This window comes from Vigna unguiculata, chromosome 4, assembly GCF_037176805.1.
Source record: "Vigna unguiculata cultivar grain cowpea cultivar isolate G323 ecotype 2 chromosome 4, ASM3717680v1, whole genome shotgun sequence".
Taxonomy (NCBI): Eukaryota; Viridiplantae; Streptophyta; class Magnoliopsida; order Fabales; family Fabaceae; genus Vigna; species Vigna unguiculata.
Genome location: NC_140795.1, coordinates 11,625,407 through 11,697,495, shown reverse-complemented (window position 1 = coordinate 11,697,495; position 72,089 = coordinate 11,625,407). Strand labels below are relative to the sequence as shown.

Genomic DNA, 72,089 nt, shown 5'->3' with positions numbered 1-72,089 from the left:
GAACCAAATAAGGTTCAAACAGTTTTCCACCCAAATATAATAGCCACCAAGCAATTCAAATCAAGATACAGAACCCACTAGAAAATCGAATAAAATAATGAACCCTAGCTTCCCTTACCTGAAAATGCTAGTACGAGACTTCGACACCAAACAACGAGCACAACGGTCCTAAGAACATGTCAAAAAGTTGGAAAACAAATAGTGAAACAGAACAGGAACGGGGTTACCATGAAACCCTAACTAGAATTACGAAAATGTGATTAGGGAAGAATCAATATGAGCTAAGAAGCAACTTACGTGACTTAGAGAACGAGATTGAGCTAGCTTGAAGATGGCGGAGGTCCAAATCGTGGCAGAGGTTCTATGGAGAAAAAAAGGGAGAGTGAGAGCACTAATTTTGGCAAGCGAGCTTAAATGAGGGGGTTAGGTTGCTTTAAGGGCCTTGGACACCCATGGATCAACCCTAGACCCAACTGATTAGGACAACCCTAGAGCAGAAATAATAAGTGGGCCTTACATAAATCATTTGACATTCTTAATTATATAAAAAGAATGAATTATTCTTTTAATGCACATACAACTTATAAAAAATATTAATAATTCTATTTAAGGCTAAAGAAGTTTCTCAAGATTAAAAATAATAAAAATTTATTTAAGATTAATAATGTTTCAAATAACATTAAATAAATTAGTTATATTATCTATTAAAAAAAATTAAATAAAATTAATTATGACAATTAATAAATAACGTTACATAAAAAGTTTTTAAAAAAAGATTAAATAAAAAGTCTTAATTTTTGAAGTTTACGGTGATGACAGTGTCACTGACAGCGGTAAAATTAGATAGCAGTTTTGCTGACTTTTCAATTCAAAGGTAAATGACACGTTCATTTTCAACACATTTTCTTCTCTGTCAAGTGTTAAATAGGTTAATGCAAGGAAGATGGAGAAGTGGAATGATAGATATTTTAATTTATTCACCAGTTAAAAATAAACATCACATATTTTTTAATCATTCTTATAAAATGATAATATTTTATTGAAGTTATATTATTTTAGTATTATAAAAGTGTATATATTTTTATTTATTTTCTCAATAAAGAAAAAGTATATAATAAAAATACTAAGAATGTCACAACCCTTATAAATATGTAGGATACAACTAATTTTCCTCAAAAGTGGATGAAAGAGAAACACCACAAACCAAAAACAAAATTATATATATATATATATATATATATATATATATATATATATATATATATATATATATATATATATACCTTCCTAACCTTTAAAGACAATGAGAACCATTAAATGAAACTAAAAGAAGTATAACAGGTAACTCATTTTCAATAATACAAAAATTAAATAACTCCTTTTGCTTAAATAAAAAATTAAAAGACTAATATAAATAAATAAATAACTAAATTTACTTTTCCGTTTTATCATTTCAGTAAACTTCACTTTATGAAGTTATCTTTTACACGTTAGTTTTACATTAAAATTATAATTAGTTTGAAATTTAAGATAACAGTTCTTGAGTATACTCTTATTTATATTTTAAATTCTACAAAAAGTACTGCATTAAATAAATAAAAAAACATCTTATAAGTATCTATTCAACTATATAATTTTTAAAGGAAAAGTATATTTTTGTCACTGAAGTTTGATTTTAATTTACAAATGATCTCTGGTAGAAACTTGATCATTATTGATTTTTACACTTTCAAAAATTATTAATTTTTGTATTTATTTTTGGACGACGTTAAAAATAACAAATATCACGTGTCATTTAATGTTTTTATAAACTTAAAAACTAGCATCGAACCTAACCAACACTTCTCATGCTTAATTAAACAAAGTGAAAATTCATGTAACACCCCACTTAAATAAAACCTTAATTTAAATGAAATGTCACATAGATAGAATGAGAAAGGAAGCCATGGAGAATAACGTTACTCTTTACTAATATCCAAAGAAAACCAAGAAAAGACTTAAGGCACACCACGATGCCAGATACAAAATAATGTAAGAGAGTGATAATAATTCAAATAAATCCCAAGATAAGTCAATACATGGGCCTTAGCCCTAAATGAAAGCTGGAATCCAACCCTGAGAGACTACACAGCGGAACCTCCATCACCCTGATGACCACGGGTGTTTCTCACATCTGCTCACAACAATAAATTGATGATCATCGCAAGAAGAGAAAACCACACCAGACATAACATACACAAAACAAAAGGGTAAGCTATAACGAAAAAGGATTTATCATACAATTATATACACTTTCACAATCAAATATACATACATCATCCAATCATGTTATGACCTTCCAACAATACACTAAGACTCAAACACGACTCATTCGGTTACATATAATTAGTCAGATTCAGCGGACGCTTGCACTTGTGGTGGACTTCCCTGCTCTCCCCCGAGCTAAGTGTTACAATGTCTCAACCTTCACACACAAGGTTAGCCCTTAATGGGTTTTAGGTCTCCTGCTACTCTTGTTGGTATTGCGCAGCGGAATGATTGGGCATTTGGACAAAAACCAAGATAGAGGGTGAATTGGGTTCTTAATAAAAATTGTGCTTTTAAAATTTTGCCTTTTATGATCAAAGATTAATTAAAATTCTTCCCTTTATTTTAATAAACACAATAAAATAAAGATAGTAGAGAAGAGAAAATTGCACAAAGTATTTATATTGGTTCGGATCAAAAGACCCTACGTCCAGTTGTTAATATCTAAAAAGCGAGATTAACTCAATCACTAAAATAAACCAAACTTACAATCAATGATAAGAAAGATTAGGGTTTAGAAAACACCTCTCTTGAATCACAAAGAGATGAAGACACCTCCCTTGAAATCCACAAGGGATGAAAACACCTTTCTTAAATCATACAAGGAATGAACACCTCCTTTGAATCACATAAAGGATGACTCGCATCTCCTAGCAACAGCAACAACACTCAATCACTCAAGATCCCACTTGATGAAAGTCATCGCTCTACCCACACTAGGTTTTTCAAAGCCTTCCTATAGAGAGTTCTCAAGTGCTCAGACTTCTCTAACTTCTGTATTTGATAATGAAAGCCTACCACTTTATTTATAGAAACCTATTTAGAAATTAGGTTAAGAATATGAAAAGTTAAGTTGCAACTGCCATCGATAATCGATTATCATAAGTGATAATCAATTATCACAAAAACTTTTCTAAAAACATTTTTCTCGCTGTGATAATCTATTATCAGCAGGTGATAATCGATTATCAACAGTGATAATCGATTATTCTAGAGGCTTTTCTCAAAAATCAGTTTTAACTAAGATAATCGATTATCACTAAGAATAATCGATTATTCCAGTGAGTTTTGCAAATAAATAAAATTCTCTTGGTGCTCTACTACTTGGGTTTTACCTTTTAACTCTTGACATGCTAATTTAACTATTTTAAATAACATACACAGATTACAAGACCTAAACAACTAAACCCTTAAGTCTTTAATGCATCTCTTGAATCAAAGCATTCTTTTAAGTCTTCAACATTTTTCCATGCATCATCATCAAGTCTTCCATACTTCTTCATAAGTCATCATCATCATCAAAACTCCTTATTGGAGGAAGATGTCATCTTCTTATTTTTGTCAACAATCTCCCCCTTTTTGATGATGATAAAAAATTACTGAAGACTTGTGATATGTCCTGTTCTTAATAAACAACTTAAGAGAAGGAGTAGTTAATCTAAATAAAAGATAATTAATTTTTCTATCCTTTTTAAAAAATAAGGTATTACAAGATATCAATAAACACATATCTTCCCCTTAAATAGGTACCACTTATCACAGGATAATAACACAAATATATCTCCCCCTTTTTGATCATAATCAAAAATGAATTCTTTAGGCAGCTCCCCGTAAATCAGATAACTTAAGTTTCCTTTAAAAAAAATTGTTTAAGATATAAAACTCCTCCTACATGTAATATTTCCCCTTTTTGATACAAACATTTCAAGAACAAATACCCCCCCTTAATCAAAGACTCCCCCTAAATGAAAGAGAGACTCTAAAGATTAAAAAATATGGGTTTAAAGAAGGAAATGTTATATTATCAAAATGAACTCCAACGTACTAATTTGCATTTGTGAAGTACCTAGTTGTTGCTCATGGTCTAAATTTTCGAAAAGCTCACTCAAATGGTAAAAAATTTGAAAATATTTGTCCTACTATGCAAGATAATCGATTATCAGCTTAAGATAATCGATTATTGGTTCATACCCACGAACAAAAACATTTTGGTCCCCAATAAACTTATTTTGGTTCATACTAGTTATTGAACATTCAAAGAGATTTTCTTGATTTTGATATAACTTGCGAGATAGAGAACAATAACATTTTGGTCCCCAATAAACTTATTTGGGTCCTTTGAGGTTAGAGACATGTTACTTTATAATAGGAATTTAAGCACATCTTCCATTAGGGACACCAAAATGTTTAATTCTACATTTATTTGAAGTGTGACCCTTTTGCATACAATAAAAACATGTTACACAATTTATATTCCTAGAATAAGGCTTACCTTTTTCTACCTATACCCTATGGGCTCTTTTATTCTTATTATTAGGAGCTTGCTTGTTGTTATTTTTCTTAAAATTAGGCTTCTTAACACTTTTATTTTCTAATTCATCTTCAAGTTGTTTTTCTAGAATATTTAAATCAAACATATAACTTTTACAGGAAGCACATTCAACAATTTATTTTTCTTTGTTTTCTAATATTGAAATTTTATTTTTCAAAATTTCTTCTTCTTCAAGAGATTTTTCAAACTTACTTTGCAAATCTTTAAAATCACATTTTAATTTTCTGTGAGCAGTATCTAATTTACTAGATTTAACAAGTAATTGTTGAAATGCATCATATAAGGCATCATAATCATTTTCACCACAAGAGCTTACCTCACTATCAGAAGAGTCATGGTTAGCAATCAAACATAGATTTACTTCCTCATCAGATTCACTAGATCTGGATGAGCTTAAAAAAGAAATTGAAGAAGAACTTGAATCGTTATCCTCCCATTTCTTTTTCTTGAAAACCTTTTTGCCCTTCTTCTCTTTACTCTTTTTAGCATTTGGACAGTCCGCTTTTACGTGACCTGTTTCACCACATCCATAGCAATTGAAATTTGAAACAGTTTTCGTTTTCGTTTTTATACCTTATGTGATGTCTTTTGCCTTTGCTCTTCATAAACTTTGTGAATTTCTTTATCATGAGACTTATATTCTCATTGTCAGAGTCATGATCTTCTTTAAGGCTTTTGCTTTTTAAAATCTCATATTTGAAAGTTATGTTCCTTTTCCTTCCTTGGTCCTCTTCTTCATTTAAACGCCAAAGTTCAAGTTCACGCTCTCTCAATTTACCAAAAAGAGCCGCCATGGACATTGTTGCAAGATTTTAAGATTCAATGATCGTCGTAACCTTTGGCTGCCATGTCCTATTCAAAGATTTCAACATTTTAATATTTAATTCATCAATATCAAAATTTTTACCTAACCCAAAGAGATGATTAATGATATGGGTGAATCTCTTCTGCACATCGTAAATGGTTTTGTCTTGTTGCATTCGGAACATCTCATATTCTTGAATTAATGAGTTCTTCCTTGCACGCTTAACATCATCTGTTCCTTCATGGGTTACTCGTAAAATCTCCCACATTTCCTGGGCACTTGTACAAACTGAAATTCTATAAAATTCATCAAGAGTTAGTGTAGATGATATTATATTTCTAGCCCTAACATCATAGTGAGGCCTTCTATTTTCTTCCGTAGTCCATTGGGAAAAGGGCTTTGGTTCTTGCAAATTATTAACAGTAATAGTAGGAACAAAAGGACCATTTAAAATAGCATCCCAAATACCTCTATCAATCATGTTGAACTCGCCCATCACATACTATAGATTTTCTCACTCATACATACTCACCCAATTTTCACTTTAAAAGCAAAATCAATGCAAACATATAGCCAACATTTGAGAATAGAGAAACAACAGAACAAGCCGCATTCTCGCCCAAGTTCTCGCTTAGGCAAAAAGGTCTCGCTCAGGCGAGCTTCTTTCGCCTAGGCAAGAGCTCGACAAACAGGAACATTGGCCTTCTGCAAATTCTCGCTTAGGCGAGACTCCCTCGCTTGAGCGAGACATCCACTAGCTCAAAACAGGGTTGGTCACCTGAGCGACAACTCGCGTAAAAGAGCCTGGGCGAGCCCCTGTTAATCTCGCCTAGGCAAGACACGCTCGCTTGAACGAGAAAACCAGTGCTCACCACTGTTCTCTCGTGCAACAGTCCAACAACACGATCAAAACAACGCAATAAGACATTTCATAAGCTCACAACAACATACAATCCATACAATCATGAAATATCATCAAAGCAAGCATGAAAACCGAAGATTTATCAAAAATCCTAACTTCCCTTACCTGGAAAGTGTTAGCTAAGAGCTTCGACACCCAAATCGTGAAGCACGATAGCTCAAGGAGTAGATTTGAGAGCTGGAAAATAGTGGAACTAGTATAAAACGAGTTCACTAAGACAAACCCTAGTTGGAACCACGAAGAATGAAATTAATGGAGAAAGAGCATGAGTTGGAACTGACTTACGTGGAGTAGAAAATCTTGTCTGAGCTAGCTTGAAGAGGGCTAACGGCTAAACCCTAGCAGAGGTTCTGTGAGGGAACAAAAGAGAGAAGTGAGGCACTGTTTTTGCAAGAAAGGCAAAAGTGAGAGGGGTTTTGCTGTCTTAGGGATCTTGAACACCCTATGGGCCAGCCCTTAGGCTCATTAGACTTTGGAGGCAACCCTTAAATATTAGGACTGAAATAAGAGGGCCTTACATGGACCTAACCTACACTTTCTTTTAATCTAATTTATAATATATTATAATATTATTAGTATACTATAATATTAATATTAATAATAATAATTATTATTATTATTATTGTTATTATTATTATTATAATCTATAACAATATATAAAGAGAACATCTTTTTTGTGTCAACATTTTGTTATTCTAGTTTTATTCTTAATTATTTTAAAAATTAATTATTTTTAAATAGTTTATATGTAACTGTTATTCTAAATCCTTTTTTGTCTTTAACAGTAATTTAAAAAAATTATATACATATTTAATTTTTGTAATTTTACATTTAACAACTATTTTAAAAATTAATTATATATTCTTAATTAATCTTAACTCAAATTTTTGTAAAAATTAAAAAATGCGAAACGTTGGTCCATGTTAATTGTAATTAAATTAAAGAAAGTGTTGGTTAAGTCCATGTTAATATCTTAATATTGTTTTAATTAATTGTGAAAAATGTTGGTCTAATCGATGCTAGGTTTTATTTTTATAAAATAAATGAAATAATATATTGTATATCGTTTATTATTTTTAACACCGTCCAAAAATAAAGATCAAATCAATAATTTTAAAAGTGTATGGATTAAACAGTGATCAAATTTTGACCAAAGACTATTTCCAAATTAGAATCAAACTTCAGGGACTAATTTTTTTTTTCCCATTTTTTAAACTATTTTTATTATAAAAATATATTGTTTTACAATAACAGTAATCGTTACTTAATAAAATACAACTACACAATCTCTACTAAAAATTATTCTAATAATTTTTTCTACTTAAATTTAATGCCAGATACATATTTTTTAAACAGTTCTAAATATTTTATGTATAACTAGTTTGTTACCGGTGTATACGCACTTTTTGTTTTAGAAAATAGTATAATTGATTTTATATTTATTTAAATAAATTTAAAAATATATATTGATCTATTAAAATAATAATAATAATATTAATAAAAATTATAAATTTCTTAAAAATTAAAAACTTATTTAATAAAAGTATTTAGTACAATAATACTTTTTATAATTAGAAAAACACTTATAATAATAACAATACTATCAATAATAATAATAATACAAATAATAATGATAAAAATAATAAAAAATTAATAATAATAATAGTAATGAATTTATGTTAAAAATATTAATTTAAATATTAATACTAATATTAATGTTAACAACAATAACCTATTCTTATACAAAGACATACATCAACCACAAAATAAATAAAAAATTCAAACAATTGAAATATAATTTCGAAATAAATAAAAATAGAATATGTGTCTAACTATTATAATAATAATAATAATAATAATAATAATAATAATAATAATAATAATAATAATAATAATATCACTACAATTTTATCATGTAATGATAAAAAGAAAAATAATAATATTACAACAACTACATATATGAAGATATACACATTTTGGTATCCGATTTTGTTTTTACAATTCTATCCTCTTGATTATTTTTTTTTTCAATTTAAATAATTATTCATAATAATTTATTTTTTCAATTTTATTATTTTACTAATTTTATTAACTACTTTTTTGAATTAATGTAATGATAAATAAAAAATAAAACAAATAAAAAGTTCAAGTAATTGAAACTCGTAGTAAATAAAAATAAAATATATGTCTAATTATAATAATAATATCCCATGGTGATAATAATAATAATAATAATAATAATAATAATAATAATAATAATAATAATATTAATACAACAAATTCATATATAAAGAAATACATGGTGTCCTATTTTATTTTTACAATTTTATCCTCTTAATTATTATTTTTTAAATTTAAATGATTATGTATAATAAGAAAATTACATTTTAGTTTTATTATTTTACTAATTTTAGTAGCTACTCTTTTTAATTCAACTAATTACGAAGGTGTAAAGATAAATCAACAACAGAAGAAATAAAAATGCAAATAATTAAAATATAATTCCGTAGTAAATGAAAGCAATATCTAAATACTACAATTCAAATAATAATAACACTAAGATTATATTAATATAATAATGATATTATTATTAGCATTTAAAATAAAAATAGAAAAAGTAATTACTATTATTATTATTATTATATTTATATCCATACTAATACTAATTATTATTTTTTAAATTTAAATGATTATTCATAATAAAAAAAACTACATTTTAGCTTTATTATTTTACTAATTTTAGTAACTATTTTTTTTAACTCAACTAATTACTCAAATAAATCAACAAGAAAACAAATAAAAGCACAAGTAATTAAAATATAATCTCACAGTATATGAAAGTAAAATGTGTATCTAAATACTACAATTCAAAAAATAAAAATGCAAGTAATTAGAATATAACGTCGTGTCAAAATTAAAAATAATAGTAACAACATTAATATTATTTATGATAAGAATAATACTAATAATAGATAATAATAATACTAATAATAATAATAATGCTATTAATAAAAATATAATAATAACAATATTACGACAATTAATACTTTTAATAGTAGTATATAAAAGTAAAATATATATCTAAATACTACGATTTCAATAATAAAAATGCAAGTAATTAAAATATAATCTCGTGTCAAAATTGAAATAATAGTAATAACACTAATATTATTTATGATAAGAATAGTATTATTGCTAATAATAATATTATTATTAATATTATTACAACAAATAATACTTCTAATTGTAGTATATAAAAGTAAAATGTGTATTTAAATACTAGAATTTAAATAATAAAAATACAAGTAATTAAAATATAATCCCATATCAAAATTGAAATAATAGTCATAATACTAGTATTATTTATGATAGGAATAATAATAATAATAATAATAATAATAATAATAATAATAATAATAATAATAATAATAATAATAATAATAATAATACAACTAATACTTCTAATAGTTTGTATACAATAAAAAAATTAAGATATAATAATAATAATAATAATAATATTATTATTATTATTCTTTAAAATAAAAAGGGTTAAATATGTTTTTGGTCCCTTAACTTTCGGTGAATTTTGAAATTAGTCCATTTTGAAACTTTGGACCAATTTAGTCCTTCATCTTTCAGAATACGTGGATTTAGTCCTTTTAATCAAATTTTGTTAAGTTTATTTGATATTTCGTACGCATTTTAGGATTGTATTTGAGTTGTTTATATTGTTTGACACATTTTTACTTTAATGTTAAGTCAAATACTATTGTGAAACGCGCTTGAAATGTCAAATAAATTTAACAAAATTTGATTAAAAGGACTAAATCCACGTATTTCAAAAGATGAAGGACTAAATTGGTTCAAAGTTTCAAAATGGACTAATTACAAAATTTACTGAAAGTTAAGGGACCAAAAACATATTTAACCCAAATAAAAATATGAATAATAATAATAATAATTTTTATTATTATATTAATATTAATACTAATACTAATTATAAATTTTTAAATTAAATGATTATTCATAATTAAAAAATTACTTTTTAGTTTTATTATTTTACTAATTTTAGTAACTACTCATTTGAATTCAAGTAATTATTAGATATAAAGATAAATGAACAATAAAACAAATTAAAATTCAAATAATTAAAATATACTCCATAGTAAATAAAACTAGAATGTGTATGTAAATACTACAATATAATACTACAACAGTAATACCACTATAATAATATGATATTAATAATAATTATAAACATAATATATTATTAATAATGTTAATATTATGATTAAAAATAATAGCAAGAATAATAATTATTATAATTATATTAATAATATATATAATAATTTTCTTATTTTTTTCCTCATATTAGTAATAACATTAATTTATTATATGTTAATATTACAAATAATACTAATAATGTTATTACTGTTAACAACATTAATAAATTGAATAATATATAATATATAATATATAATATATAATATATAATATATAATATATAATATATAATATATAATATATAATATATAATATATAATATATAATATATAATATATAGAAGAGATATGTAATAATAATAACATTAATAATAATAACAATAATAATAATAACAATACCAATAATTTCACTATTAATTTAGGTGATTTTCTATATTATAGTTAATAATAATAATAATAAAATAATTCTAGTTATTTTTTCCATATTAATAATAATATATAAAAAATTAATATATTATAAATTAATATTGTTAATAATACTAATAATAATAATAATTTTATAACTATTAATAATGTTAATAATGTTAATAATAATAAAATATAATAATAATAATACTAATAGTAATACTAATAATTTCACTAATACTAATAAATAATAAATAACAATAATAATAATAATAATTTTTTAAGTTGCTTCTTTTATTAATAATAATAATAATAATAATAATAATAATAATAATAATAATAATAATAATAATAATAATAATAATAATAATAATAATAATAATAATAATAATAATAATAATAATAATAATAGTAATACATTATATATTAGTTAATATTAATATCATCATTAATAATTTTACTACTAAAAATATTATTAAAGTTAATAATAACAATAATCTATAACAATATATAAAGAGGATACCCTCTTTTTTGTCCACATTTCATATTTTTACTTTTATCCTAAATTTTATTTTAAAAATTAATTATTTTATAAATAGTTTATCTTTAATCGTTATTCTAAAAAACTCTTCTTAACCATTATTTTAAAAACCTCTTTTTGTTATAAAATAAAGCTAATAATAAAGTAGAGAAGAGAATAAAAGGAAGAATAAACAATGAGAGAATAGGGAGCAATTTTTGTGTGTATTATTACTAATATGAAGAGTCTTATTTATAGATACAATATGTAATCCATCAAGGAAACAAATCAACTAGTTAATACAAATATTTACATGAAGAGTAATGAAGAGTCTTATTTATAGATACAACATTCCTCCTTTGAGTAATGGACAATCATTATTCATAACACTCCTCCTTTGAGTGTCCATTGATAAGAGAATGTGTCTCGTTAAAACCTTACTAGAAAAAATCCTTTAGGATAAAAAACCCAATGAAGGAAAAAGAGTACACATTCTGTATTCTTTAATACAATATTGTTCATCACATATTTTATTTCTCCTCCTCATGTAAATTTACATCATTAAGGTGACGGAGTTCGAACTTGTTAATCATTTGCCTAAGTATAATTAGCAAGATACATTAGTGTTTCTATGACACCAAGAAGATCTTCATCATTTTCTTGAGGTCTAAGAAGAACATTTATCAACATCTAACGACCTCACAACTATTAGAGTGCATAATGGATGTGACTTGTCCATTTAGAACATTTTTACGCACGTTAATTATATAAGCCTCTTGATGTATAAAAAAAACCTTTGTTTAAATACTCAATTTGTAATTTCAAACAAAAAATTTTTCTTTTCAAGATCCTTCATCTCAAATTATTTCTGTAAGCAATCAATTGTCTTTGTGAGCTTATTAGGAGTTCCAACGATGTTTATGACATTTACATAAACAATAATTATGACAAATTCATTTTTGAATCTTTTCATATAAATACAAGAAAAAATAGGATCATTTCTATATCCTTCTTTTAATAAGTACTCAATAAGACAGTTATGCCACACATGTTCTGATTGCTTTAATCAATTAAAGGGCTTGTTCAATTTTATTGAATAACCCTCTTTAGATTTTGCCTTGTTGGGCAAATAAAGGCCTTTAGGGATTTTCATATAAATATGATTCTCAAGAGAACCATACAAATAGGTTGTAACATCATTCATTAGATGTAAATGAAAACTTTGTTATATAACTAGGATAATCAAATATTGGAATGTTGTTGCATCCAATACTAGAGAATATGTCTTTTCATAAATCAATATAAGGTTTTGTGAAAAACCTTGAGCAATCAATTGTACTTTATATTTAACAATTTCATCATTCTTAATTTGATTTCTGTGCAAAAATCCATATGTACTCAACGGGTTTGATACCTTCAGGTCTGCGAACTATAGGTTTAAAAACCTTTCGTTTAGCAAACAAATCTAGTTATGCTTCCTTGCATATTTTCATTTTGGCCAATCATTTCTTTGTCGACAATCTTCAATGATCATTTATTATTGATCCTCATTGTCATTCATAACATTAATTGTTATATTATATGTAAAAGTTTCGTCAATGTTGACTTCATTTTGGTTCCATATTATATGATTCATGACATAATTTATTGAGATCTTATCATTTTCAAAATTTTCAAGTACCTGAGGTTCTTCTGGAACTGAATCATTAATTTTGTCAAATGAGTATTTTGGGATTTCCATTTTAGCTCCCTTTCTCATTCAAGAGTTTTTATCTTTGGAACCAATAGGTCTATCACGCTTCAAGCGTGTCTTTAGAACTAACAGGCCTACCACACTTTAGGTGTGTTATGAACTAATATCAATTATCTTTGGAGCATTAGCAACTGATATTTAGTTACCCTTTTTCTGTCAATAAAACATGAGGCAATTTAATTGATTGACTAATTTTGTATATGAATTATCCTTTGAACTTCTAGTTCACATTCTTTTGTACAAGAATCAAGATGAGATATATATAATCCATTCCAACCAATACCTTTTTCCAATTGTTTACTTTCTCCCCCCAATGTTGGAAAACTTATTCATCAAAGTGACAGTCGAAAAGTCGAATTGTAAATAAGTCGAACTGTAAATAAGTCTCTTTAATTGTACTAATATATGCGTAGTACAAATCATCCAATTGATCATGTCAAAGAAGGCAATCATTTTGATTCGTAAACTTCTGGTTTACCATGACTTGCATTTCAATTGTACTAATATATGTGTAGTACAAACCATAAGAGAATGTTGATAATTTATCTAATACACATTTTTTTAACTCAATCATAGAGATATAAAGATATTTCATATATTTTTCATTGTTTGTCTCAATATGGTATCTATTTAGAAAAATATCCTTGAAACTTAATAAGTTTCTATTCAACTTCTTGGTAGAAGTATAATAACTCTTCCAGAGCCTTCAAATATATTTGTAGTACTATAAATAATACTAACATTGATGTCTCATATTACCAAACAAGAGAAAAATTTATTACTCTTGAGAATTATATAAGTTGTTGCACTATCAATAAGACACATATCCTTTGGTACTAGTGCAAACATTCGTTCTTCATATAAACGTAAATATCAATATGAGATTTTTTTTAACAATCTCATAACCAATGATGTGATCAATGCTTCCATTTGGTTTAGCAAATAAAATAATAATATCAAGATGAGTAACATCCATATGACCATAATCAGAATCACCATCTTCATAAGCAAAGTGTGTTCCTATGTTATTCTAATTATTTGTAAGATGCTTTGGTGTACAATAAGTACAACTCAAATGTTCTTTACCATTGTAATGATAATATATACTTTCATCTTTTCTGTCAATATTTTCACATTTTCCTTTTCCCTTTTTCACATTATTATGCCACTTCTGGTGACAAAATGTGTCTTTGAAATTTCCTTTATAACCATGTCCATAATCAATATCACGATCACGATCATGAAAATATAAATCAAATGTTGCATTCACTTTTGGGAATGAAGCAAAACCAATTGGACCGGTTTCATGATTTTCTATCAAAAGCTCATTGCTTTGTTCAGCCATACAAAGGCATGAAATAATTCATAATATTTATTGCTACATTCACTTCTGGGAATGGAGTAGATTAGACAAATCTCATGATTTTTCATCAAAAGCTTTATTGCTTCGTCCAATCATACATAGGCATTAAACAAGTTCATAATATCTGTGAAATCTCTTTTCACAATATTTTTGTCGCATGAGCAAATTAGTTGCTTAGATGTTTTATTTATTTCTTTAATGGTATCCCAAGATCCATTGCATCTTAATATATTTCAACATTTAAAATCCAATATAAAGAATTATTCCTTGTAATATCAAGATGACAAATTCAAAATTTGTAAGATTTGACATGTTTAAAATTAGTAATAATAATATTAATAATTACCATAAAAAAATAATAATCATCGTCATAATAAATAAAAATAATAAGATGGAGATGAGAATGAATAAAGTCAAACAATTCTTATCATAAGAAGAAGAATATAAGGTAAAATTGTAAATGGAGAAAGGATTAGGAAAAACCTAGATTGAGACACGCAGAGCACTATCGTTAGAGAAAAAAAGCTTCCACTAGTCCTCAAAATCCTCAGTTGGTTGGAGCATCGTGCTGATAACGTGTTATAAAATAAAGCTAATAATAAAGTAGAGAAGAGAATAGAAGAAAGAATAAACAATGAGAGAATAGTGAACAACTTTTTTGTATGTAATATTATTGATAGGAAGAGTCCTATTTATAGATACAACATGTAATTCATAAAAGAAACAAATCAACCAGTCAATACAAATATTTACATAAAGAATAATGAATCATATAAGTATCAATCATATCAATCATAGGATTAAATGTATCAAATTAATGGACAATTATTATTCATAACACTTTTATCTTTAACAATTATTTTAAAAACTTCTTTTAGGTATATATTTTATTTTTCTAATTAACATCTAACAATTATTTTAAAAATTAATTATATATTCTTTATTGATCTTAACTCAAATCTTTATAAAAATTAAAAAATACGAACACACAGTCGCGACAACGCCTATGTATTCGTTAGTTATAATAATAGTAATAGTAATTTTTCTAGCTACTTATTTTACAATATTAATAATAATGATATATAATAATAATAATAAATTTTATTAATGATAATAATAGTTTTACAACTACTAATGATATAAATAAATTTAATATTAATATTATTATTATTATTAAATTTTACTACTACTAATAATAATTTTACAACTATTAATAATATTAATAAATTTAATAATAATACTAATAATAATAAATTTTACTAATAATTTTAACAATAATCACTAAAAACACATAGTAACAATACTAGAGCTGTCAAAACGGGTCACCCGACCCAATTCGGCTCGGCCCGCGACGGGTTGGCCACTTAGTGGGTCAACCCAACCCGGCTCACTTATTAGTGAGCCAACAAAATTAGAACCTGACCCGACCCGACCCACCACGGGTTGGCGGGTTAAACGGGTTAGCTCACTGGCTAACTTAATTAAAAAAAACAAACAAACAATTTTTTTCTTCAAATCCAAGAAAACTAAATTATAATTCCGATTAAAATCTAAATAAACTTCAATTTCCCTAGATCTTAATTTTCTAGTATGATCAATTATCATTTTTCCCACATCATTGTCTTTTAATTTCTTTAGGACTGTACACTTTGACAAATGACATAACATTGTTGAGATCCCTATATTTGAACAACCAGAAACATACTCTGCACCACATGCATTACATTTTGCCTTTTCTTTACCTTCTTTTATACCAATTTTTGTAAAATGATCCCAAACCTTAGAAATAGTTCCCCTAGGTCTCTTACTTTCTCTACCAAAATTTGTACCCTCATTATCAATCTCTTCTACGGTTGGTGGCAAAGAATCATTCAAATTATCATTAACACGTTGATCATCTACTGTTTCAGAATTCATGTTGTTATGTAATCACCACAAACATTAATTATATAAACAAACAACCAAAAAAGTCAAGTAGCATAACTTTAAAACAAAATAAAATATGAAGTGAAAATGAAGGAAAAAGATAAGAGATAGAAATTAGAACCGTGAAAATGATGAACAATCAAATAATGTGAAGTCCGGAAGTAGCAAATTCAAGACGATAGCAACAAACTAAAAGATGCAATGGTGAATTAAAGAGAATAGCAATTTAGGTTTGAGTTTTACTCTTTTAATATTATATATATATATATATATATATATATATATATATATATATAATATATAGATATATATAATATAATATATACATTGTGATATCCCATTTAAATAGATTAAATCTACTAAATTTAAACATCGCATAATTATAGTAATCAACGAGCAATCAGAGGAACATGACGCATAAAGATTCACTATTACAGTCATCCAAGAAGAGTACTGGAAATTACTAGGGCATACAAAACATCATGCCATAAGCTAAACGTAAATCTAAAAGGTACTGTTTTGCAAAAAAAGTTGTTCATACAGCAGGGGATTACAATGGCATTAGAGCCTTAAAACTGCTCCTGCAAGCCACACGCATGAACCTACTAAGTTACACCGCTACTACCATAAGGCCTATTCCCAGGATTTCCCCATCTGCTCCCACCAAAGGTGATCATCGCAAAAGAGAAAAAAAAATAGGACATACACAAAAAGAAGGGTAAGCTAGTGTAAATTATATTTAACATGTTACAGCAAACAAGTATTTGAAACAGTCCCAGCATGCAATGCAGTATTCGCAAGGAATCATGTTATAGCAACCAAGCAAGACATTATGACTCAATTATCCGGATACATATACTGAGATCGGATTCACTGGACGCTTGCACTTGTGGTGGCCTCTACTGCTCTGCAGAGCCATTGCCAATGGGTTTCACCCTACCACACACAAGGTTAGCCTTTAAGCGTCTAAGGGCATTATCCTGCCAGAGACTAGGGCCTCTCGCCACTCTCACCACTTGGGTCAGTTTGCTCTACTTGAGACTCACTGACCCTTTAAAGTTTCGGGATGCGATCCTTACTTGAATCCTTATCTTAATATATACACTACACACCACCATTAGATCTCCCCACGAGACTCATGGAATTATGCCTATCTCACACCAGATTCATGTTTCGTATATCATAACCACACTTTCATCTTATACATCCAATTCTCATTTCACCCAACCATCATTCAACAAATCCATGCCATAACTCATAACAAAAGTACCCATCCCAAAGCATATAAATCAAACAACCATGCATTTTCAAGACATACAGCCAAGCCATGGATAAATTCAAGAAAACAAAATCAATTAAGTCGTATTCTCGCTCAGGCTAAACGCCTTCGCTTAAGCTACCGCTACTGTCTTACTTAAGCTAGGCGTTGTCGCCTGAGCGAGTCCTACAACAGTAGCCCTCTGCGAGCTCTTGCTTGGGCGAGACCAGCTCACCTGAGCGAGACCACCACTCGCCCAAAACTAAAGTTCCTCGCCTGGACGAGGACGCGAGCAAAGAGCACATATGGTTTCCTCGAGTACTCGCTTGGGCAAGCCATTCTCGCCTGAGCGAGACAATACGTCGCTCAAAACCAGAATTGGTCGCCTGAGCGAGATGCTCGAGCAGAACCAGGGTGAGCTTCTGCTATTCTCAGCTAGGCGAGACGAGCTCGCTTGGGCGAGAATACCTGCTCTCACCACTGTTCCACGAATGCAGCACCAAAAGCAGCTAACACAAACCACACAATTCATTCATATACGAGCACAAGCATTCTTTAAATCATTTCAAGCATGAAACAGAACAGAAACACACCACATACTTCAAAAACACGAAAAAGAACCTAGCTTCCTTTACCTTTTTAAGCACAAGAGAAGGGAGCAGAAACTTAGAGAATGCAACCCAGGCACCACAGCTCCACGAACTAAGAAAGTGAGTTGAAACAGAAACCCCAGGCCCAAAACGAAGTTAAGAAATGGAACCCTAACCCGACCAACATGCTCAACCAGAGTAAAGGAGAAGAAACAAACTAGAAATCTCTAAGATTCAATTTACTTGGAGGTAGGAAGAGGTATCGTTGGCTTGGAGACGGACGAACTTCATGCCCTAGCAGAGCTCTTACTAGAGAAAAGATGAGAGAAGGGAAAGCTGGTTTCTCTGAAAATGGAATAGACTAAAGGAGTTAGGGGCTGGAGAGGGGTATTGGGTCCCCTTACTGGCCGGTCTTAGGCCCACAAATGACAAGATCCAAACACTTAAAGCTGAAAAAAAATGGGACTTACATACATATAATATATATAATATAGTATATAATATATATATATATATATAAAATCTATGCATATATAATATATAATATATAATATATAATATATAATATATAATATATAATATATATATATATATATATATAATCTATGCATATATATATATATATATATATATAAACATATATACGTATACAATATATAATATATATAATATATACATATATATAATTAGAGCCGTCAAAATGGATTATAACCCGCGAGCCAACCCGACTCATCACGGGTTCGGGCCAGGTTGGATTGAAAAAAAATTACAAATTTCAATATGGGTTAAGAATGAACCCAAGCCAATAAATTTTAAATATTAAATTAATATATATATATATATATATATATATATAATATTAAAAAAATAAAACTCTAAACCTAAATGTTATTCTCTTTAATTCACCATTGCATCTTTTTGTTTGTTGCTATCGTCTGGAAGCAGAAACCGCTGCTTCCAAACTTCATATTATTTGATTGTTCATTATTTTCACAGTTCTAATTTCTATCTCTCCTCTTTCTCTCTCACTTTCACTTCATACTTTATTTTGTTTTAAAGTTATGCTACTTGACATTTTTGGTTGTTTGTTTATATAGTTAACGTTTATGGTGATTACAGAACAAAATGAATTCTAAAATAGTAGATGATCAACGTGTTAATGATAATTTGAATGATTCTTTGCCACCAACAGTAGAAGAGATTGATAATGAGGGTACAAATTTTGGTAGAGAAAGTAAGAGACCTAGGGGAACTACTTCTAAGGTTTGGGATCATTTTACAAAAATTGGTATAAAAGAAGGTAAAGGAAATGTTATGGATTTATCCATTCAAGACTCTAATACTACAATTTGATAAGTGACAAGAATGATTTGATGTTTGATAGTAATTTATATTTTTGTGATTTTGGTTTGTATTTGGAGTTTAACATAATTTGGGATTTTATTTGGATTGTATTGAAGTTTATTTAGATTTTAATCGGAATTATAATTTAGTTTTCCTGGGATTGAAGAAAAAAAAATTGTGTATTTTTTTTTAATTAAATGAGCCAGTGAGCCAACCCGTTTAACCCGCCACCCCGTGGTGGGTCATGTCGGGTTCTAATTTTTTTGGCTCACTAATAAATGAGCCGGGTTGGATTGACTCACTAAGTGACCAACCCGTCGCGGACCGAGTCGAATTAGGTCGGGTGACCCGTTTTGACAACTCTATATATAATATATACATACAATATATATATATATATATATAATATACATATATAATATATATAATATATATACATTTATAATATATATATATATATATATATATATATTATTTCAATATTCAAAATTTATTACCAACCCGGCTTATCACGGGTTCAACCTGAATGAGCCAGGTTCTTAGTGGGTTGGGTTCAATTTTAACCCGTACTGAAATTTGTAATTTTTTTTCAACCTGATCCGAACCCTGATGAGCCGGGTTGGCTCGCGGGTTATAACCCATTTTGACAGCTCTAAACAATACCATAATAAAACTAATATATTATATATTAATATTAATATTAATTCTAACAATGATAATAATACTCATAATTTTACTACTACTAATATTAATATATTAATAATAAAAGTATTAAAAATATATATTATATAATAGTAATATTAATAATTTTATCACTAATAATACATATAATAATAATACTTATAGTAATACTAATAATTATAAATAATAATAATAATCATTTTACAACTTTTAATAATACTAATATATTTAATAATAATAAATTTTACTAATAATTCTAATAATAATATTAATAAATGTAATAATATATATATATATATATATATATAAAATAGGAATAATACTAATAATATTATTAATAAATTAACCACTAATAATATATATATATAGCAATAATTATTATTATAATAATAATATCCGATAATAATTGTAATATTACTTTTAATAAAATTTATAATAATGATAATTGTCACAACTGAAATTGTGACGGGATGACGAACCAAAAATAAAATATAAAAAAGAGTTTTGGAGTCGCCACCATAGTTATTATAAGAAACTATGGAAAACCATAAGAAAGAGCAAGGTATACGAAAACAGAGTTTGGGGTACGAGAGTTAATTACGCGTAGAAAAAGTGTTAACACCCTACAATGCTCATCCTAAGACGGTACCTTTACTTAAAATACAAATTGATGTGGTCTCCTTTAAATGTTTATTTTACAAAAAAATAAAATGTATAAATAAATAAATAAAGATGACAAAGAAAAACAAAGAAAACAAAAAAATATTTTTTTGTTTTTTGGGCCCGACAATGATTACTCCTTGCTCCTACGTATCTTCATTCATAATGGAGAATTATGGTGATATAGTTTTTTATGAAAAAAACTTTTTGAAAAAAACAATTTGTTCGAAGATGTTGATATCACTCTTTTTTAATATTTGAAAATTAAGTACTAAGACGACGCGAGCGGTCACACGAGCACTTATACATTTTAAACGTTAAAAGGGTACTTAAATTATTTATTTGTTATTACATCCTTTAAAACAACTTCTAAAATAAGACATGATACCTAAAAACGTGACTATTATATGTCCATAATTTATGAAAACATTAGGAAAATAAATAAAAGATTAGGAAATAACATTTAGGATTAAACATATTATTTTATTATGAAAATTTTTTAAAAACCCTTAACATGAAAAATATGGCACAACATATTCATACAATGTTAAAACATGATATCTCTCACTTATTCATGCAACAACGTTCACAACCCAATGCAATCAACAAACATTAATTATAAAACTAATGAACCCAAAAATGCATGACAATAATGTTTTTTTCATTTAAAAAAGAAATAGTGAAAACATCAAATTCAACCAAGATCATAACCAAAACTCGAGAAAGACTGCATAACACAACAAAAATTAATTTTTACGAACCTGAACGGGAGATCAGACTTACAATAGTTGCGTTGGAACACCAAGAAGCACGTGGGGGTGGCTATCGAAGGTGAGTGGGTCTTTTATATGCGAGGGTTAAAAGAAAATGTGTGCTTAGGGTGAGAGAGGTCTCCAGAATTCCGAGAGAAAAAAGTTTTTTTTTTTTTTCTAATGGGTTTATATACACAACATTATAAGTCTAATGTATTCTCGTAATAAAGGTCTGTCTTAATTACAACGAATTTTAAAAGGCAAGAACTGGTCTTAATATTATCACATTATGGGAATCAAATCATATAAAAATCAGAGCAGAAAATCAAACGTGATCAACAAAATTGATTGTATCTAGTAAGAGATATTGCTTTGAATCATATTACTACTTTCTTTACTTGGAAAAAGAGGTGTCATAAAATCATAGCACAAAATCAATTATGACCAGGACAAATTAATTATAATTACAAAAAAATATTCTTGAGAAACATATTACTATTTTCCTCCTCTGAAAAAGGAGATGTCATAAAATTAGAGAACAAAATCAGAATAAATGATTCTAAATATTAGAACATATTTTGTTTTTAATTATTAGACTAACTTCTTAATCTGGAGCATAAACGACAAAGCATAGAGTGGGGGTGCAAAAATAAAATTTTGGGTTGCCATTAGTTGCAAAAAAAAAAAACGATGTGGGTGTACAGAGTATTTTAGGCTAAAAATAGAAACAAAGTCTCAAAAGAAAATACATAAAAGATTTTTATTTATTTATTTATTATTATTATTATTATCCTATTATTATTATTTAGACAAAGAAAAAACCAAAGAAAAACTTTTTTATTATTTTTTTTATTTTCTTAAAAAAACAAATTATAATTATTTATTTAGCCGGACGAAATTGGACGTTGACAATAATATTACTAATAATTATAAATAATAATAATACTTATAGTAATATCACATAAAATAATAATAATAATTTTTCTAGTTAAAATATTATACATTAGTATAAAAAATAATACTAACAATAAAGGTATTACTAATAATATTATTAATTTAATAATAATAATAACATATATTAATAATATTATTAATACATTATATATTAATATTGCTAATAATAATAATAATTTTCCAACTTTTAATAATATTCATAAATTTAATAATAATAATAATATCAATAAATTTTACTAATAATTCTAACAATAATCAGTAAAAGTACGTAATAAAAATAACCATAATAATAATATATTATATTAATTTTACTAATAATTTTAATAATAATAATAATAATAATAATAATAATTTTACTACTAATAATATTAATAAATTTAACAATAATAATAATAATAATATATCTATAAAACAATATATAAAGAGACTCCCTCTTTTGTATCCACATTTCATAATACCAATTCTATCTTTTACAATATAATTATTTATTAAATTTTTTAAAATTAATGGTTATTTTTACCTATTTTCTATAAAACTTTTTATCTTTTTTTATTTTTTTTATTCATCAAAAATTAATTTCTCTATTCATTTGACTTTATTTTTAATAAATATAAATTTATTTTATATATCTATAATCTATATCTATAATCTATAACAATATATAAAGGGGATTTCCCTTTTTGTGTCCACATTTCAAAATACCAATTTTACTCTTTAAATATAATAATTTATTAAATTTTTAAAAATTAACCGTTACTTTTACAAGCTTTTTATAAAATCGACTATCTCTGCTTATTCTCTTTTTCTTTATTTATCAAAGGTTATTCTTTCATCTGTTCTGATATATTTCACTTTATTTTTGATAAATATAATTTTAGTTTATATATTAACTTAATAACATTACAATATTATCACCTACTAATATAATATCATGCATATTTAAAAGATGCGTACACACAGGCGCGATCGTTAGTATTAATAAAGGTGATTTTTTTATAACAGTTTCTAACCATAGTTTTTAATATACACAATTTATTAAATAAATTTATCCTTTGCGTTTTTAGTTAATTTTTGTAAGACTCAATCAACTATCTATAACAAAATTACGAAAGTTATTTATTTCAAAACTATTTCTTATGAACATATTTTTTTAAATCTAATAATTATTTTTTATTTCAACAAATACAAAAGAGTTGATTTTTTATTTTTATCTATAACAATATATAAAGAGGATTATCTCTTTTGTGTCAATATTTTATTTTTCCAGTTTTACCCTTAATTATTAATTTAAAATAAAACTAATAATAGAGAGAAAAAGTAAATGAAGAATAGAAAATAAAAGAATAGGAAACAATTTGTATGTGTTTTTTCACTAATAATAGAAATGAATAATTTTGTAAATGAATTATCTTTTGATCTTTTAGTTCACATTCTTTTGTACAAGGACCAAAATATATCTTTCCAACCAATATCTTTTTACAATTGTTTTCTTTCCCCCTCTAATGTTGGAAAAACTTATTCATTAATCTGACAGTCAAAAAGTCGAATTGTAAATAAATCTCTTGTTGGTAGTTCAAGGTATTTTATTATATATACTCTCAATCGTCTCTGAGTATAACACCCTAGGTGGATATTACTAGATAAAACAAATATCATATAATTTCTTTGGAATTAAAATAATAGATAAAGTTCCCAAGGGTGGGAAAATTTAAAATTTATATCGATGAAGTTCCAATACACATTGAATCCTCCTTATTACAAATCCATAATAAAGAAAAACATCATAAAAGTAATCCAGCATATCTTGCCCCACTCTGTCTCTAGGCATCAACATCCTCACCTGGATTCACATATGCTCCCACGTGACAAGTCATACGATCATCACCAAACACAAACAGAAAGGGTGAGCTAAGAAAGAAAAATAATACAATCAATAAATAATAAGAATTAACCATCACCCAATCTATCTTAGCCAACTTTAGTTTATTGACTTCTTTATAACGTTCCACCCCAATCTCATAACCTATATGAGAAAGATCCATTCATAACCTTGGTCTTTAGGGATTATCATGCTTCCACGAACCTACTCGCTCGTAGTCCAGCTCTACGGACCTCCTTGCCCGTAGTCCAACTCTACGAGCTTGCCCACTCGTAGTCCAACATGCATGAACACCTACTATGAATCTCCCCGCTCATAGCAGCCTCAAGTGTGAGACCAAAACATATGAAACTTCCCGCTCGTATCCCCACACAGGAGTACAAAAGATATGGACCTCCCCGCCCACATCAATTACGCATCTCAAATCTTCGTTACGAACCTTCCCCTCGTAACTAATCCAGCATATCCCTGACCAAGCCATCAAGCTCATCCATGCAAATCCATCTATAATGGATCCCTGCCCCTACAATATCGCTTGGCGTTGCCTAAGCGTCGCTAGGCAAAATTGTACTACAAACCGCCTAGCGGTCTTAACATGCCATCGGGCGCCGCTCGTTCCAAGGAATTCCCTGATTCACCTATCGCTTGTTGGTTCATTCCTCACTGCCAGGCGCTACACCAGTAGCGTGATTTTACTGGTTTAATTACTGCACAACAGGTTTTAACCCTCTTGAATCATCATATGCACACCTTAAAACACCCAATTGAGTATTCATTCAATTCAGTTCAAATCCTATTGCACCTCCACAAATCACATGCATAAACATGAAGAAAACACTCGTACCTTCACAAATTTAAACTCATGGCATCATTTGAGTTTGGTTAGTAACACACATTGCACATATAAACCAAAAAGATAACAACATCAATCTAACTCCAACAGTAGTTGTTAGTTTAGAAATGGTTGTAATGCCAAGAAGGGGGGGGTGGAATTGGCTAGTTAAAAATTTAGGCTATCTTTCAATGCTAAAAACAAGCTTTAATTGAATCAATTGGGTCACCAAGTTAAGATGCAAAAGCTACTGGACAGTATACTTTCAATCAGTCAAAAATAGAGTTAATCGATTGATTTTACTAAACAGATTATGTTATGGTATAATCAATCGATTGAAACAGAAAAACAGTCGACTGAAATATTGGAAAAAATGCAGAAATGCAAATTCGAGTTTTAAACCAGGAACAGTGCACAAGAATGATCAAGACAGGTTCTAAATGATTATGCAAACATGCTTATTGCTGCAGATGTCATGAAAACATCCAAGAACATGAAAAAGATGTTTGAAACACAAATTCTTTAAACTTTAAATGAATATGCAAGAGAGAAAGGTTAGAGAAGAGATAAGATCACGATATTTTTATACTGCTTCACTCAAACCTGAGCTACATCCAGTTTGTCAAGGCAACCTGAGTTTGACTTTGCACTATTTCAAAAGATTTACAAAGTATCCATTCTTACACTTTCAAAATATACAAAAACCACACAAAAGACTCTTGAATCACACAAAAATCACACAAGCACAGCAAGAACCCTCTTGCAGATCTGGAAAACCACCAGGCACACACACAAAGCTTGATAAAGATCAAACCTCAGTGGTAGCACAACCCAGCCTACCACAAACCACTTTCTCCAAGCTTCAAACCAAGCCAAAAGCTCCAAGAATTGATCCAAGATCAATTTTCAACTGCTGTCGTCTGAATGATCACGAATGAGGGAGTTTCCACAAGTTTCCAGAACAATTTTGTGCTAAAAATGGTTAGATTATCTCTCTTTCGAAAATCACAACTCTTATAGTCAAACTGTTACGAAATTCAACAGGTTGATTTTCAAATCAATCGGTTGATTTCACTTGACTTAAGTGAAATCAGTCGATTAAAAAAATAAATCAACTGATTGAATTTGTTGCAGTTTAAGACTACTGCAGCCAATCTTTTAACCTGTTAAAAAAACCATTTAACAGATTAAAAGAAACATTTTAAACTGTAGAAAAACCATTCAACAGATTAAACAACCCAACAAAGACCATATACATCTAATTAATGCTACAAGGTCTACAAAATGAATTACAAACTTCAAATACACTTTCTTAATGATGTAACTATGTGGAGAGCACATGTTCCAACCTTGATCAACATAAACACCACCAAATCTTCTTTCCTTCATCAATGTAGGCTTCATTCCAATGGTAATAGCTTCAAGATAGTTTAAAAGGGCTTCATTAAATTTTCATCATATCTTCAAGAAGCATACCACCTTGGCTTCACATGTCAACAACAGTAACAACATTTTAAAGTCAACCTAATTAATAAAAGAATCTCCAACTGAAAATAATAAACCTCTCAAATTATTTTGTTGCTGCCCTAAAAAAAACACCCTACCAGAGCTCCTCACAATTTCTTTTTGCCGCTACTGTAACCCATGATAATAAAACGCTCCCACTGTTAAAAAAAACAAAATTCTACTATTTCATCTAATAAAAGAAAATGACTATATATATATATATATATATATATATATATATATATATATATATATATATAATCATTCCTTAGGACTGCATCACATGATCACATCATTTTAGCATCACCAATTAGAGTTGCTGCCATGTTAAAAAAAGAATCCTAACTAATAATTGCAACCATTCATTTAGGTAAAAATAACAACCAAAGACATAACATTAACACCATAATAAGACAAGAATCATAATCCATATTTAAAATAGTCCAACCCATGACTACCATATACTTTTGATTATTCCCATCGCATTGCCTATAAGATAAAAACAAAACTATCACAAACATAATTCTTATATTTCATATCGCATAAAAATATCATTGATCATATTTAATATTATGTAACCCACATATTATAATATATTTATTTTATTTTTTTTACACTAACTCGTACCAACATTTTAATTGAATATTATATAAATCGTTATCAACTATAAGCTATATAATATTCTAATACTATTATAAAGTTTTATAACATACATTATATATAATATTCTAACAAAATATGGAACTCCCATTTCATATAATCACGGAAAAACCAAAATAACCTAATGCCACCTCTAATTCACGCTTATGAAAACACACAACTGGCAAATTAATTAGACTAAAAGTCTTACACCGTCGTCTACTTGTGCTAATAAAACAAAATACCATGCCGAAATCTTTCAACCCCTTAAAACCTTCCACTACCTTTATAAGATAAAGAACTCCTATCAGCAAATAAATAACAAAATTATGTACATTGTGTAACACCAATACACAAACGTGTCACTTCAATCTAACTTTGCCATTGACAACACTTAAACCAAACAATTTCCTTTCATAAGAAAACGTAATGAAACCCCAACCACACCAATATCTTCTACTAAAAAAAATACCAAGCTAGCATGCTAAAAAAAACAACTTCTACCTCACCAAATACAACACAAAATTATACAACTCCATATTATTAGTTAAACTCATCAAACACAACAACCACTCACAACAACATACCCATGTATATATAATATATACATCGGTAACAAGGAAATAGAGACGCAATCAAAGAAACATCAACCCATGTTTGGTAAAAAAAATTTTAGTTTTCTCCCACTTGAACTCACACATAAAATAAAAACATCATCGATCAAAAGATAAGTTTTACCCAAGATATCTCCAAACAGAAAAAAATTTATATAAAAAGTTAACTCCACTTACTTGGTTTCCTAGCTCCAAACAATTTCCAATGAATTCTTCCTGCTCCTCTCCTTGCCTCCACTCCAATTACTTTTGATTACTCCACCCCAACTGCTACCTCTCTGATTTCTCGGGGTATTTCTATAATTTCTAGATTTTTCCATCACTTAGCAAAAATATAAAAATATAAAGGGCTTACTTACTCAAGCCAATGAATTCAAACCCGCATCCTTCCAACCATCAAACACGTGCACACCAACAAGTCATCACATTATTCCTGTTAATTCGCACATTCATACAACCTTAAACCATGCTTCCACATTCACAATATTTTGGTAAAATAAAACAATTAAAATCACATTAATGGCACACACCAAACTCAAACCCAAGTCCTCTCAACATAACCAAGTACTCTCAACCACTTAAGCTAACATTATTCCTTGCCTAGGACTTGTCAATAAATTCTTTTAGGGTACTTCCAACCCACAATTGTTTGTAATTTATTTATTATTCTTTATTCCAATTTCTCGAGTCTTACACTGAGCACCCATCATAGTCCCTTTTGGTGGGGGAAATTAGAACATATACACCACACCCAAAAATTCTTACATGAGAATATTAGGTCACTAACTAAAAACCAACTGCATAATAGAGTATTTGTGATAACTTGTTGACTTGATGTGAATCAATAATGAAACATGAAAAATAACATATTCCTAAGTAGCCATTGGAAGATTAACTCTCATAAGTAATGGTCTTGCAACCAATTTTAAACATTTTAGTAATGATTCCGCAAGTCTATTTTGAGTATGAACATGTGATACTGCATGCTCAACTACAATTCTAATTGATATATAATACTCATGAAAAGCATGAGATGTAATTTCATCAGTATTATAAAAACAAATTTTCTTAATCGGATAATATGGGAAGTGAGCTCTTAACTGTACTAATAACTTTGCAAATACTTAATTGCGGGTTGATAATAGACAAATACGTGAACATCTACTTGAAACATCAATTAAAACCATGAAATATCTAAATAATCAACATGGTGGGTATATTAGACCACAAATATGATCCTGTATTTGTTCTGAAAATGAGAGTGACTCATTTTTAATTTTTCTGGTGATGGTCTTGATATCAAATTTCTTTTGTGAACGTATAGTACATGAGAACTCATTGGTCTGAAGAAGGTTTTTTTTGGACTCCTAAGTGGATGTCCACATGAGTTTTCAACTATTTTACGCATCATGATATATCCAAGATGACCCAACTGATCATGCCAAATAAGAAATTCATTTCTATTTGTAAGCTTTTGGCTTACAATGACAAGCGTCTCAATTACATTAATATATGTGTAGTACAAGACATAAGGGAAGACTGCTAATTTCTCCAATACACATTTTTTATTAGGCTCAATTCAAGTGATATAAAGATATTCAATATCTCCTTCATTGTTTGTCTTAATATGATATTCATTTAAATGAATATCCTTGAAACTTAATAAGTTTCTATTAGACTTAAGAGAATAAAATGTATTTTTAATATGTAATCTTGTACCTCTTGGTAGAAGTACAATAGCTCTTCCGGAGCCTTTAATTATATTTATAGTACCATAAATAGTACTAACATTGACTTCTTGCATTACCAAACAAGAGAAAAATTTATTACTTTTGAGAATTATATCAATTGTTACATTATCAATAAGACACATATCCTCATCATTGGTGCTAGTGTCAACATTCACTCTTGATATAAACATAAATATCAATATGAGAAATCCTTTTTTTTTTAACACTCTCATCACCAATGAGGTTATCAATGTTTCCATTTGGTTTAGCAAAGAAAATAACAATATCAAGATGAGTAGCATTCATATGGCCATAATCAGAATCACCATCTTTATAAGCAAAGTGTGTTTCTATGTTCTTCTCATTAGTTTTAAGATGCTTTGGTGTATGACAAGTACAACTCAAATGACCTTTACCACCATAATGATAACATATACTTTCATCTTATTTGCCATTATTTTCACCTTTTTCTTTTTTTTCTTTTTCACACTATTGTACCACTTTTGATGATAAAATATTTTTTTGAAATTTTCTTTATGACCATTTCCACAATCATGATCCCTATCATGACCACAACCACAACCAAGGCCACAACTATGACCATGAAAATATAACTCAGAAATATTGTTGCATTCCCCTCTGGGAATGGAGTAGAATCAATTGGGCGGATCTCATGATTTTTCATCAAAAGCTTCATTATTTTGTTTAGCCATACAAAAGCATGAAATAAATTCATAATATTTATTGTTGCATTCACTTATGGGAATAGAGCAGAACCAGTTGGGCGAATCTCATGATTTCTCATCAAAGCTTCATTGCTTTGTTTAGTCATACAAAGGCATAAAATAAATTTATAATATTTGTGAAATCTCTTTTCACAATATTGTTGTCGTAGGAGCAAAGTAGTTGCTCAGATGCTTTATTTCTTTAATGGTATCACCAAAACCAATTGCATCTAAATGTATTTTAACTTTTAAAATCCAATATAAGTAATTATTACTTGTAATATCAAGGGTCACAAATTCAAAATTTGCAAGATTTGACATGTTTGGAATTAGTACATAAAATAATAGTAATAATAATCATCGTAATAATAAAAATAATAAATAATTTGAGATGAAGATTGATAAAGACAAATCATTCTTATGACAAAAATAATAATATAAGATAAAATTGTAAATGAAGAAAGGATTAGAAAGAGCTTGAATTAAAACATGCACAACATTGTCGTTACAGAGAAAATGCTTATGTTAGAAAAATGATTACTCAAATAATACTAATAATAATAAAAATATGAAATAACATAATAATAATTATTACAAAAATAATAACACTAAGACATATATATAAATCAATGAATATTAATAAGAGATCAATAATTATAATAAGAATAAGAAATAAAAAGTAGATGAGGAAAGAAGTAGAAATAACCTGGGTTGAAGCATACATAGCGCTATCCTTAGAGAGAAAACGCCCCCACTGCACAGGGCAATACAAATACGCAATCATATGTGTTTCAAATCATATGCATTTCTCTCCCAAGATACAACAATCCGTCAGATCGATCGAGTGTAGCAAAGGATCTCTGAACCTTATGAATACCACCGTTTTAAGAGATAATATAGAAAAAAAAAAGAACACTCTTGAGAAAACTCTAGTGTTTTTTGTTGTCTTTTTCCCATGCACCTAGGTGGTATTTATAGGTAGAAAAGGAAGACAAAGGAATAAATTGTAATAAGAATATAGCTGTTAGTCATAAAAAATATTAACCCATAAATTAAAAGTCTATAAAAACATGAGTAACAGTAAGTTTTTAATTTTAATTATTTATTTTTAAATTAGATTAAAATATTTCTAACATCTTCCACTAGTGCTCAGTTGGTTGGAGTATCATATTGATAACATGTTATCCAATAAAACTAATAATAGAGAGAAGAATAGAGAATGAGAGAATGGAGATCAACTTTTATGTCTTATTATTAATAGGAAGAGTCTTTGTCCTATTTATAGATACAACATGTAATTGATAGAGGAGGGATACAAATCAAAAATCAAAATAGTTATTATAATATATTATTTTCATAAAGAATAATGAATCATATGAGTATGAGTATTAATCATACAACTGTAGCATATTAATGGACGACTATTAATTCATATAACATGATTTAAATCTTGAGTTATTTGATGTTTGAATAGGATTCAGTTGAAAAAAATTATAATTTTTCTTTTAATATGAGGCAAACGAAACTTGATTTATTTAATTTGAGGATTAAACTGTTTTTGCGTTAGATTGTATTATAATTAACTAGTAACAACTCTTTATTATTTTGTTAATATAATTATCCTTTTAAATATAAAATGTTGTTTAATATCTTCAAATAATTTTAATGGTTAATTTATTTATTCATCAATTATATAAGTTTATATCTTGATTTTTACTTATTATCTTTAAAATAATATTTTGAAATACTTTATTTATATTGCTATAGATAAATTAGTTGAAGCAATACGATAAATTTTAATTACATTGTCATAAATACATAAAATAAGTTTAAAGAATAAAATATATTTAACTGAATCAACTATGAGAAATTATAAATTTTTTAGTCCACCAAAAAGTAAATTGAACTAATTCAAATTTATTGATCTACCTTTTTAGAAGAAAAAAATCTAGACTTTACTCTGTCCAGTTATAAATGTCAACTTAGTAACCTTTTTTTTTACACATATAATAAAATCCTCCGTGATTGGGTTAACAATGTAACGTCCCATTTAATAATTAAATTCAATTAAATGAAATGTCACACAATATAATATAAAGAGCGAAGATTCGGAGTATAACGCCACTCCATATAATTATCCAAAATACTTAGAGGAAAAACAAGGCATATCAAGATGCCAATACAAAATTAAGTACAAGAATTGACAATAAACAATTAATACTCAAAACAAGGTGATACATGGGCCACGACCCTAAATAAGACTCAGAGAAGCGAAAACCATCCCACGAAGCTAAGCAGCAGAATCATCATTTTCCTGTTGACCACGAGTACCTCTCGCTTCTGCTCACATCAATAAATTGATGATCATCGCAAAAGAGAAGAACCACACATAGCAATCAAACAAGCAAAAAGGGTAAGCTAGAGTAGAAAACAGTTGATCATACTATTACATGAAATTTCAAAGTCCAAGATGCATAAGCCAACCAATCATGTTATGACTTGCAAACAATACACTAAGACTCAGACACGACTCATCCGAATAGATATAATTACTTAGATTCAGCGGATGTTTGCACTTGTGGTGGATTTCCCTGCTCTACCGAGCTAAATGTTACAATGTTTCCTCCCCCACATAAGGTTAGTCCTTAATGAGTTTCAGGCCTCCTGCTACTCTCACCACTAGAGTCAGTACGCTCTATATGAGACTAACTGACTATTTAGTGTCAGGATACAACCTTACCTTGAATCCTTACTAAATTATATAGATGGAGCACCACCATGAACTCTCACTAACAAGGGTCATGGAATTACGTCCCGACCAACTGAGGCACCACCATGAGATCTCAGCTAGAGATTCATGGAATTACACCCCAACCAAATGAGGCACCACCACGAAATTATCGTGGAATTACGTCCTAACCAAACTAACATCATGTTTTCAACAATCTATAACTTTCATGTTCACACCTGTCAACACCCAATTTCGTCCGGGTAAGAAATTTTTTTTTTTCTTTTAAAATAATTAGGAGAAGGGAAAAATAGGAAAAAAGTGAGCATTGATTTGTATATAGATATATTCCTACTTTTACTTTCATCCCATTTTTAATTTTTATTTAATTTTATTTAATTTTATCCTTTTTATTTTATTTAATTTTATCTTTAAACTTTTAATTTAAATTTTAATATTTTTGTTTACTTTTCTTATTTTATTTTGTTTTATTCTTTTTGAAAAAATATAAAAAAAGGGGTGAAAATAATAAAAATGAGAAAAAGTAAAATGGAAGTCAATGGTGCGCCTTCTCTGCACTTTTGAGACTTGGCATGAGAAAGGAAATGGTGGGGAGGTGTATCACTGCGTGGTAACGCCGGTGGAATGGCAGAAGCTAACCTGCATCTCACTTTTGACCCTATTCTAAAACCAGCACAGAATATGAGCGAAAGAGGAAACTGGCATGGTAAGAACAACGGTCAAACCATTTGAAAAAGGGGGGACTCTGGCACAAGGGCCGCCGGTGATTCAGAGCCCTGAACGGAGTACGCGCACCAATGGCAATGCCCCTGGAGTTCACGCAGAAGCAGTTCGAGTTGCGCATGAGGGGAAGGAGAGTGAAGGTCGCATAGGCTCTCGTCGCCAACGACCGTGGTGGACACCGGTGTCGCCCGCGACGGCTGTGGCCGATGGTGGCGAGGTGACGAGGTGACGATCTTTCGGGGTTAGAGTCGACGCATGCGCGAGAACAAATCGTTGAGCTGCCGAGAACGAGGGCGACGTCTCCGGCGTCAACGGGCGCTGCTGGCAAGCTAGCCGCGTGATGGTGCGGTGGCGTGGTGATGCAACGGTGAAGGTGGTCGTTGATGGTGGCGAGTGGGCGCTGGGGCGGGTCTTGGTGTCGTCGAGAGAGAGATAGAGAGAGGGCTTGCCTCTTGATCCAGGAGCTGCTAGGGTTTAGGTTAATCACATTCTAGCCCACTTTCACTCCTTGCACCACCATTTTTTGACACTTTCACCCTCCTGTGTGTTAAAATTGGGTCTGCGTGGTTTTTCTCGCGCACCCCCAATATCAACTACACACCCGCGAGTTTCTTTGGGCTGGCCAACCTTTGTTCCTTGCGCACCCGCACAATTACTAATCCTGCACCCCTGCACACATTTTTTACTCCTATTTTAGACTGGTTTTATATTTTACTCGCTACACCCCCATCTTTCAATACACACACCTCATTAACTTCATGCACCTCCCATGTTATCCATGCACCATCCTTTTTAAATAATTTCATCCTTTTATTTATTTATTTTTTTTATTTTTAAAAGAAACAAAATATTTGAAAATTATTAAAAATCACAAAAAAATAAAATAAAAAAATAAAATCTAAAAAATAAAAAATATTCTCTTTCACTTTATTGTGTCTGTCCGGTCGCTCGCACCGTGTGACACTTATTTTCTAAAATACCAAAAATGTTTTCTTTCTCTTTTAGTGTCTGTCCGACCGCTCGCGTCGTGTGACACATATTTTCAAGTAATTCAAAAATACCAAAAAAATACAAAATTTTCAAAATATAAAAATATCAACATTTTCAAACAAACAAGCTTTTTAAGAACTACGTGATCCTTGATTCTCCACCGTGAGATACGTAGGAGCAAGGCCAGTCCTTGTTAGGTTCACCTCCCAAAAAAAAAATTAAATCTTTTTGTCAACTAAGTTTTCCAAATATCTTTTTAAAGAACTACGTAACCCTGATTTCTCATTTTGAATGAGAATACGTTGGACCAAGGTCAATCCTTGTCGGGCCCAAAAAATAAAAAAATATTTTTGTTTCTTTTTAGCATCTTTGTCTTATTATTTTTGGGGAAAATTAATATTTTGAAAACAACATCAACTTTGCATTTTTAATTAAAGGTACCGCCCTCAGGCGGGCGCGATAGGGTGTTAACACCTTCCCTACGCGTAACCGACTCCCGGATCCAAAATCTGGTTTTTCGCAGACTTGTCTTATCTTTATGGTTTTCCATAGTTTTCCAGAATAACTACGGTGGCGACTCCAAGTTTTTTTTCAAACCTATTTTCTTTTTTGGTTCGCCGTCTCGTCGCGATCCCGGTTGCGACTGATGGCGACTCCATTGGGGACGCTAGAGAGTCAAGCCATTTAATTAGAAATGCAAACTTGATGTGATTTTCCTAATGTTTTCTTTCCCCTTTTCTTTTATTTGTGTATTCTTGTCTTTATATGTTTTTTGTATATATTTGCTTCTTGTATTAATTGTGTGTGAATTACTTTGGTTATTTTGATAATATTTTGAAATTGCAATATTTGCCTGGGAAGTTTTCTAGCTGTTTTGCAGGTGGGGATTTGGGTATGCATCATTCTCCCTTCACACACACACATTGTGCATTACATGAGTGGGGCCCTACACCCGGGTCTGTCTAACTTAGAATTAGAGGGGATTGTGTAGCAATGCCACAGTGGATGAACTTCCCAAGTGGTCATTGTGAGAACCCCAGCTAGAGTTTGTTTGCTTCGTTGGTACTCCCGCATCTTGTTGTCTACCAACTGTTGTGGGAAATGCCAGGAAGTGGGCCATTGCTCCAGTGACCTTGATCTTTAAGTATTAAGAAACAATCCTGGTGAGGCATGTATTTTAGCTTAGAACCATTAGGCGTCGAACTTCTGTTAAGGCACAAAGGGAGGCATGTGCATTACCTTAATTTTCATCTCGCCTTTCTCATTTTATTCCGATTTGCGATAAAGTCATGCATTTGTACATTCTGTTATGGCATCATTGTACATGCATTTTGATTATTTGTTCATGCATAACATGTACCCTGTCATAACATGTCATAACATTTTTTGTGATTCTAGGTCAGAGATTTTAAGGTCGTGATTGAATTTGTGAGAAACAAGAGAAATTAACATGGAATTTCGAGTCGGGGGAAATTTAGGGTCAGATACCTTGAAGAAGAAGCTACCTATCAAAGTTATAGACAATAATTTGAGTGGTCTAAGGGAAATAGTGCAACAAATGAAGATTATACAGAAGAATGCTTTCAAGAAGCGGCATGGGAACTTATTGAGGTTGTTGAATGTGGAAGTCCAAGCATCGGCCGTCACTGCTCTGGCTCAATATTATGATCCGCCACTCAGATGTTTCACCTTCCAGGATTTTCAATTGGCACCAACAATAGAAGAGTTTGAACAAATTTTGGGCTTGTCAGTGGAAGATAAAGTCCCTTACAGACATTCAGAGCAACATGCATCTATCTCTACGTTGGCTGGAATCTTGAAGGTACACCCTGTTGAGCTGGAGGGTAAAATGGTCTCCAAGGGCAACTCGAAGGGGATCCCTCAAGGATATTTAGAAGGGCATCTACGTCGTTTGGCGGAAAAAGAAATTGGGGAGACGTTCATGGATGTGTTGGCTCTCACACTTTATGGAGTCATACTCTTCCCTAACATGGAGAATTTTGTTGATCAAACTGCCCTCGATGTGTTTGTTGCCAACAAGATTCATTCAGAAAGTCCAGTCGCTGCGGTTCTAGCTGATGTGTATGGGAGTTTGAACCTATGCCACACACTCAAGAGGAAGAAGATGCTATGCTGTGTACCTGTGTTGTATGTGTGGTTTGTATCTCGAATCCGTCTAGGTACATTGAATGTTGAATGTCTTATTGGAGAGTTACCACCTAGCGGCATTGAAATTCGGGGGGCGAAGGAATGGGCCCAGTTTTGTGCGAGTTTGAATGGGGGAAGAATTAGATGGTGTGTCCCGGGGTTGCCAAAGTCACGTGTCATTTCTTGTGGGATTTTCCCTAACGTCCCCCTAATAGGCACTAGAAGTTGCATGAATTATAACCCTGTCTTGGCTCAACGACAATTTGGGTGTCCGATCAAGAGCTCCCCAACTCCAGAATCTTTGGTTGTCGTTTGGACTTATTATGAAGAAGGAATTTCCCTCGATCTAATTCGACGAATTAGGAGTGCTTGGGGTGAGGTCCTGCGCGTAGAAAAGGACCTAAGGCCATGGGTAACCGACGAGAAGATATCCTACCTGAGCGGTCAGAACCTGCTGAGTCCGAGGAAATGAGGGTGTTGAAAGAGGAGATGGAGAAGATGAAACTCAAAAATGCCAAATTAATTAATGAGCTTCAGAGTCTCCGACACGAGTATGTGGATCTGAGGCGTGATAAGGAGGAAATGACAAAAGCATATGAAGGAATTCTTAGGAAACAAAGAGAAGAACGAGATCATGCTTTCAGAGTTAAACAGGATTTGGCTGCAGCCAACACCGCGTTAAAATCAAGGGACCGAGAGAGAGATGCAGCAGCAACATCTAAGCGCCAAAGAGATCAAATGTGTGAGGAATTTAAGAGAGAGAAGACTGAAGCACTAAAGCGGTTGCACAACGCTCAAGTTAGGATCAGTGAGGTCGAACGACAGATGAGGGAAATGGTGTCGACCTATGAGGTGAAGATGGATGAAGAACGTTGGCATAGAGCTGAATTGGAGAAGCAACATGAAGAGGTGATAAGTCGAATGAATGAATACTCAGTCGAGCAGGAGATGGCCATGGAACATTGGAGGAGATGTTTCTCACAGCTGGCTTCCCTTGCAAATGGAATAATCGAAGATATTCCGCGATTATTGGCTGAAGCAGAGGCTGCACTACCGATATTCAATCCGCCTAGGAAAATTGAGGCGTTCTTTAGTCATTATAAGGAATTGATAAGGGAGATGAAGAACATGATAGCCAGGGCTAGAGAATAGTTTTTCTTTATTTTCTCGTGTAATGAATGTAAAAGACTTGTGGATGATCGGGTTGTTTTGACAATATGTGATGGACTAAGATTCATGTTAATTTCTATGATATGTTTACCTCAAGGTTCTCACGGCTTTAAAATTTCTGGCTAAGATAAATGTTTGCATTCATTTTCATTTTTTTCATTTTTCATAATTCATTTCATTTAATAAAAATAATAGAGCAAAAGCAAATACAACGGCAAAATTTCCACGACACCCTTACCGCACACGAGCTAACCATAGAATCATGGAAGATTGGGAAGAAGCTCATGAAGCTGTGAAGGCCGACATTAACCAGCTGAAGGATCAAGTGGGCCAGATCCTGGAGGCCTTAAAGTCGCTGAAGGCTTCGGGAGAAGCTTCCTCTGCAAGGATTGAGGAAAATGTTCACCCTTAGGTTCCACGATATGAAGTCCAGAACGCACAAGGCATGTCAATCCCATTCCCAATGTACGGTCTGCCCCCGGGGTACACTCCACCCGTTGGAGAGTATTCAGAGGCAGAGCAAACTTCCTTTTCTTTTCCTGTGACTAACAATACACTACCGATCAATACTCAAGGGCCGATATTAGCCTCGACACCCATGACGGGAGTAGGAATGAAGGAGACAATCACATTCGCAGAACCAAGGGTGACTGTAGCACCAAAGTCTGTTGACGAAGATGCTTTGGCTAAGGTCATACCACACGCTACGGCCCAGGTAGTGTCCACCGGTATTGATGGGGCTAAGAGTAAGCTTGAGATCCTTGAAGAGAGGGTTCGAGCCATTGAAGGTGGTGGAAGCTATGGGTTCGGTGATGTTGCAAGATTAAGCTTGGTTCCTGGTGTGATGATACCACGTAAGTTCAAGGTCCTAGAATTTGAAAAGTATCAGGGTACCACGTGTCCTAAAAGCCATCTGAAAATGTACGGTAGAAAGATGGCTGCTTATGCCTATGATGACAAGTTGTTGATACATTGCTTCCAAGATAGTTTGGCTGGTGTTGCCTTAAATTGGTATACACACTTGGAGCCATCTCGAATTCATTCCCGGATGGATTTGGCAGACGCCTTTGTGAAGCAGTATAAGTACAACACGGATAGCGCGCCGGATAGATTGCAATTGCAAAATATGGCTAAGAAGGATACTGAGTCCTTCAAGAAATATGCACAACGGTGGAGAGAGTTGGCTGCTCAGGTTGAGCCACCACTACTTGATAAAGAGATGGTGGCGACGTTTGTAAACACACTACAATCACCATTTTATGAGCACATGTTGGGTAATGTGTCTTCCAATTTCGCTGATATCATTATTATTGGTGAAAGGATAGAAATCGGGTTAAAGAGTGGAAAAATTGCATATGGCCCGTTCGCGGCTGCAACTTCTAAGAAACCCGGTTTCCATCCAGGAAAGAAGAAGGAAGTGGAAGCACACACAACCTCAGTGATGCCAGCGTGGGAAAGTCGGGGTCCTACTCACAATTATCGACCACACTTGAACCAACCTCCTTATGTGACCAATGCAGTGTCTGTTCATCAAACACCACCTCAGCAACAAGAGTTTTATCAAGCGTCAAATCTTTATCAACCACAGCATGCCCCGAATAATGCTTGGAAAACCGAACCTAACTCAGGTTTCAACCGAAATGTAGGTCAAAACACCAATGTGAGGAGGAATCAAGATAGGAACTTTGTTCAGTTCACTCCAATTCCTATGACGTATACGGAATTGTTACCGCATCTTCTCCAAAAGCGCTTGGTGGCAATTTGTCCGATGAAGCCTGTGCAACCCCCGTTCCCAAAGAATTATGATCCAAATGCTAAATGTGATTATCACGGAGGGGGAGTTGGACACTCTACTGAGAAGTGTGTAGCCCTCAAACACAAAATGGAAGCTTTAATCAACTCAGGGTGGGTAAAGTTTCACGAAGACAAACCTAGTGTTGAAGCGAATCCTCTTTCTGGACATGGGAATCCTTCGACAAATGTCGTCGAGGATAGGGAACACAAGCTAGTAAGGAATGTGAGTGAAATCCAAAGCTCCAAGCAGTTTATTTTTGAGACATTGCTGAAATTGGGTCTGTTAAAAGGGGGATATAACTTGAGTGAAAAATGCGGATTCCATCCAGGTGTTAAACATTCTATCGATGAGTGCACCAAGTTCGAGGATGTTTTACAAAATTTGCTCGACAGAAATTTGGTGCAAGTATGTCGTGAGGGTATGGAGGAGGAAGTATTTGCACAAGATGGCGGAAAACCCGATGTGACTTTGCCAGAGCCATTGGTGATTCATTTCACTAGATCCACCCCTACACTAGCAATGCAAGAAAGGCAACCCATTACTATCCAAGCACCATCCTCTTTTCCTTACAAGAGTGAGAAAGCTGTCCCGTGGGAATATGGTGCATGTGTGTCGGGTGGGGAGCAGCGAATAGAAGGTCAGCCTACTAGTGGGGAGCCAGTGGTTGAAAACATTTTGGGTATCGGTGGAATGACTAGGAGTGGTCGAATATTCACACCTCCGATCTTGATGAAAGATGGTGTAGGTAATAGTGAATCGATGATGACCAAAAATGCTAAAGAATTCTTGAAGATGAAGATGATAAAAATTGATGAAGGTCTGAGAAAAGACGACAAGAAAGAAATATCTAATGAAGATGCTAGTGAGTTTTTGAAATTCATACAACAGAGCGAGTATAAAGTGGTCGAGCAACTGAATCGCATGCCTGCTCGGATCTCTCTTTTGGATTTACTTATGCATTCAACCTCACATAGAAAGCTACTAATGAAGATACTCAGTGGAGCACATGTGGAACAAAATATTTCTCTGGACAGTTTTGAGGGAATTGTTAGCAACATCACCGCTAACAACTACCTCACTTTTACTGACGAGGAGATACCTGCTGAAGGGAGAGGACACAACAAGGCCTTTCATGTCTCTGTGAAATGCCTGGATCATGTTGTGGCGCGAGTATTAATCGACAACGGTTCTTCTTTGAATGTAATTCCAAAAGCGACATTGGGAAAGCTACCGTGTGAAGGTATTCACATGAAACCAAGCACAATGATCGTGAAGGCTTTTGATGGGAGCAAGAGAGAAGTGATGGGAGAGGTAGAACTGCCAATCCAAATCGGGTCGTGCGTCTTTCAAGTAACTTTCCAAGTAATGGATATCCTCCCAACATACAGCTGCTTGTTGGGCCGCCCTTGGATTCATTCAGTAGGTGTGGTGCCTTCAACCTTGCACCAAAAGTTGAAGTATGTCATGGGTGATAAACTAGTGATAGTTTCAGGAGAGGAAGATATTTTGGTGAGTGGACCTTCGTCCTCTCGATATATTGAAGTAGCAGAAGAAGCCCTTGAGACAGCTTTCCAGTCCTTGGAAATTGTGGGCAGTACCTATGTAAAGCCATATCCGATGAACCCATAATTGTCTCGTGCCTCCCTTATGACCGCCAAGATCATGCTAAAAGAGGGATACGAATACGGAAAAGGGCTAGGCAAGGACAAGCAAGTATTGATATTTCCCCTGGAGGTCATTGAGAAAAGGAATAGATACGACCTGGGATACAAGCCTACTCGAGAAGACAAGAGGAGGCTGATGGAAGAAAGGAGAGAACGCAATCTGGCTCGCATGCAGGGAAAAGAGCAGGAGTCAAAAAGGATCTGCATTTGCGATATCAAAGAGAGCTTCCACAGTGCCGGATGGATCAACGCTAGCCAAATAGCAGCTGTCAACGATGAAGATGAACGGGAAAGCTCAAATTTTGTGCAGCCATACACTTCAGATGCACCACTCAACAATTGGGAGACTTTGGATTTACCTGTGATGTTTAATTTGGTTAAAATGTAATATTTTTAATTAATCCTACTGCTTTGCCCGGAGCTCTAGGATTCATGACTTAACGGGTTGACACCTTTTTCTTTATGCTCAGCATGATAATCAATTTGTGTTTGCTACCTTCGTTTTTTGTTTTGCATTTTTCACTATCATTTGTTTATTTATCGTTTTTATAAATTCGAATAATGCAGATATGACAATGAATGTTTTGAAAATAACAATGTCGATATCCCTAATTTTGAGCACCCTGTCGATAATATGGAAGGTGATTATGAGGATGATCCGGAACCCTCCCCTGAACTAATGAGATTAGTGGAACAAGAATCTAAGGAAATAAAACCCCATCAAGAGGATGTTGAAACACTTAACCTAGGAGAGGAGGATGAGAAGAAAGAAGTGAAAATTGGCACTAGTATGAAGAGAGAAGTGAAACAAGAATTATGTGCTTTACTAAAGGAATTTAGGGATGTGTTTGCTTGGTCGTACAACGACATGCCTGGCTTAGATACTGATATAGTGCAACATAAGCTTCCACTCAAGCCGGAATGTCCTCCAGTTAGACAAAAGCTAAGGAGAATGAAACCAGAGATGTCATTAAAGATCAAAGAAGAAGTGCAAAAGCAATTTGACGCTGGATTTCTAGTTGTGGCAAAATACCCTCAATGGGTGACAAATATTGTACCTGTGCCTAAGAAGGATGGCAAAGTTCGGATGTGCGTTGACTCTCGAGATTTGAACCATGTGAGTCCAAAGGACAATTTTCCATTGCCTCACATTGACACATTAGTGGATAATACAGCCAGATTCTCACTATTTTCATTTATGGACGGCTTCTCGGGATATAATCAGATCAAGATGGCACCTGAAGATATGGAAAAGACAACATTTATCACATTGTGGGGAACATTTTGCTATAAGGTCATGTCTTTCGGACTCAAGAATGTAGGAGCAACCTATCAAAGGGCCATGGTGGCGCTTTTTCATGATATGATGCACAAAGAAATCGAGGTCTATGTAGATGATATGATCGCCAAGTCCGAGTCAGAAGCAGAACACATCCTCAACCTGAAGAAATTGTTCGAGAGATTGAGGAAGTTCAAGCTTAAACTAAACCCGACTAAATGCACATTCGGTGTGAAATCTAGAAAGTTGTTGGGTTTCGTTGTCAGTCAAAAGGGGATTGAGGTTGATCCTGACAAGATGCGCGCGATAATCGAAATGCCTACTCCTAATACGGAGAAGGAGGTGCGAGGTTATTTGGGCAGACTGAACTACATTGCTAGGTTCATCTCCCAGTTGACTTCCACTTGTGAACCAATATTCAAGCTATTGCGTAAAAATCAGGCTGTCAAGTGGAATGAAGACTCTTTCGACAAAATTAAACAATATCTTCAAGATCCTCCAGTCTTACGCCCACCTAAACCTGGGAAACCACTAATCCTGTATTTGACTATATTGGACGAATCAATGGGTTGTGTGTTAGGTCAACATGATGAAATTGGAAGAAAAGAGCATGCCATATACTACCTGAGCAAGAAGTTCACAGAATGCGAACGACGATACTCGTTTTTAGAGCGAACTTGTTGCGCATTGGCATGGGCTGCCCATCGTCTAAGACAATATATGTTGAGTCATTCTACCTGGTTGATATCCAAGATGGACCCCATCAAGTATATTTTTGAAAAACCCGCTTTGACTGGAAGGATAGCCTGGTGGCAGATGCTATTGTCAGAATACGACATTATATATGTCACACAGAAATCTATCAAGGGTAGTGCTCTGGCTGAATATCTGGCTCAACAACCCATTAACGATTATCAATCAATGCAGCCTGAATTCCCCGATGAAGACATCATGGCCTTGTTTGAAGGTGATCAGGAAGAGCAAAATGGAAAGACATGGACGTTATTATTCGATGGAGCTTCTAACGTCATAGGACATGGTATAGGGGAAATACTGATATCTCCAGAGAATCAGTACATTCCAATGACTGCAAGGCTGTGTTTTAATTGCACGAACAATATCGCTGAATATGAAACTTGCGCTATGGGCATCCAAGCCGCAATTGAATCGAAGGCGAAAATTTTGAATGTATATGGAGATTCAGCATTGGTTATCCATCAATTAAAAGGGGAATGGGAAACTAGGGATCCGAAGTTGATTCCCTACAAAGCTTATATCATGGAGTTGGTGGAGTATTTTGATTCCATTAAATTTCAACACATTCCGCGAGAAGATAACCAGTTGGCAGATGCCTTGGCTACTTTGTCATCGATGTTCGAGGTTAATCAAGATAGGGTACTGCCAATGATCCAAATGAAGAGTCACGAAGAGCCAGCATATTGTCACTTCATTGAAGAAGAATCAGATGGTAGGCCTTGGTATTTTGATATCAAACGCTACTTAAAAACCAGGGAATACCCCGAAGAAGCATCTGAGAATGATAAAAGGACACTGAGAAGGTTGGCTACAAGTTTTATCTTAAGTGGGGATGTGTTGTACAAAAGAAACCATGACATGGTTCTCCTTCGATGCGTGGATGCAAAAGAGGCCAAGTCCATATTGGAGGAAGTTCATGGAGGCACCTTCGACACACACATGAATGGGCACTCAATGGCCAGGAAGATCTTGAGGGCTGGTTACTTTTAGTTGACCATGGAGAGTGATTGTTGCATGCACGTGAGGAAGTGTGAGAAGTGTCAGAAATATGCAGATAATATCAATATGGCGCCCACTACTTTAAACTTAATGTTTGCACCATGGCCATTTTCGATGTGGGGGATAGATGTTATTGGAGCCATAGAGCCAAAATCCTCAAACGGACATCGCTTCATACTGGTTACAATTGATTACTTCACTAAATGGGTAGAAGCTGCTTCTTACGCCAATGTGACAAGAAAAGTTGTGACTAAATTCATAAAAAGAGAGCTGATTTGCAGATACGGATTGCCCAACAAGATAATCACTGATAACGCCACCAACCTGAAAAATCAAATGATGACTGAATTGTGTGAAGGATTTAAAATCCAACATCATAATTCTTCTCCTTATCATCCAAAGATGAATGGGGCAGTCGAGGCTGCTAATAAGAACATCAAGAAAATTGTACAGAAAATGGTGGTTACGTATAAAGATTGGCACGAGATGCTTCCTTTCGCTTTGCATGGGTATCGTACTTCAGTACGTACATCAACTGGGGAAACGCCTTTCTCTCTGGTATACGGAATGGAGGCAGTGCTACCTTTCGAAGTAGAAATTCCATCCTTACGAGTGTTAACGGAGACCCAATTGGAAGAGGTTGAATGGATTCAAGCTCGATTTGACCAGCTCAACCTCATTGAGGAGAAGAGGCTAACAACAGTGTGTCACGGACAGTTATACCAAAGAAGAATGAAAAAAGCGTTTGACAAGAGGGTGCGCCCTAGAGAGTTCCATGAAGGCGAGCTAGTCTTGAAGAAGATCTTGCCTATACAGAAGGATCACAGGGGCAAGTGGACTCCAAATTATGAAGGCCCATATGTGGTGAAGAAAGCATTTTCTGGTGGGGCATTAATTCTTACAAGGATGGATGAGGAGGAATTACCGTTACCGGTCAATTCTGACGCGGTCAAGAAATTTTATGCATAATGATTTCTTGATAGGATACGCTACTAGGGGATACCGACATTGTACCCAAAGTTTGTTGTACTCTGCTTTGTTTTTCGTTCAATAAATATAATTTGGTTTTCTCCATAAATTTGAAACAATTGATGTCATGTTGAGCTCGTAAAGAGAATCAGTAACAGATAATCTAAAAAAAAAAGAGAAAGAGAGGATAAAAGATGAATAAAGCCATATACATACCAATGAGGCATCACAGGTATGATCTCTAAGAGCAGGCTCGCTTCTAAAGGGTGTCGTGGAAGTAAAATAATAAAAAAAAAAGAAAAAAAGAAAGAAAAAATGAAATCAATTTTGGAATTTGTTGTTAATAAAGTTGTCAAGTGTATGGCATTTTCAAAAAATGAGGAGAAAAAGGGAATGAAAATACAAAAAGTGGGGAGAAGGGAAAGTCTTTCCATGGTTTGTCACTTTAAGCATAACTTGCATTCATCTCTTGTTGAAGCATCTGCATTCATATTGCTCGAACCCCCAATTCGTTCACTTCCCTCTAAAATAAAGGATTGCCCTAGGAAATAAAGAGGAGTGTACTGTGGCAGGTTTGTTTAGTTGACCTTGTCTAACAATAGGCCAAAGCCACAAGTTGGGAAGAACAAAAAGGGATTGTTTGTTAGAACGAAAAACCTACAGAGGCGATATGGGAGAAGAAAAGAAGATGAAAGTGGAATGGGTTAGATGCTGCCAAATTTTGGCTTGGAGTTAAGCTCATGTGAAAATAAGGTGAAGAAACTTTGAAATGACGTGTGGCCTCCTTCCCCTACCAAAATTTAAAGAAAAAATCCTATATCCATTTGCACCCCCTTTGAGCCAAAATAAAAATTTCTTTCAGTATCGTTGAACAAGAATCATCAACATGTCAAGTTACCCGAAACACATAAGAGGTGTTCAAACAGATCAATGAAAAGGAAATCTAGAAATGCATGTCAAAAAAAAAAATCAAATCACAAAGTGATAACAATGCAAAAGACATGAAGGATGTGAAAAAGGAAAAGAAAAGTGAAAATAAAGATGATGGAATACACCGAAATTCCAAGTGAAAGGCTTACAGGGTGTCATGCAAATGATTCTTGTTCCAAACTTAATACCTGCAAACTCATACTTGGGCCTTATTAACCATTTCTTTCATAAACCTCTTAACCCCTAGCCAATCTACAAGCCAAGAAAAGTCCACATCGATTAAAGAATGTTTGTCTTGATCTTCTCATGAGCTTAACTCGTGGACCAAAATAAGAGGTTGACGATAAAATAAAAAAATGGAGAAAAAATTTCCCATCAGCATATGAGTTAAGGAAAAGATTCAAATTGGGGCAGTCCTTTCCGTCTCATCAAACTACGCTCTTGCCCAACGCAACAAAACTGGGGCAATTTTTAAACCTTGCATGTTTCTTCTCGAGTATTAACCTAACCACCAGAAATGTTGCCCCTGAACAATTGTTCAGCCTCTTACAAAATTGGTTCCTATCCCTCATTCATTCGTGAGTTCGAGCTAGTATGTTTTGCATGACGCGCAAAAAAAAAAAAAAGAGGGAAGAAATTAAACTCATAGTTTTGCAAAGTGCACCAGGATCTTTCACCACCCCCCACTATTTTTGCTTGAACATAATATCAGAAACGTGACTTGAACATGCCTTGGATTTGACAACAACGTTGACAACTAATTCCAAAACAAGAGCATCTTTGAAAAAAAAAACAAAAAAAAAAAGCTTCACATGAATATTACCCATACATCCATCTCATCATTTTACATCATCACATAAAAAAATAAAAAAAAAAGCTTCACATGAATTTTATCCATGCATTCATGCATCTCATCATGTTACAAGAATGGACTCAAAAGTTCAGTCAGGACAAGTGTTTTGCACAAGTTTCGCCAATGTTAAGCATTCCTGTGATGTTTGTCGATACATCAAAATCAAACCTCAGGATTTTCCTTTCAGAAAAGGACCCCCTCCTTTGGAATGGTCAAATCAACATTGCATCGAGACCCTCTCCGTGGGACTGATCATCGATTCCTTCACATCAAGGCCCTTTGCGAAGCAATGGTCATTGATTTCTTGGTTGCATTGAGGCCCTCTGCGAGGCAATGGTCATCGATTTCTTTACATCAAGACCCCCTCCTTTGGAATGGTCAAATCCAATGTGTCGTATCGGGACCCTCGTCGTGAGAGTAGTCATCGTTTTCTATGCCTTCTCCTTAGGATTGGCTAAATCGTCTGACAGATCAAAACCCTCTACTTTGTAATGGTCATCGAATCCTTCCAGATGTAGGTCCGCTCCTTTGGAATGGTCAAATCAACATTGCATCGAGACCCTCTCCGTGGGACTGGTCATCGATTCCTTTACATCGAGACCCTCTGCAAGGCAATGGTTATCGATTTCTTTACACAGAAACCCTCTCCTTAGGAATGGTCGAATTCACACATAAAATTCCAAAAAAAATGTTTAAAAACATGAAAGCACATAAAAAACTCTCAAGATGAAGCGAAATAGAAAAAAAAGGAGAAAAAGAAAAATTCTTACTTTCAGAAAAAAAAAACAACAACATAATTTCAAAAAAAAATTTGAAAAAAAAGGAGAAGAAGACAAAATTTTAAAAGTTTGTTTGACATCATGACCCTCTCTGATAAAATGGTCAGTGATTTCTTTCTTTCTGAAAAAAGACTTGGTTGACTCCACTTCTTTTTCTGGATGTTGGCCCTCTTCTTAGAATTGGTCTTCACATTTCTTTAAATCAGTTTTTATTCACCTTCTTCCTTGTCAAAACCCGAACGAAATTAGTGTTTCTATCTTTACTTATCTTTTACTATGATATTATGAAAAGTTAATTTTCATATTATCGGTAAAATCTAAGTAAAGAGGAGCAGCTCTCAACACCCAATTTCGTCCGGATAAGAAAATAAAAATTTTTTTCTTTTAAAATAATTAGGAGAAGGGAAAAATAGAAAAAAGTGAACATTGATTTGTATATAGATATATTCCTACTTTTACTTTCATCCCATTTTTAATTTTTATTTAATTTTATTTAATTTTATCCTTTTTATTTTATTTAATTTTATCTTTAAACTTTTAATTTAAATTTTAATATTTTTGTTTACTTTTCTTATTTTATTTTGTTTTATTCTTTTTGAAAAAATATAAAAAAAAAGGGGTAAAATAATAAAAATGAGAAAAAGTAAAATGGAAGTCAATGGTACGCCTTCTCTGCACTTTTGAGACTTGGCATGAGAAAGGAAATGGTGGGGAGGTGTATCACTGCGTGGCAGCGCCGGTGGAATGGCAGAAGCTAACCTGCATCTCACTTTTGACCCTTTTCTAAAACCAGCACAGAATATGAGCGAAAGAGGAAACTGGCATGGTAAGAACAACGGTCAAACCATTTGAAAAAGGGGACTCTGGCACAAGGGGCAGCTCACTCGCAGGGGGAGAAGATACCATTTCAAAAATACAGTTCATATAGGGCGGAAAAAAGATTTTGGAAGAAAAAAAGAAAGGAGAACCGTTTGAAAAAAAACTTCGTGGCACAAGGGGGAAGCGAGCCAAGGGGAGAAAAGAGAAAAGACTTGAAGCCACCAACTCAACTCTGGTAGGGGTTGCAAGAGGTAAGAACTCTATCTTGAATAATTCAATGAATATGTTGTCTTGGTGTTTTTCATCCTCAATGAGAAATGCTTGCTTGTGTGAAATGATGCGCGCATGTTGTTGGGTTTGTCGAGTTTCATAGTATGTTGTGCTTGCGTCGTTTGTTAAGTGCCAGGAAACGAAACATGCTTTAAGTATCTAACTTCATCTATCACAACACAACTTCAATAAAAAACCAGCATCATCATGCACTCGTCCTCGTCATTTTCCATATCCAACGAAATAGCCAAAGCTGTGAACATTTCTAGGACCTGTTTTCACCATCATCTCGTTCATATTCTCGCACACGAATGAGCTATGAGTTTGGCTTTCATCTACAGATTCATACCTTCATCCAAGACCAATCTTTCTTCATCATTCTTCCATCACTTTCAACCTGCAAACAATACACGCTCCCAACTGTCATCTTGTTCGTTCATTTTCATCACTCACCTGCATAAAAACCAAAAACAACATATACGCCCACTGCTACCAACTCAGATTTCATCGTTCATCATTCTCGAGTCGCTGTTATACAACACTCAGCAAAACACCCAAAAACCAAAACCCACACGCTCAACCGCAGATTCACAACCTTTCAATCACCTCCTTCACGCCGCAACCCAACCTCATCACAAACCAACCCATCTCACACAATGACCAACAAACACCATCACCTTTGACTTGTAATCAGAAAATCAAGCTGACACTTCACCACCACTCTTCGTGTTCTGTTACATCCCGAACAGCACCGGACTCTCCTATCTTTCCCAACCAGTCACAACCAATCACAGCAGAGAGATGAATAGGGAGTAGAAACCCTCGCCGACTGTGAGGCCACCAGCGATTCGGAGCCTTGAACGGAGTACGCGCACCAATGGCAGTGCCCCTGGAGTTCACGCGGAAGCAGTTCGAGTTGCGCATGAGGGGAAGGAGAGTGAAGGTCGCATAGGCTCTCGTCGCCAACGACCGTGGTGGACACCGGTGTCGCCCGCGACGGCTGTGGCCGATGGTGGCGAGGTGACGAGGTGACGATCTTTCAGGGTTGGAGTCGACGCATGCGCGAGAACAAATCGTTGAGCCGCCGAGAACGAGGGCGACGTCTCCGGCGTCAACGGGCGCTGCTGGCAAGCTAGCCGTGTGATGGTGCGGTGGCGTGGTGATGCAACAGTGAAGGTGGTGAGTGGGCGCTGGCGCGGGTCTTGGTGTCGTCGAGAGAGATAGAGAGAGGGCTTACCTCTTGATCCAGGAGCTGCTAGGGTTTAGGTTAATCACATTCTAGCCCACTTTCACTCCTTGCACCACCATTTTTTGACACTTTCACCCTCTTGTGTGTTAAAATTGGGTCTGCGTGGTTTTTCTCGCGCACCCCCAATATCAACTACACACCCGCGAGTTTCTTTGGGCTGGCCAACCTTTGTTCCTTGCGCACCCTCACAATTACTAATCCCGCACCCCTGCACACATTTTTTACTCCTATTTTAGACTGGTTTTATATTTTACTCGCTACAACCCCATCTTTCAATACACACACCTCATTAACTTTATGCACCTCCCATGTTATCCATGCACCATCCTTTTTAAATAATTTCATCCTTTTATTTATTTATTTTTTTTATTTTTAAAAGAAACAAAATATTTGAAAATTATTAAAAATCACAAAAAAATAAAATAAAAAAATAAAATCTAAAAAATAAAAATATTCTCTTTCACTTTATTGTGTTTGTCCGATCGCTCGCATCGTGTGACACTTATTTTCTAAAAATACCAAAAATGTTTTCTTTCTCTTTTAGTGTCTGTCCAACCGCTCGCGTCGTGTGACACATATTTTCAAGTAATTCAAAAATACCAAAAAAATACAAAATTTTCAAAATATAAAAATATCAACATTTTCAAACAAACAAGCTTTTTAAGAACTACGTGATCCTTGATTCTCCACCGTGAGATACGTAGGAGCAAGGCCAGTCCTTGTCAGGTTTACCTCCCAAAAAAAATTAAATCTTTTTCTCAACTAAGTTTTCCAAATATCTTTTTAAAGAACTACGTAACCCTGATTTCTCATTTTGAATGAGAATACGTAGGACCAAGGTCAATCCTTGTCGGGCCCAAAAAATAAAAAAATATTTTTGTTTCTCTTTAGCATCTTTGTCTTATTATTTTTGGGGAAAATTAATATTTTGAAAACAACATCAACTTTGCATTTTTAATTAAAGGTACCGCCCTCGGGCGGGCGCGATAGGGTGCTAACACCTTCCCTACGCGTAACCGACTCCCGGATCCAAAATCTAGTTTTTCGCAAACTTGTCTTATCTTTATGGTTTTCCATAGTTTTCCAGAATAACTATGGTGGCGACTCCAAGTTTTTTTTTCAAACCTGTTTTCTTTTTTGGTTCGCCGTCTCGTCGCGATCCCGGTTGCGACAACACCCAATCCATGATCACATATATGACTAACCATTCATCCATATTCCATACTAAGATCATACCAACTGCATCATTCACAACCGAAAATTCCCCTTACTCATGCATATTCATTCATCTCATGCTTTAACATAACAATCCAATCAAGCATGTGACAAACACCCAAAAACAAAGAAAGAAACATAAACCAAGCGCTATCTCGCCCAACTCTCGCTCAGGCGGGAGGTGCTTCTCGCTCAGGCGAGCTCCTTTTGCCTACGCGAGGCTCGAGAGATGGGAACATTAGCCTTCATGTCCTCTTACTTAGGCGAGACCTCCTCGCCTAAGCGAGATGGACTCTCGCTAAAAACAGGAGCTACTTGCCTGAGCGACAGTTCGCGTAGGCATCCAGGGCAAGTTACTACTAATCTCGCCTATGCGAGACATGCTCGCTTGGGCGAGAAAACCAGAACCCTCCATTGTTCGCGTGTGCTCAGTTCAGTCGTTTAAACATTTTAATCGCACATTTCATATTCATACCATCAGGACTTCACCCAAGCATGCCAAGACACGAAAAATAACCAAGAACAGCTAAAATATGATTTAAAACGCAAAGCCCTAACTTCTCTTACCTAGAAACGGGCTAATATAGGACTTTGACCCTTAAGCCAACGAACCCAATAGCTCCAGGAGCAGATTTATGAAGTGGACAGCAACACAGAAAAGAATCTAGGTTACCATAGTGGACCTCTTGCGAAAAGTCGAAAAGGAGACTTAGAAAGGAATTAGTATGAGCTGAGAGTTAACTTACAAGAAGTAGAGCTGAGTTTAGCGCTAGCTTGACAAAGAGGGGACCAAACCCTAGCAGAGCTCTCTGTTGGGAAGAAAAGGTGAGGAGTGAACACTATTTCGTGAAAGTGAAACCAGAATGGAAGTTTGACTACTTTAGGGAACCTTGGCACTCAATGAGTCAGCCTTAGGCCCATCTGATTAAAATAAGCCCTTAAGATTTAAGGCAGAAAAGAAATAGAAAATAAAGTGAATCTTACAAACAACACTATGAAAAATGGTTAAAAGTATAGATTGTGATATACGGGAACTAAAAAGTATATGTCAATTTTAGAAGACAAACTAAAAACTTAAATTTGAAAAACAAAACATATATATTTAAACATTAAATTAATTACAATACAGTTTACCTTTTTTAATTATATTTAAATTAGGAATATCTGTATTACGTTATTTTAATTGAATCAGAATAAATTACAATAGAAGTTTCCATTTTATAATAATAATTAAATTAATTATTAATGAACTAACTCTAATTATAGCAATCAAATTAGTCATATTAAAAATATCCTTTTATCACAATTAACTTGATTAGTCACTATTAATTCAATTTTGATCAAACATTTCAAAGTAATTCAATGAAGGAGAATTAATTCGGTTGTAGAGATTATTAAGAATAAATAAAAGTGTATTGGAAATATTAATTGGGGCAAATTAAACGATGGCGTTGGCGTTTCGAATCACATAGATTTTGAGTTCGAAGTTGAGGTGTTGACGTTCCGATTGAGGAGTTTGCAAAGTTCCGATATTACGATGAGAGATGGTGGCTCACGGTGATTTTCACTTTGAGGTTTCAAACATGGCGTAGAGGGACGGTGAGGCTTCTCTCTCGCTCGTGAGAAATGACGAAGAAGATGAATTGTGGGAGCGGTTGGCGGGCAGAGGGTCATTGCAATGATCGCTGTGTTGTTTGGCTCTCACCACCGACTCCTCTAGTGGTGACCAACGTTTCCAACGGCGTTTCTCGCCGGCTGTGGGGCGTACGACGGCAGAACATGCTATTGCAATCGTGGTGGCTTGCAGAGATGAAGGTGGAAGGGAAACCGTAGTGGCTTTTGTTTGCGAGAGAATAGGAGAAAATTGGGTCTGGGCAAGTTTTTACTTGGAGCATCCCTGTTTTAATCTCTACACCACTTTTCATTTATATGTTAGGCACTTATTTACTCATTATACCAATGTTTATTTGTTTTGCACCACTTTTTTTTTTCTTTCCAATTTAATTTGGATCTAATTTAAAAGCTTATGATTTTTTTAAAAATATTTGCAAGTGTTCAATCATTAGTGCAGAATTGCATTTTTACCTCGCCTTATAGGTCTCGGTTGGCAAGGAACCGAAACATATAACGGCGCGGTGGCATTTTTGCAATTTCAGGCAACTTATATGCCACGGTTCAAGAAAAACCCAAAGCCAAAAAGGGTTATAGGCTTCGGTTAAAAAAAAACCGGTGCCAAAAGGTGCTTATATGCTTCGATTGAACAGACCCGCAGCCAAAAACGTGGCTAAAAATTTCAAAAATGCCACTAGCCGTTACGTCTTTGGCCTCGGGTGGCACTGAACCGGGGCCAAATAGGGCTATATGCCTCGGTTATTAATTGAACCGAGGCCATATAGTTTAATTAGGGCACAAAAACGCGAACTCCTCTACTTCTTCCTGGCGCGCCGTTGCATCTTCTCCATCTCTCTCTGCATCTCGCTAGTCTCCTGGATCCCCTCTCCCTTTCACCTCACGCATGAACAAAGCAAACATCACCACCCATCTATGCCGCACCCATTCTGACCGGTGATGAACTCTAGCAACAACACCGGCCACCACTGCGACGCGAAAACAGGGCACCAGATCTGCAACGCGGCGATGTGATCCACCATGGCAGCACCTTTCGCAAGATCGCCATGGCGCTCCACTAGAGGAACCACCGTTGAGATCTCCGCCGCTGTAGAAAGCCACCGTCATTGGACCTGATCGAACCTGAGGACCAAAATCGCGAGCCCCAATCGCGGATCCAGATCGTCGTCGCTGAGACGAAGAAATCGTTCTCGCGTTCATGGTTCCTGGTGAGCTCTTCCAGTCTTTTCGTTGTTCGTCGCAGCGGCGCCGATGATGGCTTGCAGTGGTGGTTTGTGTTCATCGCTGCGACAATGGTTCGCATTCATCGCTGCGATAGTCGTTCGTTGATCGTAATGCTAGTGGTGGTTCGTCGATGGCTTCGTCTCCGGCGATTTTCTTTCTTCTCTGTTTCTCTATTTCTAATTTGTTCTTGGGTGTGAACGATTGGGGAAGATGAAACGTGAGAGCTTTGTGCTGGGACGGGGGTTCTGATCCGGTGTGATGTTGTATTGCAGGGATGGAATTGTGATTCTGGTGTTTTGCTTGTATGTTTTGTTTGCAGGTTGGAATTGTTGTGATGTTGAGGTGGTGGTTCTACGAATGAGAGTGTTGCGGGAAGGTGGTGATAACTGGAGGAATTGGTTTGCGGCAGCTAAAGAAATGAATGGTAATCATCCTGATTGTGTTGTGAGAAGGGAGGACAAGGAGAAAACGATTGATGATGATGAACAGAGGAGCGTGCTGTGCCGCAAAAAATTTAATTAAAAAAAATATTTTTACCATATGGCTTCGGTTCTCGTGGACCCGAGGCAGAAAAGGAACCCTATGGCTCCGGTTCATTTAGAACTGAGGCATAAAAGGGACTCTATGGCTTCGGGTAACAACCGAGGCCAAAAGGGGGTACCTTTTGGCCTCACCCCAATATGCTTCGGTTCTAGACCCGAGGCAAAATGAGGAAAATAACTGGGGCAAAAAGCCCTTACTGCACTGGTGAATGGGTACCTGCAAGCTGAAAAAAAATCCACAGGTTTTTCATGTCGGTATCCAATGAGTAATGCAGTAGGTAACGAGTACAATTTTACATGTGGATCAAATAGCGGGTAGATACTATTCGTGTCCGACACAACCCGTTGTCATCCGTATATATAACTTATGATTTTTTTATCAATAAAAAGAAATATAATGAATAGGGACAATAGGATTGTCCCAACTCTCATACAAGAGAACAAACATAGAAAAGAAGACGAGAAGATTGTAATTTAGCATATTCACCTACTATATATTCGATAATGTAGAGACAATAATTGTGTTTATCCACTAAACAAAGTCATTCCCAATTAGAAAAAAACATAAAACAATGTATAGACGTATTTTTGTTTCTACAAGTTTTTTCATATGTAGTAAATCTCTCTTCACTATTAAGCTGAAACTTCTCCTAAAACTTTGTGTCATTGGCATAATTGGGTTCTTACTCAAGACATACATAGGTAAATTTCATTCAACACTCCTTGAAAGATGTAAAAGATGTTCTTACCAAAGAACCAGGGGGTGTTGAATTGACTCTTTCTGAAAAGTAGGCTCAATTTTAGACTTTTAAAAATCTCTTGTTTGAATTCAATTGGCTAAGTTTCTAGCAATCTATCACACCTAGAACATACATTTTAACTGGTTAAAAAAAATAATCAACAGACTGAAATCACTTAACAAAGAAGCACACAATGAGATCAATATAATTCATCAAATTAAGAAACAAGATCAACAGGTTGAAAAACTGGATAAATTATGCAGAAAATGCAATTAACACTAAAATCTGATCAAAATGTCAAACAAGATTAATTCCAATTGATAATATAAGCAACATTTTAACAACAAATTACGTTAAAGATTATGCAAAAAGATTGATTAAAATGATTTTCTTGAAGATTTTATCCAAGATCAATTAGGAGAAGAAGAATCAAACCAGTGTACAAAGATTTTTAAATTGGTTCACTCATAATATAGCTACATCCTGTTACTTAAGGCAACCTTAACTTGACTTTCCACTATATCAAAATTTTTACAAAATCCTTACAAGATTACACTTTTGAAAACCCAAAAACCACTCCAAGACTCTTGAATCCCACAAGAATCTAATTCAGCACAACAAGACTCTCACTTGTAGACTATGATGCACCGATACTTTAACTTGAGTCAAGTATCTGTGTCTGACACGTATCCGTATCCGATACTTTAAGATATTTTACGATACTTATCAATGAAGTATCTAATTTATAAATTTGTAGTACACTTCAAGAAAATCTTTGAATAATGACCTATTTTAGTGACAAAAAATAATTAGTCACTATATAATGTCCAATTTAGGTACCAATTTAAAAACTAAAAAATATTCACAACTAAAATAATTCCAAAAAATTATAATTTGTCTCTAAATTGATAATTAAAATAGTTTACATTATGAATTGATTTATAAATTGGTCACTAACATTAGCTACCAAGATTTTGACTACCAAAATAATTGGTATCTAATTAGGAAATTGGTCTTTAACATATTTTATTGGAAAAATAATTGGATTTATACACAACCAAATGGCCTATACAGGTCTCGAACCTGTGACCTTCGCGTTATTAGCACAACGCTCTAACCAACTGAGCTAATAGGCCATGCATTTTTCTATTCTAAATACCGGTAAAACTTGTTTATTGAAAAAAATAATCCGGTAAACTTTTTTATTGGAAAAATAATTGGATAGTGACTAATTATAAAAGGAAAAAAACAAAAAACAAAAAATTGTATATTGACTAATTTATTACATAATAAGAAAAGAAGATATTATCAAAATTACTATATTACCCATTGTCTTTTATTTGTAGATCTGGAATCACACCAGATAAAACCCAAATACCAAAGAAAGACCAAACCTTGGTAGTGGCTCTCCCTAGCCAACCAAAAGTTTTCTTCAAGGCACCCATACGAAGCTAACAAGGCTCCAAGACTCCAAGAAGCAATTCACTAACGTTTGCAACACTATGTAATATAGAGAGGACAAGTTTTTCAGAGATTTCACATTGATTTTTCTCTAGAAATGAATCTATCACTGACCTCTCTAAAAACAGGCTTTATAGGGGCTAGTTAACATATTCAATAGGTTGATTTGTCTATTCAATCTGTTGATTTCAGTTGACTTAAGTGAAATCAACTGATTGAATGATAATTCACCTGATTGAATATGTTAATACTAGAATTATAACAAGCCAATTAACCTGTTAAAAAACCCTTTTAACAGACTAAAAGGCTACAACCAAACACAAAACACCTATTCTATGTCAAATAATCTTCAAGCTTCAAGTTCTTCACGTGTTAGCCAGATTAAACACACTTCAATCTTAATCAACACTCCATTTCTTTAAGTCTTCATCACTTTATCAAGTGTTCATCAATCTCCATCAATCCTTCCTAACCTCAGCAAGTCTCTATGCAATATCTTCATCAAATCTCTATACATCAAAGTCATTTGTGTTAACAATCTTTCCCTAATTTGATGAAGCCAATATCCATTGAATTGATGAACAACATCCATTTTGTTGAAAAAGCCTTCCATTATTATCAAGCTTGTGATTCTGAAATATATGAAAAAAATAGGGCATGGAGGATAACAAACAAACACATATACATATACTCCACCTATCACTAGTATGGTTTGTCATCATATTTGGTTCATTAATTTTTCTCCCCTAATTCCTTAATTTTTCAATTCCTTAATTTTTCTCCCCCTTTGGATTCATCAAATAGAAGTAAAGTATATACTGAAACAAAAATACCAAAGTTTCATTCATTATAGGATGAAATGCAATCAAGCAAAAGCAAAAACAGAAAGAAATATTAAAAACTAATACAAATAACTAAGTAAAATTTTAAAACAGCTAACTGAAAAACTGCATAATTCATGAAAAGAAGAAATGCAACAACAATATGCAATGCATGATCCTAAAGCCAAACCAACCAGTCATCTTGAGAATTGTCTCTATTGTAGGACGTGGCTGGCAGATCATGAACACCATGGATATGGTCATCCAAATCTTGGAACCTTGCATTGTAGAAATTGTGGTGCTCATCTTGGGTAGCATTGAGCTCATGCAGTTGATCGAGAAACAACCTTTCAAAGTGAGACTAAATAGGGTCTCTGTCTTCTAGAGGATTGTAAGGAACCAAGTCCATTGGTTCTACAACATTTTCATTATCCCATTGGGTTAATCCACTTGGGCCAACTTCATTATCATTTTTCCCAACTATTGCACCTTTATCTCCTCTGGTGGTCTAGACATTCTTGACCTTAGAAAATCCCGTCTTATGTAGATTGAGGTAGAAAACACAGTTCAAAGTTTAAGTTGACTCCTCAAGTTCGTCTTCCACATCCATACCAAAATACTCAATAAACTTAGATAATACCACATATGGAAGCTTGAAATCAGTGATTCTTTTGTCTTTCATCATATGATCACGAATCACAAAAGTCTAATTCTATTGGATGTCATTCTGAATGCAATACATGATAATCAAATCAACCCCATTCAAGGTTGAATGATTGCTTCCATGGGGTACCATGATTGTGGTAACAATCATGACAAGCAGCCTTTCATCTACCTTGAGTCCACCAACATGAAAATTTTTGATTTTATCTTCAGGCCTTCTAAGATAATGACCATAGTATTGAACCTTTTCGAACTCCTCCATAGCACATGTATCTCCCCTCCTTACTTGTACACATCTTTGCTTTAGCCTAACCATATATTTCCAAGCTTTCTTGGAGACCTCCATATGCACACCCCTCATGTAGGACGTAAGAATTCCATTGCTGAACTCCAAATTGGTGGAAAAACACCTTCACCAAGTCGCACTACAAGAAAATTGTGATTCATCTACAAATAAGTACATACAGATTTGGATCTGTTGGTAAATTATGCATTACATATGGATTTTACCTACGGATATTAAAAATTGAGTTACATACGAATTTTTTCATAGGTAATAACATAAGATCCGTAGTAAATAAAAGAAAATTTACCTACTAATTTTACATAAAAATTTGGAAAAAAACATAATTATTAAAAATTAAAACTTAAAATCCACATGTCTTGCACTTACACTCTCAATTTTTTTCCCTAATGCTCACCAACGAGAAGAACAAGAATTTTCCTCACTCCTTCGTACCCCACACATGCACCCCCTTACAAAGAAAAAGTTCTCCTTATTCGTTAGCTCTCAACCACCCACACATTTGTCATTCCTCAGTTCTTCGCCCTCCACACCCACATAGAGAGACACCTCACATGCCTCCATCTCCATCCTATTTGTCAAAACACTAGCCTCCACTGCTCTTGGCTACTCCGCATTGGTTGCCGCTAGAGTAACCTCCAATTGAGTAACTTGTTGACATTAGCAACTCATTAGCAACTCGCACCATCGCGTCATCTTGCGACCACCACTAGGTCATCCCACTGCCACTATTGTGTCATCCCACAACCATCACTACATCTTCTATCCTCAAGCGAGGCTTCCCAAGGTTAAGGTAAAAAACCCATTTGAATCCTAAACTCGATTGGTGTTCTAGGTAGAACGCAAATCCATTTGTGTTGTCCTTTGATTTTGGATTTTGACAAATTGAAGGGATGGAAATTTTGTTTACTCTATTATGTGGTTTTGAGTGGGTGGGTTGTGGTGTTTTATTTCTTGTCTTTGCATTTTGTATTGAGAATGCTAATATGAATGAATTTTGAATTTTGATTGTGCTACTCTATTGTTGGACTCCCCTTCGCACCTAACGTTATGCTTGCTCATGGAGAGTGTCTTTCAGACCAACTTGGTAGTAATAGGATAAGAAAGTAACATGATTGAAAGAATAATACAAATGGCTTAAGTTGGATAGAACCTAGTTCAGAATACAAATGCACTAAAAATCTTAAGTGTCTTTCCTAACTTTGTAGTCTAAGATAGGCAAGAAATCCTAGAGAAATACCAAAACCTAGAACTATTCCATAGAAAATGTACTAAGTAAGACTATACTAATGTGTTGTATTGTAATGCAAGTGAAAGGTATTCTCACAAAACTTCTCAAGTTGATAAACATGAACCATGATTGTAAAAAAGGTAGAAGGAAATAACATTTCCAACTGGCAAAGAGTTTGAATCATGGGAGACTCAAGCTTATCAAGATCTAACTGACTTAAAGGTTTGCCACATAATTGTCGAAAAAAGAAACATAGCTCTACTATCACTGTAGTCACATTGTTTGGTAAAACATTACATATGGCAATAGGTAGTAATTGTTCCATAAGAATATGAAAATCATGTTTTTGAGGCCAAAAATCTTTCCATTTTTCACGTCAATACACCTTGAAATATTACTTGAGTATCCTTCTAGCATTTTAACATTTTTCAATGTTTGCAAAAGTGTCTTTTTCTTTGCTTTTGACAATGAAAAAAATAGATGGCCTAAATCTTCCTTTATCATCTGCCCAAAGTTCCTTCCTTATACCCATTTCTTTAAGAACCTTTCGAGCTTCAAGATTATCTTTTGATTTCTTAGGATCATTAAGGAAAGTGTACAAAAACATTATCACATACATTCTTCTCAATATGCATGACATCTAGGCGATGGCGTAACAAATTGATCTCCCAATAAGGAAGGTCAAAAAATATACTTCTCTTTCTCCATTGATTTGCTTCAACAACATCAACATTGTTTCCTCAAGCCCTCTTACTTGCATTTGTAATTTCTAATGGTTTCCCAAATGTAACATTCAGACCCTCAACTTGTTTAAATATGTCTGACCCTGACAAAGAACTTGGTGTATCCCTTAATTTAGTTCTTCCACTTAAAAGTGTTCGACTCAACCTAAATTTATGGTCTTTTGGTAAAAATCGATGGTGTCCCATAAAAATAAATTTGCCTCTGTACAACCAACAAAAGTCGGTATTAAAGTTACAAGTAAAGGAAGCAAGACCAGTGTGTGTTCCATCCAGCTTAATTCCTAGCTCAGGGAAGTCACTAATTGTCCACATCAAAACCGCTCGTAGTGTAAACATTTCTTTTTTCGAATGTCAAATGTTTTTGAATAGTCAAATTCTTTGATGAGTGGTTCTAAGTGGACATCAATGTCATTCCTGCCATTTGTTTACCAAGAATTATCATAGAGAGGATAAAGGAGGTTTGCTTCATACACTTCCAAGGAGGGCGATTGTATGGTATGAGGACCACTGCCATATATTGTGACTTGTACTTATGTTTCCAAAAAGGTTTAAACCATCAGTAGCTAACCCTAATCGTACATTCCAAGGATCATCTACAAATTCTGGATGCAATAGATTAAATGTTTTCCAAGCCTCAGAATCTCTCGGATGCCTCATTAATTCGTCTTAGTTATTTTTGGATACATGCCATGTCATTGAATCAATTTTCTTAGAACACATAAACAATCTTTGAAATCTCGACTTTAATGTAAAATAATGCAAGATCTTTGCATATTGCTTCTTATTTTTATCTTTGCATTTAGACGTATTACACCTTTTACATTCTTCTACGTCTCCATTCTCTTCACCCCAATATAGCATGCAATCTTTTGGCTAAGCTGGTATTTTGATATAATTAAGACCAAGTTTGTTAATAGCATTCTTGGCCTCACAGGAGGAGTTGGAAAACTTAGCATGTTCAAATGTGTCCTTTAGCAAGCCTAGAATCATTCTCATTGCCTTGTTACTCATTCTATACATGCATTTAATATGATTCAACTTTAGCATGAATGATAGCTTCAAATACTTTGTGCAACCTTCATATAATGGTTGGTCATTATCCTTTAAAAGAGCGTCAAAATTTGCATTTCCTTCATCATGCACCATATTATTTTTGCACATCATTATTTAAATAGCCCCGTCAAAATTATTAACACCATGCTCCACAAACCCAAAGACATCATTCAACATATTTTCCATTGGATTTTGAGATTCCAAAAGATCTTCAACCTCATTTGCGCTTGTAAGCAGCAAAGGATTCGCTTACACTTGGTCTTTCACCATGGAAATGCTATTTTTTATAGTTTTTAGGAAAACTCTACATGTTAAGTGTTCTTCATAAGGATCCCTAGTTTGTCATTTTTTAAAATCATACTTTGAACATGGATACTTAATGACAAGACCATTATTATGTTCAAAAGAAAAATCCAAAAAGAAGTTCAATCCTTTTACATATTCAATTGTTCTTTATGGTTTAGAAATTCACAGTTTATCTATTGACATGACTAAAAAAAATACAAAAAGTAAATTTAAATATATAGCAAATATTGGTTGAAAGCCAATTATATATATATATATATATATATATATATCATCAAACTCATACAACTTTATTAATTCTGATTATATCAGGAGACTCAGTTAAATAATGATTCACATGATGGCACAGGGAGCATGAACATTATCATCACTAAAGAGAAAGACGGTTTCATCCTGAACAGTGGAATATGCTTGATCAGGAAAATAGCCATAAACACTCTCATTGTAGCCATGTCTGTAGTAATTATAGGTAGTAGAGAAAGTGGACTCATCCAAGTATTGAGAGGCATAAGGGTAGTATTCACTGTCATAAGGGAATGGCCAATATTCTGCTCTTCTTCCTGTTCTTCTTACAATCCTTAACACCTTCCCTTTCTCCACATACCCTCTTACTGTTACCTTCTGTTGATCCATGTCTATGTCCAAGCTATCAACTCCTGCATGCCAAATCTCACACACTCATCAACCCTACAATTCACTAAGTTCCTAAACTTGTTACAATCATGTTTTTTCTAACACTTCATTCATGGTATAAGAAAAAAAGAAAAAGAAACTTGTTTTTTGTCCACCATATAGAAAAATGAAGATTTTAGGGTGTGTGAGAAGGTAAAAGATAATGGCCAATATTTACTCTTATTAACCACATCATATAACTTATAATTCTATCATTTATGTGAGAAGTGTTGATTTTTTATGTGTGTACATGAATCATTTCTTAAAGATAATTGAGTGAGTTTTTATGTGTTTTGTTGCATCCCACAGATTAAGATAAAATAAAATAAAGGGCAATTAATTAATGTGTGCAGGGTTGAGGTCTTGCCATTCAATTTGGAGATTGCCCTTCTAATTCTTTCTTCACATCCTTGGCAATCCATATGCACCTTAAGTTCAACTATCTGCAACAAATAGGTTGAACCGAATACATGAATTCTTTTGTTTTAGAGTATTCATGCATTGCACTGAAAAAAAAAATTGGTACTTACCGACAAAACATTAGGAAGTTTCTTTTTCCGAGGTCTCCACCCAAACATGTTATACATGTTGCGAGGAGCAAGGATGCTTCTCCATTTATATATAACAAGATTTCAAGAAACAAGGCATTTAGATATTTAGATAAGCACATGCAATTATATATATCATGTGCTTGGTATTATTAATCGAAAGTAATTTTAACTTAACTTATTTTTACAACTGGGAATTGATTCCATTTATAAATGTAAGATTAAATATATTTTTTTTATAAAACTATTATAAAAAAATTGCGTTCCGTTCTAAAATTAAATTATAAATTATATAATAATTTACAATAGAATTTTATTTTTCACATGATAAATATTCTATATATGTCGTACCTTTGTAGAAAATGTTTATATACTTTTATTAAAGTTCAGAGATGAAATGATTTATAGTTTAATTTAGGAATTAAACACAATTTTTCATAATAATTTAGGAATAAAACTTCTAAGGTGATTGATATATATTTTTTATAATGAATTTGAGATTGTCAACCATTATTAAGATTTAGGAATATCGTGATGAAGAATATAATTGGAACTGATAAGTGGACGAATCTATGCTTATTTTTATTCTCTCTTTTGTCCGGTAGAAATGTGTTTTTATTGGACACAAATCACCTGTCCTTTTTTTCGTGTCTTATTTTGTTTATCTTAAAATATATTGCTTCATTAAGAGTCCTAAATAATTCTTTTTAGATATTTTCAAAGAATAGTATTTTTGTTAGATAAAGCAAAGAAAGTACTATTTTTGTTGCTGCAGGTATTGATTTTATTTGCTATATGAGAACAGTGTCACTCAATGAATGCCCTGACACTATTCTATATATAGGTGGTAGTACAGATTTTACATTGATTCCTTAATCAATATTGAAAAATGCTAACGGATTTAATGCATTAAATATACACTTTTGTTACTTTTGTTACACTGTCAAACATACGGAGTATGTTTTCTTCATTTATGAACATAATTAATATAAAAAAATAATATTTTAAGCCGCAGATTTTCGATCAATATTTTGAGTATCAAAATTTTAGTTAAATTATTTTTTTAAAAAAATATCAAGTTGGTTCTCTAGTTTTTTGAAGTCTCAAATTGAACTAATTCTTTTAAAATTGATGGAATCCAATCATTTTCGTTAAATTTTTTGAATTGGAGTAATGTTTTTTCATCAAAATTAACATTAGGATTATGTCAATTACACCAGCAAAACAAACCATCCTTCTTCACATATTCAATTTTGATAAAAAAACATTGATCCAATTCAAGAAATTTAATAAAAGAAATGATCAAATTGCATCATTTTTTTAAAAATTATGGACCAAATTGAGACTAAATAAAATTTGAGGACCAATTTAATATTTTTGAACAAATATAAGAACCAAATCCCAAATTTTGTATATAAACTAGTAAAGATATTGTATTTACTTTTAGATGGTGATAAAAAATAATAAGATTATAATTATTGTTATTATTATAATTATAAAATTAAATATAAATATTTTTTATAATTTTACTATAATTAATTCTAATGTATAATGTTTAAGTTTAAAAATATAATCAAATAAAAACGTTTAAATTAAAAAAATATCCTTAAGAGATAATATTAATAAAATAATTATTTTTATTTAAAAAATATTTAAAAGGTAAAATTGAGAAATAGATGTAGACAAAAAAAAAGATTTTTTTTATATATAGATATAGATATATAAAAAAATTAGAATATAAAATACATAAAATATATTAAACATATTAAAGTTTTAAAAAATATATTTAAAGATGTATATTAAATTATATAAATATAAAAACATTTGGAAGGATTATGTCTCCTTGATCATAGGTGAAAAGATCGATTTTTTTTTTTTTTTTTTTTCATCTTCACAACATGTATCTTGTCTTTTATCACTTTTAAAAAATTAAACTATTATTTTATACTTTATAAATATATCTATTTAAAAAAAATCAAGACTAAAAAAATAAGCTATCGAAATCTAATTAGATAATGATGTACGAAATTACTAAAAATAAAATATACGATAATTAACCTTTTTGTTTTATTGTATGTTTATAAAAAAATACTATACAAAAGATTAATAAGGTAAAAGAAAATACATAACTTATATTTTAATATCAAGCAAAAGAAAAATAAATTTTTTTTTCTTCAAAATTCAACTTAACATGTGATAAACTAGAGGAAAAATAATGAGTTTATTAAATAAAATAAAAAAATTATTTTTTTTCTTCAAAATACAATCAAACATATGATAAATTAAAGTAAAAATAATTAATTTATGTTTAACTTTCTTTTTTCTTTAAAAGAAAGAAAAGACATATAAAAAAATAAAAATCAAAAAACGGTAAATAAACTAAGAGACGAAGAAAATAAATAAAAAATATTTTTGTTATATTTAAATTTAGGTTTATTAACATTAAATAATTTATTTTATTAAAAAAATAAAAAATCTACCTAATTTAAATTTCATATACATTTATAAAATTTTAAAATTTGGTTTGAAAGAGTTGAGGCATCCCAAACCTCCGAGAAGATCCGCCTCTGTAAGTGAAAAGAATTTAAAATGTTGTCTACCGGTATGAGTCACGTCGAACACATATTCATAGTTACCACCATTTCTATTACTCTAAAATTAAATATCTATCAACGTTTTATATAATAATTCAATTCATTTATGATCATATACGCAAAATATAAATTACTTATGCATCTAATTAATAGTGAGTTGTTGTATGTGATTAATATGGTAAAATAGTAGTGTAATTAAAGATTAATTATTAGAATATATGCGATTACTTTTGTATCAAATAAGTCTAATTAAAGATAAATAATTTATGACATTTCTTGATATTCGATTAATATCATTCACTAAGTCTAATTTTTCGTTTTCACAAAACTTGGTATCATCTTAGCATTGATTCCCAAGTAAATAACATGAAAGTGGATATCCATCCTAATCAAGTGTGCACCCAGACAAAAAAAAAATGGGAATATATGTAAACTGAAATTTTATGAATTAAGATTAGATTTGATTTTTAGAAATTAGTCTAGAAAAGTAAAATATACTCTAATGTATCTAAGTGAACCATTCAATTAATATTACAATAATTATTATATTAAATCATAAATAGGAAACAAAAATTCATTTATGAATTATAACTTCAATATAACATAGTTACAATCTCTATCACTCATAAACCCTAACACTACACATATGTTAAACATTAAAGAATATGAATTTCTCATAAAAACCCGACAAAATCTCTTTTATTTGCTAGTATAAACCAAACACCCTAATAGAGAGATATTTGGGAAATAATTACATTCATAGAATGTAAAAAACTTAAAATAAACTAATTTGAATGTAGTTCATGGTTTATGTGTAAACTATTAAAATATTTTCTCTCAATTTTGGCTTCGGTGTAGATACTTATAATTGTTTTCATGTAATCTTTTATTATTATTTTTTAATTTAATTATTTTATTATGATTATATACTTTTTTATTTTAATTTTAGGTGAGGAGATATATTTTCTCTCAACTTTGTATTTTTCTTTTATCTTGTTTTCAAGTGAGTGGAATAAATTTCACTCAAGTGCTTCTTGCCGTCTTGAGTGAGAGAAACCAAATAGGTTTGAAACACAATGGTATTTGATCAAGTGAAGCATTAACTCGCTTTAAAGAGTGGAGTAACTTGGGTGAAAGACTCTTATTTAAGGAAGTCTTAGGGTGTGTTTTTATGAGTGGAAAGATTTGAGAAAGAGGATTGATTTGAGAGTAAAGTTTGTGTTATTTTTTTTAAGGGATTTGAAAGTGATGGTGGAGTGAATTTGAGAGTAAATTTTGTGAAAGTTTGTGTAAGATTTGAGTGATGTGTCTAATAAAAAATAAAATTTATTTTATGAAAAAGTAAGATTACCAAATTGACCTTGATGTTAAATGTAGTATAAAATGATAATTAGATAAATTGTAATTAATTTTGAATTTTTTAGTTCACAAATTCAAATATTAAAGATATTTATTAATTGAAAAAAAATATTATAATGTATTTAAAGTGAAAAATAAAATATTTAAGTGTTGGAATGAGATACACGAAGCACGGATTTGGGTAAAAAATTCAAGCACTTGGAACATGATACCTAATAAAGGGAACTGGGTAAGTGGAGAAAAGGAAGAAATTGGAATTTGATACATATGTTTCCCTCTTCTTTATCTTCTTTGTCACCCACAAATCCCCTCCAAAGTGGCGAGATGGTATCACGAGCTTCTTCCGCAAATCATCACTCTTCCTTGCTTGCAAATTATTAGATACGAACGTCAAATTCACCCGAATATCCATCGTCACCAATTCCTGCTAATAGTAAATATGTGCATGCGAACATAACCCTAAGGACACTTAATGAAGATATATATAGCGTGACACTTTAATTAACTCATCATTTCACTTAAAAAAATAGATTTATTGATGGATAAAATTCGTTGGTATTAACAAAATTCGTCGATAAAGAAAAACTAACAATGATTTATTGATGACAACAAATTTTTCGGCAAAATGCTTATTGTTTAGTTTTAGTGACGAAAAGAGATATGTCAATAATTATCAACAACCAAAAGTTTGTCAGCAATTATCTGTCTATAATTACTAGAGACCCAAATACATCGGTAATTATCCATCGACAAATATTTGTCAATAATTACCAACAATTGTTTTTTTTTTCTATTGGCAAAATTTGTCAATGAATATCGTGATTTGGTCTTCTTCATTCACTTTTTCTTTCTTCTTCTTCTTTTTCCTCCTCCTCATCTGTCGCCACTGTCACCGTTGCAATCGTTGCAACCATGTTCATTACCATAGACGTTGTTGCATCTACCACCTTTAGCTCCTCCTCCTACCTTTTCCTCCTTCATCGTTGTCTCTGTCTCCTCCTCATTCTCCTTCTTCTTCTTATTGTTCTTCTTCTCACTCATCTCCATGTTATTTATAACAAATATATCGTTAGATTTTTGTAATAAAATTGACACCCATTTTGCTCACGAACTTACTAACAAATTTATCGACACATTTTAAAAATTACAGTTATCGACAGATTTTCAAAAATCCAATTAATTAACGAATTTTAAAAATGTTCAATTGCTGACAAATTTTAAAAGAATTAATTACTGACATATTTTATTACAACATGATAAAAGCTGAAGCAGGAATTTCAGTGTTTAATTACTGATGAAACAAAAAATATCTATCAGTAATCACTATAAGAAAATGCTTCATTAGTAACCAATTTTAGTGATCAAAAGTTGTTAGTTACTATAATTACTAATTTAGATACAAGTTTACAACGTAAAAAAATTATTGATTGCTAAAATAGTTACTATTATGAATAAAAAAGTATAATTGGTCACTAAATTGGTTTTTAAAATTAGTTACCATAGTTTTGGCTACCAAAGAAAACTAGTCACTAAAAATTAGCTACCTAAGTTTTGGCTACCAAAATAATTGAGTTACTAAATTGGTCTCTAATTAATTAGTTACAAATTTAGTAACCAATTATAATTTTTTTATTTATATTAGTGACTATTTTAGTAACCAATAAATTTTAATTTTGTAGAATGGTATCTAAATTTGTCACTATAGTGACTAATAACTTTTAATCACTAAAATTGGTGACTAATAAGACATTTTCTTGTAGTGAATAAAAATTCTAAAATTACCAACAAATTTTATCGATGGATCCATTATTGAAGGATAACTCTATTTATAATTAAAATTCTAAAATTCATTTATAAAATTCTACAGTAAATTATATTTTACCAATAACTTTTTTTGTAAATAAATGTTATTTTATTGATTTTTTTTGTCCATAAAATTTTGCTAATATTCTTAGTTTAGGACTAGACCTCACACCTAGTTATTAATTTTGTAGAAGTAATACACTCTTTAGTCTATTACTACTTTATTTTTGTGCTTAGTGTAAACGTTAAGCCATAAACTAATTCAGGTTAAACAAGGAACATGAATACTCAAACAATTTTAAATACCTTTGAGCATAATTACGTTAATATTATTTAATATAAAAAGTTTTAGTCTAAAGTCGTTTTGACAAAATACTTTGAAAAATACTATACGTTTGTCTTCTCACTTTATTCTACATGGATGGTTAATAATTATATATGTACTAAGGAAATATATGAATAATTATTGATTTTGAAATCATGGTGTTAATTTCTTTAGAAACTTACAACATCTACCAAGGAACTTATTCCATCCGTATTAGATCACATGGGTTGCAAATTCCATTTTTTTCCACCTTTTTATGATTTTGAAACATCATATATGCAAAAATCTCATAAAGAGGAATTTTGCACCTTAGACTGTTGGGGAAAAGTTTGAGACACTTTTCACTCATTCTCAACGATTTTTTTTTTTCCTTTTTAAGTGTAAAAATTGTTCATCCTACATTTAACAACTATTAACAGTGTCATTAGCATCGGAAACATCTTTTAATAACAAAGTCACACAAGTCAAATCGTATCATATTGAACCTAAGTACTAGCGGTATATATTCTTGAACTTAGTTTATACATATGGCTACGTCAAAAAATAAAAAAATCATAAATATATGAATCTATGTAATATTAATAAGGAAACAAATTAATTTTGATTAAATTTAACATCTGGGTTGGGTTTTTTTTTATTTATTTATTATTAACAATGCATATGAGTTAAATTTTACACTTTCCATTTACCGTTATAATTTGTACTTATTTTTATCTGATGAGCTTTGTCTTCACGGTTTTCTTTAACTTGAGAGTAATTTGACATAATAATTTGTTCAAGAAAGATTGTCTCTGGGGAAGGACGTCAGTATAGTTTGTATCAAGAAAAATTGAAGAAAATATAAATATTCAAAGAAACTCAAGATAAAAAAAAAAACCTTTAATAAACAAAAAGTTTGAGAAATAAATAAAGAGATTTATAATTATATCAAGAAGATGAAAGAAAATGGGAAATATTACCTTGAAATAATAATAATAAAAAAAATTGCTACTGTTGTTAGAGTATAAGTTCTTTCTTTCTTTTTCTACTTAGCTATTTATTCTTCTTAGTTGAGGGGACATTAAAGTTGAGATGAAGTTGTGTATGTTTCCTATAGGAAGCACACCAAACCAAAACCAAATGTGTAGCTTTCACAAATCTGAACTTAGAACCACTGCATTGGCATATGCTTGGATATATTAAGGTGTTGTGTCTCCACCTTTACTTTCATCCCCTTTCCTACTTAGCTCTCCAATTAAATCAGATTTGGGCCAACGAGAGCTCTTCAAGAATGATGTTCATGTCCATATCCATCCACACCTTACGAATATTCGTCACATATATACATTGTACCTATGTTTTTATTATTTCAACTTGATCTTGCCTCGAGTAGACATCACTATATGACTTGTTTTGATAAAGTAATTAGACAGAAATTGAAATTCTAGAAATTTTGGAAGGTATTAATAAAATAGAAAATTTTCAAATATCCTAAAAAATATAAGAAATTTGAAATTTCACTTATTTTCACTCTACTGCCCCTTCACTCACAAAGGTTCAGATGATTCATTTGGGTTGAAGGTCGTGACAACTAGATCCGAGTCAAAGGTCGAAATGACTAGACCAGAGCCAAATGTCAAGACAAATTGACACAAACATAAGGTCAAGACGGATTGACACGGGCCGAAGTTTAGTAATGAATTGGCCTGATCTAGAGATCAAGACGAATCAGCCCAAGCCAAAGGTCAATATGGGTTAGTTTGATTGAAAGTCAAACTGAGTCAACTAGGGTCAAAGGTTGAATTAAGTCGATCCGAACCAAGGGTCAAGCCAAGTCATCCCTGGACGAGGGTCAAGATAAATCGGCCTAGAGCAAATAATCTTTGGGGGTCCTAGCCAAAGATTAAAAGAAGGGTTAGGAAAGATGTTGGAGATCCCACCTTGACTAGAGATAAGGTAAGTATATAAGTGAGTTCAAACCTCATCTTATAGGTCAACTTTGTAGAGTTGAGTTA

At 32.4% G+C, this 72,089-nt stretch overlaps 2 protein-coding genes, 1 long non-coding RNA gene, 1 other non-coding gene and 1 pseudogene across 4 annotated transcripts; 2 read left to right on the top strand and 3 right to left on the bottom strand.

Annotated features, from left to right (window-relative positions):
- Positions 1-32,764: 32,764 nt before the first annotated feature.
- On the bottom strand, positions 32,765-34,747 carry LOC146886791 (uncharacterized). The gene is made up of 2 exons (XR_014994161.1): positions 34,195-34,747; positions 32,765-33,060 (listed from the first exon to the last, which is right to left on the bottom strand). It is a non-coding gene; the product is annotated as an uncharacterized LOC146886791 (long non-coding RNA).
- Positions 34,748-36,632: 1,885 nt separating this feature from the next.
- LOC114180485 (uncharacterized) lies at positions 36,633-37,802 on the top strand. Its single transcript, XM_028066799.1, has one exon. The coding sequence runs from the start codon at positions 36,633-36,635 to the stop codon at positions 37,800-37,802; it is 1,170 nt and encodes a 389-aa protein (XP_027922600.1).
- A 1,296-nt stretch (positions 37,803-39,098) lies between these two features.
- Positions 39,099-45,962, top strand: LOC114180484 (uncharacterized; annotated as a pseudogene).
- Positions 45,963-57,274: 11,312 nt separating this feature from the next.
- TRNAI-AAU (transfer RNA isoleucine (anticodon AAU)) lies at positions 57,275-57,348 on the bottom strand. Its single transcript has one exon. It is a non-coding gene; the product is annotated as a tRNA-Ile (tRNA).
- A 5,677-nt stretch (positions 57,349-63,025) lies between these two features.
- LOC114182718 (Heavy metal transport/detoxification superfamily protein) lies at positions 63,026-64,121 on the bottom strand. The gene is made up of 3 exons (XM_028069651.2): positions 63,997-64,121; positions 63,834-63,909; positions 63,026-63,450 (listed from the first exon to the last, which is right to left on the bottom strand). Exons 1-3 carry the CDS (start codon positions 64,051-64,053, stop codon positions 63,128-63,130), a joined length of 456 nt encoding a protein of 151 aa, XP_027925452.1. The 5' UTR covers positions 64,054-64,121; the 3' UTR covers positions 63,026-63,127.
- Between the last annotated feature and the right edge of the window lie 7,968 nt (positions 64,122-72,089).

What these genes read in the sequence shown, in the direction of transcription:
- LOC114180485 (XM_028066799.1), top strand. Translation starts at nt 36,633, where the DNA reads ATGGAATTTCGAGTCGGGGGAAATTTAGGGTCAGATACCTTGAAGAAG.
- LOC114182718 (XM_028069651.2), bottom strand. Translation starts at nt 64,053, where the DNA reads ATGTATAACATGTTTGGGTGGAGACCTCGGAAAAAGAAACTTCCTAAT. An exon ending in AACTTCCTAATGTTTTGTCG is followed by an intron (nt 63,910 to 63,996) that starts GTAAGTACCAAT and finishes TATTTGTTGCAG; the next exon opens with ATAGTTGAACTTAAGGTGCA. An exon ending in GGCAATCTCCAAATTGAATG is followed by an intron (nt 63,451 to 63,833) that starts GCAAGACCTCAA and finishes TTTGGCATGCAG; the next exon opens with GAGTTGATAGCTTGGACATA.